The 72,089-nt window shown below is 41.0% G+C and overlaps 1 protein-coding gene across 5 annotated transcripts; it reads left to right on the top strand.

The window, feature by feature from the left end:
- The first annotated feature begins 12,803 nt into the window (after positions 1 to 12,803).
- Positions 12,804 to 59,276, top strand: WT1 (WT1 transcription factor). 5 transcript variants are annotated; one of them, XM_065403244.1, is made up of 9 exons: positions 12,804 to 13,194; positions 19,139 to 19,261; positions 19,850 to 19,952; positions 30,361 to 30,438; positions 41,221 to 41,323; positions 42,753 to 42,903; positions 53,962 to 54,051; positions 55,524 to 55,607; positions 59,155 to 59,276. In XM_065403244.1, the coding sequence occupies exons 1-9, from the start codon at positions 12,804 to 12,806 to the stop codon at positions 59,274 to 59,276; spliced, it is 1,245 nt and encodes a 414-aa protein (XP_065259316.1). The 5 variants fall into 5 exon arrangements, with proteins under 5 accessions (XP_065259316.1, XP_065259315.1, XP_065259317.1 ...); XM_065403243.1 differs by having other exon boundaries at positions 55,524 to 55,616; XM_065403245.1 differs by lacking the exon at positions 30,361 to 30,438 and having other exon boundaries at positions 55,524 to 55,616.
- Positions 59,277 to 72,089: the final 12,813 nt, after the last annotated feature.

Raw genomic sequence — 72,089 nt, 5'->3', positions numbered from 1 at the left:
ATTTTCTGTAAATAATTGATAAGACTGAGAAACCATTTTGATTTGAATGATCCCAAACAAGACATTAGAATCACTGAAGGCAATAACTGTATAAAGGTCAAAAAGAGGATGTCTTTGCAAAATACTATGTTTGGTCTGGGGAACAAAATTCCTGGAGATAGAAAATGGACTGACAGCCAGGTATTTCAATATGTCTTTTCTGAGTGTACTTTTTTATAAACTATTCAAAGTATACTGCTTGTGTGTAATGTAGGCACACACAACAAATATACATCTGTGCAAGCAGATCATCAAAACAAGTAGAATTAATGGCCCCAAGTGTGGATAGAGAGGGCAAAGAATTATGCTTCTTAGAGTGAGGCAATGAGATAAATAACTGCTAAGAAACCTTTTTGAAACTGTACAGAATCCATCTGCTCTGTTCCCAAGAGCTAACAGTTTGGAAATGTGGATCCTCTGAATTTGGAAACAAGTTACATAGAAATGTGAGTTTCTTCATGTGAGTTAATCTATGAATAAATCAAAATATCCATTTCTTATAGATACTTTCCTTGCATTATCTTCTTCTTTGAATTTAATATTTATTATCTCATGAGGGCATGATTAAATCTATATCAATAGATCTATAACTTGGACTTTGTGAGATATATCTAACTTCTACTAAAGGGGAAAAAATAAATCACTTAGATCTGGAACAGTGATCACAATGGAAGTTTCTTTTACAAAGAATTTATGGAGACTTTAAGTCAGTGATACGTTTTGAATAAATGCACTATTGACCAGTATCAAATTTCCATTGGCTTTATCTTGTTTTTTCTAAGCAACTGCTCATAAACTTTTTTTATATCTTGATTAGCATGGTGGTGCTACTTGCAAATCTATTCATAGAACGATTAATCATTTGTGTTGTAATCTAAAGAAAGGAGTTGCACTTATTTGGTTGTTCCTTTCATTGTTTCTCTTAGAAACCATAAATTACAAACTGACAGGGTCTCTTTGTCCCTTGCTTTTTCTGTTTCTTTTCCACCAGTGTGTTTAATATTTTGAACAGAGATTAGGTAAGGTATCACCAAGGTAGTCTTAGTCTGATCTGCATGTCATTTAACTCTACAATGAACCAACGAGAAAAGAAGACAAATAAATAACAGTTCTGATTGGTCTAGATACAGCAGACTTCCAATGTCTCTTTAATTCTTGTTCTAACATTTTGCAACTGAATAGTAGAATGTAAACATTGGTTATTTTAAAGTTTGTTTTAGGGCCAAATTCATTCTTCATGTAACTCCATTAGGCTTACACCAGAGATAAATTTGGCCCTAAGACTCTGCTTTAACGAGTGATTTTCCCCCCTCTCCCCCTTAACTTCAGTTCCAATTCTCCCCAGCCTCAAAGTTTATCTAAACTACAAAAAAAAAAAAAAAAAAAAAAAAAAAAAAAAAAAAAAAAGGCGGGGCGGGGGGGCGGTGGTGGTGCTGCTGAGCCCAGTTTATCTGCAAGTGTAAACAAGGAAAACATGGGTGCTGCAGTACTACTGTGGTGGGGGCCATATAAATACCAGACTAGACAGGAGAAGGACAGACTGTATTCAGGACTATTTCAGAACCCGTTGTTAAAACCTGCTCAGAACACTGACAGTAAAAAACTTTTGAAGGGGTGTGAGGAAGGAGTTGAAGTTGAGGGGAGTTACAGTTGATTGTCTACCCTCTCCGCAAATTGGTTGGATGTTATATGCAACAGTGCATACATGAAGGAAGAGTTGGATTTAATGGGGGAGGGGAAGGAAGGAAGCAAATTTTATGTGGGTTTTTGGGGGGTGGAGGGAATGATGCAGAATAAAGGGCTGGGAGAAGTCACTTTTTGAAGTTGCTTTTTATTGCTAATTGCTTCCAGCAATTTATTTTTCAAGAACCATACAGAAATGATTAAGGTATTGGCCCTCAGTATAGGTACTTCATTTCCACATACTTGAATGTGTGTTCTAAGTGGATCCATTTATAGAGGGCAGAGAGAGTATGTGTCTGTGAGCATTATAGACATGTGCCTGTATAGGAACACTGTATGAAGTAGTCTGATAAGCACAGAGCATCTGAATTCTAAGCATGATCAGCCTTGATTGAATGAAAGTGTCTATTCCCTTGACTTCTATCAAGTAAAATGATTGTGCCCTTAGGGCCTGAGAGCATGGAATCCTCTACCCACACTGTGAAGAAGTAGTGGAGACACTCTGTGGCTGGTACAGTACTATGAGGGTTGCAGTAGCCCTGGCATTTTCTGCACTCTCCCCTTGGCAGATTGTATGTGTTGGCCACTAAATGCAAATGCACTCACTCCCCTGCACAAAAAGGAACAAAAATCACATACAGCTTTGACATCTTGCATGGGTAGCAGCATGAGATCCCATCGTGCAGTGGGATTCCAGTGGTTCTGCCACATTCCAAGTCTTCCACAGCACTGGGCCATCATTTTTGCTATGGATCTGCTGCCAGCAAGAATATCAAAACATGCCACCAACCACTGCTGTCCCCACAAAGATTGGTTACTGTGTATTTAAGATATGGACAAGCTCCTTCCATCCTTCATTTTCAACTTGAATGATGGAATGGTGCAAGCCTTAATGTTGGTATATTTTACATATTTCAAAATGTATTCATATTCCTGCTTGTCAGACACAGCAATGTCTGACAAGAAATGCCATAGAAAAGAGTTTTGGGAGAGCACCGACCCACTGATGCTGCACAAAATACAACAGTATGCATGTATATAGCACTCTTTATCCCAACATCCTTGTGGAATAGGTAAGTATATCACTATTTCCATTGTATATGTGAGTAAATAGAGGCGCATGGAACTAAAACTGTGGGTCCTATTCATAGTCCCTGCTCTAACCACTGAACACACTGCTAGAGCCTTCATATTCTTGGGTTCTGGTGTCATTATTATGCAGTGGGACAAAGAGGAGACTCTGAATTTCCCCCTAAAATGGAATCAAGGTCCCAGTAAAGGTATTAAGCATATGCCTAACTTTAAGCATGTGCTTAAGTTAGGTAGGTGCTGAAGTGCACTGCTGAGGCCTAAGGATGCAGCCACTCACTTGACATCACTTCCTCTGTACCCAGGGGTTCAGAACAAGATTTTAGAGAAGTGGACCAGATTCTCAACTGGAATAAATTGGCAGAACTCCAGTGGAGTTATACTGATTTATACCAGTTGAGAATCTGGTCTATCATGTATCTTTGCCCTATGTTACTACAAAGGGGTAGAATAAACTGAAATTAGGACTTCCCTTGCATTGTTAAATGTTTGTTGAGAAATAAAAATGAAACATGAAGCCATACATGGTAGGAAAACATGCTTGTGCCTAATCCATTGGATAAATTGTTATAGAACAATTCACCCTTAGGGCAATACTGCCCTGTTATTTTGCTAAGGTTAGTGAGACCTTGGGTTATCTTCTGTGTCAGTACCAGTCACAAACAGGCTTCACTTACTCATCAAAGTTGTCATAAGTATTCTGAGCTCTGTTTTAGTGACTTGGCATAATGTGCTTATTTTAGCTGGACCTTTCCCACCTCTTTTGAATGTGTAAATCCTTCCATTGCATTCCAGATGTGTATCTGGATTCACAGACAAAATGCCAGATGGCTCAGAGTTCTCATAAATTTTATAGGGGACAGGGGTGACTTGCTACTTTTTCATCTACAATATTATATTTAAGGATGGATCTGCTTTAAGCTGTAGTCTACCAAGCTATAGATCAGATTAATTCCTTGGCTCCCAGTTAGCATATTTAAAAGTAGTCATTTCTGATTCATTCAGTGACTTTTAGATCCTTTCTCTATATAATAAATTATTTACTAATTTAAAATGTCAGAGAGAAAAGGATGAAATCAAACTGCAACATGTTACCTAAAGTAAAAACAAAAAGCATATACTAAAGTGCCAAATACCAATAAAATTTCGATATAATTGTTTTAGCTACTCTATCTCCCTGTACATCTGAGACTTTTAAAATGTCATATATACCAGATCTGAAAGATGTTACTGATATCTAGTTCTATATGAACTTTTATTCACCAGAATCTTGGCTAAGGCTAGCTGCACAGGGATATTTTATGACCTTATACAGCTTGATGATTTACATTCAGTTTTGTCTTAGCAGTCTGGTAATAAATTTTAACAGAACCCCTGTACTACCTAGTACTTCATTTTAGTCCATTTCCATCCAGGAGGGGTGCAAGGTGAGACTAAATAACAGGAGAAGAGTTACTACAGAAAGTGGAATGATAGCTGCCCAGTTATTTATGACACTATTAAAAGGCGCAGACACTAGTTGTTGTTTTTCCTACCAAGAATTCAAGCATAGAGCTAGATCATGATTGTAGCCTTTGTCAGATGCCTCAACAAAGTGAAAGAACACTTATCAAACCTATTTATTGGTTAATTCTTTCAGTAATGATACAATTAAAGCCAGTAATCAAGAAAATTAGGAGGGGAAAATGTAAGACCATGAAATAAACCCAGGCTGGGTGAAAGGCATTTGTATGAACTAGAAGTATTATCAAACACTGAGAGAGACTTTTTTTCAAAAGAGGGAGACTTGAACACTGTGTTTCCTACAGGTGCAGAGTAAGTAACTTTTTTTCCCTTCTCCACAAAGTTGAATTTGGGGTCAGAAGTTCTAATTGTAACCTCAGACTGGAATTCCAGATGGTGTGTTCGGGACTAGCAGCAAGTCTCAGTTCATCAATTTCATGTGCTCGAGTATGTGCTCTGGCTGTGGCCCTGACTCCATTCCCAATGTGGCATTAATGCAGAACAAATTGAGACATATCCTCTATATAATTAGTTCCAGAATTTCAAAGATTTACGGTAAAATAATAGAGTAAACTCCCCAAATCTGTCTTATTTTGGCGTCCGCAGAACAGTGGAACACTTTGCTGTGGCATATTTACTGTAGTGCTGTACAGCATTGACATTGGAGCAAGTGAGGGAAGAAATAGAGCTGCAGCAAACTTGTTGTCAGTTGCTGATACTGGTGAACGCAACCTCCCATAAACTCCAGCCCGGTCTCCTAGCAGTTCACGAGGGCTCGGTCAGCTCCTAGCCTTTCCTCGACTCCCAAGCAAGACCAAGCAGCACAGAAAACAAGAATGCAGAAGAATCCAGCCCCCGAACCGGAGGGAAATTCAAATGCAATAATAGCCAATGGATTTCTGCGATCGAAAGGAAGGTACGGAACAGGCTGTAGCATTGGGATCTGGCCGATGCAGACGGGTCTGTCATGAGGAAAGGAATTCCTTCTAGTGGACTGCCCTGCTCATAAATAGCCAGAGAACTGACTCTCTCGGGCACCCCCAAACGCAGGGACTTTAGATCCTACAAACTAGGGATGATGTGTGGTTCCCTTACACTGTTCAGGATAACAGAAACTCTGTGTGTGTGTGTGTGAGAGAGAGTGTGTGTGTGTGTGTGTAAAAAGAGTTGTGTGCTTGGGTCACACATTTTAAACACTAGTTAATCCGTAAAGCCCCTCACCCGCCCTTGCAGGAGCCAAGCGCAGGAAGTGTACCGGTTTGAGATTTTCAAAGCAACGTGCAGAGAAGATTTAAGGAAATCCCCTGTACGCTGCTGAAAATCTCCATCACACACCTCCGAAGTGTCCAGCATGTATATTTGAGTAGCGTTGCTCCCTCCCCTCCCGCCGGGACTGCAGGGTGATTATCGTTGTACCCCTAGACATGCACCACTTACAGATGAGAGCTCTGCACCGGCACTGCCCCTGGAGCGCGGCACATGTATTAATTAAGCGTTATTGGTTCAGTTTCATTTTTCATTGGCCAGCATCTTGGGATTCCAAAGGCTTTGCAGTCCAATTGCCTGCCTGCTCTGGGATCTAATAACGCATACTTTGGTCCTGCTTTGAGGCCAAAGGGAGGTCACTGGCACTATTTATTACTTGGTTAAGTTCCTTCACTAAGGAGTACACGCATCTTGACAGATAGCTGGTTCCTTCTCTGTTTTTACAGTTGTACATTGCTTGTAAGGTTACAGAGGAAGCAGGGTAGAGACCGGCTGAAAGTGCTTCTAATTCCCTGGTGCCGATGAGCTAACAGAATCCAGCCATACTTTCCTTCTATGTTGATGACAGCATGCCAAAGTTTAAAGAAGGAGTTTTGGGGGAGAGGGAATCCCTTTCCCTCAGAGCACACTACGTTTGATCTCACAATAATATATACATATCATATGTACTGGAGATTCGTTTTATCAAACATTCCTTTACACAGTTGTTTCCTGCCCTCGCAAAGTCACTCTCCCCCCTCGCTCTCTCTCCAGCTTCCCTGAGTAACCGCTGGTCGGAGCGTGAACCTAAAGCTTCCTTTCAGTTGGATGGTCAGGGAGCTCTCGTCCACCACCCCAGGGTGGCAACGGCCTCTGATTTCGCCTCGCCGGAATCTCCAGCTGAGGAAGCTGTTCTCTCCTCTGCACGGGACTGAAAATCCTGCTCTGCTGATCCCCAGCTAACGACACTAACACACCCTCCAGTTAGGGTTCAGGCTGTGTCCTAGGTCTTCACCTTCTGTGGCGATTAGAACTGTTTCCAACACTGATCTCTAACCCTCATGCCAGGGCAGGGCTGGTGTCCGCGCTGTGAAATCAATCGGCCGCCCGTGGACCCAAAGGGGAGCACACGGGGAATGCACTGCCCGTGTGGATAGAACAAGAGCTGGATCCAGCCGCTATTGGGCCAGAGCGCGCCATTCGTTGTAGGACGCGCTCTCCATTGAAAGGAATGTTGCGCTCTGGGCCCGGGGTTCCGCACTTGCGGAACCTGTGCTCGGATGGGGATGGAATAAGGAACCCTACAAGGAGGGACCGGCTGGCAGGAGTTGTATGCGTCCTGCTGCTCCCTTTAGACCTAATAGTTCTAATCAGCTGAGACTAGAGGCTGACAGGGAAGGGGTAAGGGTAGGGAAGCGACTCTGTTTCCCCGCGGTTTCAGTGAAATTGATCCACGCACTATGAGGAAAATAAATATCTGCTCCCGGGGGCCGGGAGCTCTGATTTTCCTAATGCGCAGCCGAGAGCGAATCCGATTATTTGTTTGCAAGGAAGGAACATGTTACAGAGAAGGCGCCTCTCCAAACGCAGAAGCTCACATTTGAAATCTGTCTTCCCACTCCACATTTGTCTGAATCCTCCTCTTCGCCCGATAGCTGTCGGATCCTCTCCCTTGAGGCTGAGGGCCCGATCCTGCATTCCTAGTGCATCCCAACCTTGTAACCGGTTTATTTGTAAATAACAAGTTTTACTGTTTTGTTGTAACCTCCGCTGCGGCGCATTTTAAACTCCAAATAAATAAACGTGACTTCAGCGCGACTCTGAGGCTCAGGAGGAATGCAGGATCGGGCCCCCTGTGATTAATTCTCTGCCTCTCTCAGCCTCTTTGCTCCCTGCACCCTGGACTCCTGGAGATGGTTCACAGCTTTGTTTCTGCTGCTCTTGGCACTTAAATAATCAAACCCTGATCAGCTCCCTGAGTGAAAGGAGACAGATCCCTCTGTTTGCACGGAACAACGTGAACAAAGATCGGGATTGTTGGGAATTTATCTCTGTTTAAGTCATTCTTCCCCCACCCCCAAGCCATGAGCGGATCATTTATGGTGCTTAGTAAAGCGTAATAAGAATTATCAGCCCATTAATTGGTGGGATGGAAGGGAGAAAAATAAGAGGGGAAAAACGCAGAAAGGATAGACAGTACAGCAGTGTGTATAGTTGGTTCCCAAAGCCCATTTTGCCAGGGATCTAGAGGGAATCTCTGCACCAGAGTGCTGGAATAATAAATGCTTCTGGATATTATTAAAGAGCTTTCGCAATTAATTATTAAAAAGTTGGAAGAGATATTAAACCTGCTTCAGGGGTTAAACCTATTTCTAGTATGGGAGGGCTGGATGAGACCTAAAGTGGGAGTGGGGCACTTAGATTATCCCACATCTGTCTATTGGGGCTCTCACACCTTCCTCTGAGGCATCTGTTCATGGCCACTGTCAGAGAGACAGGACACTGGATGGCCGCAGATCTGATCCGGTCTGGCAATTCCTATGTTCCTATCTTTTGTTTTAAGGCCAAGGGACCAGATTCTGAACTGTTAAATGTTGGGTAACTCTAATTTAAGTGAAGTTGCTCCTGATTTACACTGGTCTGAGATTAGAATCGGGCCTCCGTCCAATATTTTAAAAATGGGACAGATGTAGATACAGCTATATTTAAAGGTTCTTTTTGAAATAGGGAAGGTCCCTGGGTTTGCTCCTTAGATCTGAAAATGAACTTGGGAAGGACTCGTTTCCTTCAACACACATACATACGCACTGGAATCGCTTTAACTCTGGGAGAAGAGGGCTCTGAGCTCAGTGGATTTGGATGCATGTACTAAACCCTTCCTGAGTTATCGGACACGCTCCTGACCTTGACATTTAGTTCTTGTTTGAAAACAACTCCAACAATAAACTGCATCTATTGCAGGGGTATTTTTAACCTGGTGCCCTGTTGAATGTGAGGAAATGGCTGCAAAAAGTGGGGATGGCCAATTACCAAGGGCTCTCTGTGATCTCCCTTCTGACTTTTTCCCTTGATAATTGGCAAGGGAGGACTAGTTGGCTGGCAAATAGACTTCCACCCAATCTTTTATTGATTTCCTTGTTCAACCCAGTAGTATAGACAAATATAGAAGTCTCCAATTTGATATTTCTTTTTGGCTTTGCCCTGTGGGATCTTCTCGGGTGGCAGTCGCTGGGCATCGCTGTTGGGAAGTACATGCCCCTGAATCTGGCTCTTTAAAAAAAAAAAAACTGTTAAAAGTGATGGTTTGATCGATTCAGGAATGTATGTGTCCTCCTAGCGTATAGTCTATGTATACTTAGCATTCCAGCTAGGGTCAGGTGAAACTCTCGTAAAGACTGTATGTAACCTGTGCCAGTTACAGCAACGATCACACACGAGCAAGGAACATTTCAACACCTTTCTCCCCCAACTCCACATTTATCTGTAATAAGGCACAGTTTTAACAAATTAAACTTGTTTTTTGGGGGGTATAAAATGACTTGTTTCCCTTCCCTCACCCTGTCAGTCCTTATTCTCAGCTGGAGCGGGTGTATTGGGTATAAACACAGAACCTGCTGGAATTTATTTGCTCCTTGTTTTGGTTTAAAGTTTGTTGTTTGTTTGTTTCTATCCACTTTGTGTTCATCTGAGAGAGGGGAAGCTTTGGAAGTGCTTTCCTAAATCTTCCTGACAGTATGAATAATGCAATCCTCCCTAATGAGGAAATTACCTTTTCTGTTCAGTAAGAGTTCTTGTTACTTAAACAAAGCAAACAGTTTACTAAAGAATAAGATAGTCCACTTTTAGGAAGACTTTGCCTTTGTGCTAAGAGATCCCTAAAATACTTGGTATAAACAGTTCAAAGATGTTCATTTCCACGTATGTTTTGTAGTGTTCAGTACTGGAGGTTAATTAGATTATAAAGCACTTATAATATAAACTATTGAAACAAACAAATTCCATAACAATTGTAGCTAGCAGAATATATACCTTTCAGTGGCTCAAAAACGCTACGCGAGCTATAGCAACAAAAACAGATGACTATAGCTTTGTCAGTAATAGGTTAAATTGTACCACATTAGGAAGTAGGAGAGGAAACAGAAATAAAAACAAACCAATCAGTGTAATCGAAGGTTGAATCACCTCCATTCTCTTGAAAGAATGGGTTCTAATTTCACAAGCAATTTTCTGGAAGCTATACCAAACAGTTTTCTCTTTAGTTTAATCCTCACTTAACAATAAATCCTCAAACCTGGGCGATCTTTGACTATTGCAACAGCAACATTTCGCTGATTGCCTTTGGGTTAATATCTGTTTCCTTTTAGAGTAGTAAGACCAATTAACATATTCAACCCGTGATTTAAAAGACATTTGCTTAAATGTTATTTCTCAAAATCATGTAGTTTAATCACTTAACTACAAAGCATTTAGTTGGGTTAATTTTTTAAGGGAGAAAACAAATTCAGACCCGGATACTTAAATACGGTTATTTGTATTGATTCTTTTATTTTTTTAAAACATAAAATCGGAGTTGATAATGCTGTGTGATAACTTCTGATGCTGTGGGGGGAAGGATTACAGTGAAAATTGCTATGTAGACTATGACAAGTTCGGTTTTACAGATAGATGCTAATTGCAGTTCGTTGAGATTGAAAGGAGATCTTTTATCTTTACCTACCCAAAGCAGAAGGTTGCAGGGTGGGGTTCGAGAGTGACTGCTGCATTTTGTTTAATATTCTACATGTCCCGTAGAGAATTTTATGTTATGCAGGTTGAATTATGCCTGGTGGGAAAAAATACAAAGTACACAGACCGAGTGATTTGGAATGTTTCGCTTCTCGTGGAATATGCATGAAATATCAAAGTGTAAAGATATCTAATATGCGTGTAATATCAAAATATAGCATCGAGGAACTATCAGAACCCTGTTTATATGAGGCGTTGGAAGCGTCTTTCAGAAGCAGATGATTTATTAGTAACTTTGAAAAAAGGAGGTAACCGAACAGGAGCCCCTATTTCGTGTTTGGAAAGAGTGTCATGGCTTTAAAAAACCGAACAAACTACCACCACTTTATTGGCTGAGTAGGGCAGAGAACACCAACAAGACAAACTGCTGTGAGAGCTGAAGATGGGTTTGTATCGGTCTCTTTCCCTGCTTTAAGTGGCTGTTGTCTGCAGGCAAAATCCAATCCCGTGGGAGAAAGTGTCGCTTGTGTCGGGAGCTCGATCTCTAGAGGGAGAGGGTTGGAAGGAAATTTCACACGGACCAGAGTCAGTGGGTGTTTCCAGCCAAGGCTTTCTAATGACCCCCCTCCTCTGTAAGGACCTGATCCAAAGCCTCTTGAAGTCAATGGTGATGCTCCCCGTCCCCATTGATTGGAGTGGACTGTGGATCAGGCTTTAATTGCTCATCGCCCTGCAGTTTGTTTGGATTCCATTCACCGCGTTTCATTGCCATGATGAACATCTAAGCGGGAGCTAGAGCGGGGGATAGGAGAGCAGGCGGCTGGGGACACCTGGACAGTGCAGGTGCTAACCTCAGCCGCGCGCCGGACGCCCAGCCAGGCCTTTTGCGCTAGCCCAGAGCGTGCGCTAACGTGGCTCACCTCTCTGCGAGCCGTGGGACAATGTCAGCGGGTAACATTGCCAAAGGAAAGGGCAGGTGCGCTGAATGGGATCGCGAATAGAAGCTGTCCCCAGGCCCTGCTTTGCAGAGGCTGCTGGTCTCCCGGGGAAACACGGTCCTACCCCCTGTGCTAACCCCGCGCGAAAGAAGGGCTGCTGAGGCCGGGCTTCTCTAGGGGGGAAGTGCCAGGCGAATCCTTTGGAAGCAAAGATTCCATCAGTCCCTGTTATTTATTGTGTATGGCTCTGCTGCTGGCTAAGTCCTTTCAATGGGATTGTATGTTTCATTTAAATACCAGTTCGCTGAGTAGAATTGGGGACATCTTTTTAAAGAGACTGAATCCCATATATCTCAGCACACTAAAGTATCACTGGCCAGCCAACTAAAGTCCCTTGCTGTGTGACTCTGCCCTTTGCCTTCCTTGTGATTCTCTTCCATAGCTCTGGTCCTCTCCAGTTTGAGCCTTTGGAGAGATTCGTACAGAGATCTCAGTACTCTGGTACCCTAAGGAGCCCTGTCACACTGGCTGCCCCAGGAGGGAAGTTCTTGATGTCTCCCCAATGTCCGGACAATTAATTCCGACCCCCGCCCCGCAAAACGGCCACAAAAGATCAGGCCAATTAGGCGTTACCCTGCCAGATAATGAATGATCTTATTACTCTTAGTTCTTCATCACACTTACTGGAGTGAATTCCTCCTGCCCGTCCTTACAGCTTCCACTTGCCCGCAGGTGCCCGCAAAAGGAGTATTTAATTCCTCTTGGGACCTTTAGTAACGAGAGATTTGCAATGAAAAGACACATTTTCTGCCTCTTTAAAACGGTGTCTTTCATTCATGCTTCTGGCAAGGAAAAGCCCTCCCCCCCCTTCCCCGGATTGCCTGTAATAGATCCCCCTCCCCTATCCCAATTGTGCCAATAACTGTTCCACATGCAAGCAGCTCGTATCTGAAATCGTTTAGCGTGTACTTACTGACCACCTGGAGCCATCTAATAACCTGCCTGCTGCGGACCCTCGCTCAAGGCAAAGGCAAACCCGAGGGCTGTTAGGGTTAGCGGCGTTTGCACCAAGAGGTGGGAGTAACGTGTAGGGGGAGAGAGAGTCTCCAAGCGCCCCTCCAGCCCCCTCCCTCCAGTGCTTTGGATCTGGCTTGGCGCAGCAGAGCAGGCTGAGGTTGTGTGAATGGAGCATCAGAGCCCCTGACTCCTCCTCCCGTGCAAGCCCCGCTATTTGAGCTTTGGGAACTTGAGGGCGACCAGGCAGCATCCGAGGTACGGAGTTCGAGGCGGCTCGCGCGCCCCGCTGCTCTCCCCAGCCCGCCGCGGGCCGCTCTCCCGGTTCTGTCGGAGTAAGGGGTGAACCTGGAGAACAACCTTGCCCTGGCGCTGCTGCCGGCTCCCGCAGGGCTGGACCCGGGGACTTGTGTTCCGGAGCAAGCTTCCCCCAAGGGGCTGAGCTCGGCAGCCTGGTGCCTGCAGCCGGAGCCGGGCTCTGGCTTGGCAGGCAGGGGGCAGGTCCCCTGGAATAAGTGCGGCCCGGGGGGGGACTGGCTCCCCGGCAGGAGGAAAGTTTGCGACCAGATGGGCTCCGACGTGCGAGATCTCAACGCCCTGCTCCCCTCCGTGTCCTCCCTGCCGGGCAACAGCAACTGCGCCATGCCGGTGAGCAGCGCCGCGCAGTGGGCGCCGGTCCTGGACTTCCCCCCGGGGGCGTCCTACGGCTCGCTGGCCCCGCACTCCTTCATCAAGCAGGAGCCCAGCTGGAACGCCTCGGACCCCCACGAGGAGCAGTGCCTGAGCGCCTTCACCGTCCACTTCTCCGGCCAGTTCACCGGCACCGCCGGCGCCTGCCGCTACGGCCCCTTCGGAGCCCCCCCGCCCACCCAGGCGCCCTCCAGCCAGGCTCGGATGTTCCCCAACGGCCCCTATCTGCCCAACTGCTTGGAGAGCCAGCAAGCCATCCGCAACCAGGGTAAGGCCGGCTCGCGCCCAGCGCCGCCGGGCTCGGGGAATGGTTTATGGGGCTCTCCCTCTTAATGCTACAATCCCGACAGGCTTGTAAACAGAGCTGTGCCTTGGCTGTTCCCCGCCAGGCAGCAGCTGGGTAATATAATACCCGAGCCCCTTCCGCGTGCAACTCAGTAGACAACCCCCTTCTTAAACTGGACCAACAGCTATAGACCCAGTTCTGGCAGCCATGGCTCTGCAGGGACTTCCATTGCACACCGGTGTTAAACTGGGCTGGCCACTAACTCAGGCTTTCTTTAAAATAATATACGAATTGGCATTGCTATTCTATTCGCTCTTAAACTGAGTTCTGACTCAGCTTCTGTCGTGAAGGTGGGTGGTTCACTCTGGTTGTTTGGCGAGACCAGGAAACTTTCTCCTTGCAGAGTTTTGTTTCAAAGTGGGACTGGCTTCAAGACAGTCAGATACTGATGAGGTTACTCTCAAGCTGATCTAGAGAATTAACTTCCAACATATCTGGTATAAAGTGGGGAATTATCTTAAACTGTTAATGGATCATCGTAAATAAATCACTTCCGTTAGAATATATTTTAATCTGAAGCCCTCTAGTTGTTAAATTAACGTTTAGAAGCTGTGAAATAACACGCCCACTTTTCCCTCTCCACTAAACGGGTAATTGTGGCATCTCCCGTTGGAAGATATTTAAAAAACGAAATCCGAACTAACCAAACAATGGGATGACATTTAGATAATCTCAATGTGGTGTTAAAATGTAATCTCCTAGGAAGGGAATAACAGAGAAACTACTGTTTTCAGTAGCCATTAAATTTACACCCATTAAATTGCCAGGAAAATCTATTAGCACAAATCCAGCAATCCCTAAGTGTGGACACGTAGTTATAATCTAACAATTTTCCATTTGCTGTAATTTAAACATCTGCAGATGTGACCGGGGAAGGGGGAAAATGCCAAGCAACATATAATGCAGCACTGCGGTTAAGGTTCAGTTTTTACCCCGTTTGAAAGAAATAAGTGCGTTGTTTTTATTCTATGTGCAACACTTTCCTGGGGCATCTGAAAGCTTGCAATGGCTCCTTGGTTAAGGGTCTGCTGTATAGAAATACCTCATGTAATCAACTACTAATTAATTATCTTAAATGCATTAAGATATAAGGTTTAATTATCTTAAACCTAAAACTGGAAAAATATAATTATAGATCTATTGAGAACATCCCTTGATTGAATATGAGATTTTAAGATAAATTAAATAAGGCCTGATCGGGGGTTGTGGTTTTTTTTTTTTTTTTTTTTTAATCCGATGGGAAGAGACCTTCAGGCAGGTTCTATTATCTTTTCTCAAAGGTATGTACTATTCTTTTTAAGAGGAGGGCAACAAATCCTTTCTACACAAAGGTGTTCTTACTGCCTTACACCAGATCGGTTACAATTCGGGCGCGCGCGCGCGCGCACACACACACACTTGTCAACCTGAAGAGCAGGGTTTCTTCTGTGGAATAAGTGCAATATTCACATAGCTGAATTGCTTATCTTCTAAAGTGCCTCATTGTAATACATATTGATAACCCACCATCTCGATAAAGAAACTGGGCTTTTATTATTATTTATTTATTTGAATTGCGTCGTGGGCAATTCATTGGGGAGAAAGAGCTAAGAATATATAGGAAAAATAAAGTATTTGAGCTTAATTATTTAATATTTAGTTACTGTAGCAATTACTTCAGCAATGCAGTCATTGAAACGAAAATGCAAAACTCGTTGATTCTAGGGCCGTAGTAAACGTAAAGTATCTCTGAGCAGCGTTCATTTACTTGGTTCCAAAAGTAGTTCAAACGCCTTGTTATTGAAAAGCGATCACTATTGGAATTATGTATGGAGGGGGAGATGTTTCAGATTTATTTGACACTTGGGCGTGTCCGAGCCCGGAGGATGTCTTAAACTGATATTTTAAAATTTATTTTTATTATTTTAATGCACAGGTTACTGGGCAATGGAGTAGTTGGGAATATCAGGGTATCTTGTACTCTCTGACATGTTAGGTAAAATAACGCTATGGGAAACTTACGCCTTCCATGATCGCAAATTAAAGAGCATTCGCCTTTTCAAATACCTGCTCTGTGTTTGTGCGGGAGGTGTGTGTGGTTTTTTTTGCAGTTTGTGCACCTGGGCTGATGTTGGATTTCTAATGTTTAGCCTTTTTTCGAATAACCTAATGTTTCCAAAGAAGTTCTTCTATATTTGCTTAAACGTTTAAAATTTATATGTGCAGTATTTCTGGAGTCTTCCAGCAAAAATTAAACAAAAACAACAGCGAAGATTAGGAGAAGACCACTTCTAAGACACAGACAAGGGCAGTATATATAGTAACTGTTTTAAATATCTGTTTGCAGTGACCATCAGAAATAAGCTGCATTCTACATTTTGCTCAAAATAAGAGTAATTCCGTTTTAATAATTCAACACCAGATACGGCTACCTTTATATTTTTCTGAACTCTGAGACTATACATTCAGTAATTCTCGGTTAGATTTTCTATCTGTATACTAAAAAGTACTTGTAGGTCATCGTGGGGAGAACAGTGTCAGATGGGAAGGAAATTTTGGTTCGAACGACATTAAGATAAATTTATTTTAATATTTAAAATTTAGCGCATTTCTGTGGGTGGCGAAACGAATGCAATTGGTCAGAGCGTTTCCCTCTAATCGATTCTTAGAGAATATTAGCCACAGTAAACTTATTTTCCTCGCCATTTTGATTAAAACTAGCGTAAGAAATTCTTTGGGAGAGTTAAACCAATCTTTCTCATTTAAAGAACAGTACTTACTAGTCCTTTGGCTGGACCTGGGTATTCCTGCAGGCAAACCTGGTAGCTTATCTCTAGGGGGAAATATATTTCGCTCTGGGAGCAAATTGTCTTTCAATAAAGAGACAGCAAAGTTGTCCAAAACTAGAGGTGTCTCAGATCCTATCACACTGAGTCAGCTAAAACCATCACTTTATGACACACGCAGGTGTGCGATACCTCCAGCATTTCGATGGAGCTTCACACAATCGGTTGTTTGCATATTTTGATCTTTACAAACGCATCGCACGCCCGCTCATTTGCTTTTGTTCTGCATGGAGAAGACAAGTCTCAGACTGACCAAATACTGAAAGAGCTTCCAGAATGGCCATGTTAACCTAGGTCTTAGAGTGTGGGGGGAAATGGGTGGTACCTACTACCATTATCTACTAATCCCCTGTATGTCTCCTACCTGTTCTTTCTCTGTGTTCAAATGGCTACCTATCAGCTTTCGCTAAATGAAGGCTTTCTGAAGATCGACTCTGATCTCTAAACCGCTGGCGAGATTCCCCGGTGGGGCGCCCAGGCAGTAAATATTTGGTTTCAAGACACACATGTCAGTGCCATATTTTGATACACATCCCGTTATAGCGCCCAGTACAGTGACATTCCCAAAATAGTAACGGGTAAGAGCATCTTCTCTGCTAAGCAAAAATATTTTGCAGCACACAACGCTTCCTTTGAGCCGAAAGGAATTTGGTAAGATCGCAAACAGTATTTTAGGGCTGAATAAAATGTTCTTGCTTTGAACCAGTCAAGGTTGCACTTTGCTTTTTCAGACGTTTTTCAGACCGTGGGAAAGACGCTACCTTGGCTCAGCAATCATTTTTTTGCCAAGTGTTGGGGGGAAAATAAGGCTTTGAAACCTCTGCCCATTTTCTCTTCTGGCTCCCCTGTCCTTTCATCCAGCTGGATTCCTCCAACAATTGGATTCCTTCAGAAGATCGCATGCTCCAACAGATGCACAACTTTCAATTATTTTCAGCACATTTTAATCAGCCCTGCTTCTGATAACGTCCTAATTAAAGAGACCTTGCTATCAGGAGGCTTGTTCAGAACTCAACTCTCTTATCACATTCCTGAAGCTTTGGGTCAGGCAACACCGGAAAATGTGGCCAAAACATCATTCTGCTCAGAGCAGAGTTTCGAAGGTCACCAAATGTCTGCATCAGGCCAAAAGGAACTAAGAAAGTGTTAGTGTTTTAGAACGCTAAAAAGAAACAAGGAGGGGGAAAGAAAAAATCCTTCAGTCTATGAAGGAGATAAGAGAGCGAGAAACAGCTGTAACATGGAAGTGGATGGGGTACCCGTGCTGTCATCGCTGCCAAAGGGGCCCATCATCCTCTGGAAGAGAAAGGACCCGCAGAGCCATGGGGGTGGGGTACAAAGACTAGGTTGGTCTGGAGAAATGCAGCTCGGTGTTTAATCGAAGCCCGGGACAAAGGGCTGGTTCAGAACTACTTCGAGGGCAGAATAATCCAGATCTTTGCTATTTTGTAGCTTCCTCCTTTCGTCTCTGACTGAATTCCATAGTCCGGTGATTTATTATAAAATGGAGGCATGGGACTAGTGCTACTCCAGCGCCACAGTGTTTTCTGTAATCTCCACCTTCTGCCTCCCACTGATCTGTCTTCCCGAGCCCTTTTAAATAAAGGCAATATAACCTCATTGGAAACTCTGTCATAACAAGTAACCACAGCACTGTCGGGGCAGGGATTGTTTTCTGATGTATCTGTACAGCGCCTAGCACAACGGGGTTCCAATCCGGAGTGAGGTTTGGGGGTGGGGCAGGGGGCTAGTGGAATATACATGCAAGAATGGGGATAAAGAGATTCGTAAAAGCCAATGTCCAACTGTGTGTTTGGTCAAAACGGTTCCCCGAAGGAGGCCCGAGCTAGACTAATAAGGGTTAGAAGAAAATGTGATCTTTATAACGAAGCTGAGCTCCAGGGAAGATTTAAGGTTTGTATTTGCTCTCAAAAGCGCTGCGCTGACATCTTTGGGTCTTGGGGTAAATGCTGATGAGCTGAGAAGCCTCAAAGATAATATTACTCTGTAATTACTTTTTTAGCTGAAGTTGTTTAGCTGGTTCCAAGTAATTAATGAAAGTTGGTGTCCAAACGCCTGATTTACGATTGGGTGTCGGCCTCGGGTCAGCAGAGGTGATCCCTTTCCATCTGAATTTACTCGGTGAAAAATATAAGGTGTTTATTATTTTGGCCAGCAATTTTCGCTTTAAAGTAGGAGTTTATTTTTCATTTAACATTCCACCTTTTTATTGCAGACTCTTCGGAAAGCTGTTCTTAAAAAAAGATTAAAGGGTAACTTTAAAACTGGAAATGGCAGATGAGAACACACAGCAGATGGGAATCTTCCTCTTTAATATGAGCAACAATTAATGAAAACATCCTTTTTATTACTGAAACCGATCTGTCCTCTTTAAACAGGAACGAGACTTCCGATTTTCCATTCTCCACAGCGCACTGACTGGCTTTGCTCCTGACCCGGAGCTGCACTATGCCAGTGGGCATCCCCCCCCCCCCCGGGCACAGCACCCTCTTTGGCCCGTTCCCCCCTTTCAGTACCTCTCCAGAGCTGACCTTCTCAGCAAAGGCTTTGATTTTTTTTTTTTTTTTTAAAAACTGAACTCTCCCGGTCAGATAATGTATTGTCCTGGCCTCAATGCCTCGCTCTTCTAGGTTGCTTTGAAATGGCACTTGTGTGGCTGCAATGGGGAGAGTGAGTTATGGGGCAAAAATCCACCATTTCCGATGTTAAATACAGAGGGGGCTGTACCAGAGTAGAGCAGCAATCCGAGAAGAGACACAAACAGCACCAAGGGGGAGGCTTTAACTGGACCCACAGCCATAAATATAGAGCGAACTATTTTGGTAACCCGCTCTTCGGGTTATCGGAGTTCACTTTGATGGCTATCTTGGCAGAAGGGAGCCATTGGGAGCTCAAGCCCTTGGAAGAGCGTAGGCTTCAGTTTTCGACGCCTGCTTGGAGACACTTCGCAGGAAGCTGCTTCATGAGAAAGTTCAAGGCTAGGCAACTAACTCCCGATTCTTCTGTTGTTCTTTTGGAAGGTTACAGCACAGTGGCGTTTGATGGGACTCCAAGTTACGGCCACACTCCCTCTCACCACGCAGCGCAGTTTACAAACCACTCCTTCAAACATGAGGACCCCATCAGTCAACAGACCTCGCTAGGTAACGTCAGAGACCTTTATGTAGCCGAAAAGGAGGGAGAAACATCCAACACCTCCCGCGCAAAAATAGCCTCGCTATGGGATGGCCTCAGCAATTACAAATGTTACCCAGGCTCTCTGTACCCGAGGCTAGGGGTCCCATTATTAATATATTATTTTACTCTTGGCTGCTGCACAGCCTACCGATTTAATTACACGGGTTATCTGAGCCTGCGGGCTCCACATCAATGGGAGATACTTGAAATGTAATGAACTCCAATGCCACTTGGTTAGTGGTGCTAAAGATGTTACATGGCGGGGATCTCACTGTAAATCCAGAGTGACTCGTAGTGAAGTTACTCCGGATTTACGCAGGTGGCAAAGGAGAGCAAAATCTGGCCGGTGCACACAAGTAAACTTGCTTTATGCAGGCCCAACACCCGTGTGTTTGAATTCTGACTATAGCTGCTTAATCCTGAAGCCAAACAGCCAACGTATCTTGTATTGGAACTTTTTGTAACTTTCAAAGTAGCGCTCCCCCTTTCCCATCCAGATTTCTACTAAAAGGGCTGAGCCTGGCGGTGGTTAACTCTTTGTGGTTTGTCTACAGGAGATCAACAGTACTCGGTACCTCCACCAGTGTACGGCTGTCACACCCCCACAGACAGCTGCACAGGCAGCCAGGCCCTGCTCCTGAGGACCCCATATAACAGGTACCTCCAAGCGGAAGCCTTTACTGTTCGCTTCCTCTTTGATTGCATTTAACCTTGCTTGTTGCACTGACAAGTTTTTTGGCTGGTGTGTGTGGTGGTTTTGCTCCTTGGCAGACAACTCCTTGTGTAGGGGAAATAGAATTTCTTTTCTTCTTTTTTGTCTTACCTCATGCTTTTATGCATTTTTTGTTTTTGTCTTGGTCACTAATTTTTTGATTTTTAACGAGGTATTTCCTGTTGTCTGGCGCACACATTTTCCTCTGTTATGAAGGTTCTATGATGTACATAACATGCCTGTCCCAGCTACCTGCTTTACTTGGATTGCTTCTCACTAGAGCGGGAACAATAATGAAATCCGCATGGTGTTTTGAGCCTGGCTCTCCTTCCTGATGTATACTACTATATTTTGTGGACTATATCGCCTTACAAAGAGACACGTTCAGAAAGCAACGGTTTAGCAATCTCAAGGTGGATCCTGACAATGAATTTACTAATCGGTGTATGTACCATAGGAGCCATGCTAAGGGCTTTCTTCTTTTTAAATGAAGGGTCTGATACTCTACACACCAGTGACTCGATGGCAGTTTTAACTGAGGGCCAGATTCTGTTCCCAGTGAGAGAGAGTTTTGCCATTGAATTAAGTGGGAATAGGATTAGGCCCGGAGAAAGGATTGATCAGATTGACGTGATTATGAGGGACCAGAGTGACAGGACATAATATGAATGCTTGAAAACTGGGGGGGGGGGGGGGGGAAGGGGGGAGTGTGGTATATAACATGTGTCCTGGAATTTTCTGACACACACATTATAAGGCGGCTGCAAAAAAGATTTATATAAATGTGCTTCAATGGTAGATTCTTACCAGCTGTGCGAAGCTGGTAAGAACTAAGACATGTCAAATTAATGTTGATGCTTCTTCCCTAAAGCTGCATTTCCTGAGGTTTGTTTCTTTCTAATACACCACTGTCAATTCCATTTCCCCCTTTCACGTGAGTTGACCATTACAGGTCCCGGTCACGCAATCGCTAGTCTCTTTGACCCATGGAGTAGTCCGCCTGCCCACTATCTACTGCAGGTGGGACGCTCCAAACTATGACCCAAAACCATGCAAATTAACTGGAGGCTTTCAACGTCTTCATTTCAGTGGGCTCTGGAGCTGTCCCTCGGTGCTGTGTGTCCGGCCTGTTCTTAAAAGGGGTATGTGTATGGGTGTGAGGGGAGACTAGCAGGTCATTTACGAATGACAGCAATGGACAATGCATACGAAAATAAATATCTGTAATTCAGAAACCAGTTCATTTTAATTTTTTCCCCCACGATGTGGCTTTGTATAGCAAATTAAACCACCCTTCTTGTGACTCCCAATGTGATGTAAGAATGGGTTAAATATACACTTAAAAAGCAGAATCAGAAAATTAATACCCGCTTTGCTTGTCACCAAAATATGGATCTCGTTTTCTGTTTGTGTTAAATGGCGTACATCTATAATGGACCCTTTTCAATAGCTATTTCCCATTTTCTTCGTTTGGCATGGGGGCCAGTTGTGTCTCCTTCAATTTTACAATGTGTTTAGGAATGAGAAAAGAAGTTACCCAAAATTTATTCTTCAACTTTTTGTGAACTTGGAGCCAGTCCCATATCTCTGAGTTGCTAAGTAACGTGAGCACACAAAACAATATGCCTTTGCAAAGGAAGTTGCAACTGACTCTTCTCATAGGCTGGTTATATCGTCTTTGATTAATCAACACTGGACATGGGACAACAAAATTCTGTCACTTCCAGAAGCCACTTCTCCAATTAACGTGAGCTGACGTCAAGGGAAGGAGGGAATGAGGTAATGAAGGAAGGAAAGAAGCCTATCCACATAGATTAGTTGTAGAATAATTGGCGGGGAGAATGCCTTCACTGAAACTGACAAAGATTGTTAATCTCTCAGGAAAATCTATAAATATGATTTGTAGAGCGGCCTCACAAGGAAAAAAAATGTGTGGCTCTGCATAATTCGCGTGCAGCTCAAGGCACAGATAATGTTTTCTTTCATATTTCAGGGCCTTATAAGATCCCCCTTGCATTTTGCACTTGGATTTCAGACAGCTCAGTGAAATCCTCTCGCTCTCTGTTCCATTTTGAACTAATATCTATAACATTAAATGCACAAATGGCCGGACTTTAACGGAAACTTAATTTTGTTGATGGACCACAGGGCAAGACCCTGGTCGCTGAATCGGGAGAACTCCATAAAACTTTATCTCGCCAGAACCCAAATAGCTAGACCAGTTCTTTAGAAACGACCGGTACCTTTGGTGTGGCTGTCTCCCCAGCCATTGTAACCCTGGCAGGTCTGTTCTTTGGAGACTCACTCTAAAATATTCTAGATTTTAACACAAACACTAACTCATAGAGCTACTTAATCGAGTAAGAAACCTTCACTCTGGGAACAGCAGATACAAAGTTTCTGTTTAAGCCCCGCTCTCCCTTGGCTACCGAGTAGTATAGCTTCAGCATTACTTCTCGCGATGGGATGTGAGCAAGCACAATCTATTGATACTACTGATTCCACGGCGGATGCACTCAGTTTCACAAGTGCACTTAATTATGCTTAATGAAGCAAGTCCAGCACTTTGATATATGCATTCCAGTAGGAAAGTAAAGAACTGTTGTTGTTCTAAAACTCCAACCGAAGGTCTCTACCTTCCATCTTCCCAACGATGTCTGTATAATAGGCATTTTTCATAAGCTTCGGTGACATTTTCCTTAATGAATAAATAGGGCACAAACACTACATCGCCAGTAACTTAAAATCTCTTGCTGCGAGTTTTGGAATTAGACCCTTTCATTCATGGGTAGCAGAAACTCAATCCTTAATTCATCCTATTACCGCTCGGCATTGTAGCATGCAGTCAATTTCTCCCTGACTTGCGGCTTGATCCGTCTCCCATTGAAGCCAATGAAAGTTGTAACACTGACTGCAGTGGGATAAAGATTAATCCCTTAAACCCTTTTGGAGCTAGCAGCATATATATGTAGAGCTCTACCAGAACGTTTACACACGTCAGAACAAAAACGTTAGTACTCCAGTTTCTCAACACTTTGTAATGGGCATACTGACAGATCTTTAAAGTGTCGGCTCTCTAGCATTTCATTATAATAGGGAGTCTCTCTTAAAATAGAGGATGGGATGCTATGCTACTATTCTTGCGGTATCTTCAGCCCTTGGAATCACCGATAAAACCTCCTAATGAAACCACAGTTTGACTTAATCCACCTGGATATAGTTCTTGTCCTTAGCAGCTATCTGCTGTAAATAGGCATATGTAGAGACTATTCTCTCACCACTTTAGACACCAATTGTAAACGACACATGGAAACAAGTTGTTTGTTTGAAGCCTAGATAGGAAGTTGAGCTACAATTTTGGCTTTAATGCACTTTCCAGAACGCCCCTTGTCTGAAAAATTACAATACAGCGCTGATCAGAATAAACCCAAAGTTCACTTGCTGATGTGGCTGTAAGTATCCTCTTGGATCATCAGGTTCATCCCAGCGAGTGTGTCAGATCCATATAATCTCTTTTTCTCCGAGTGCCAGAAGCAGGAATACTGGTGCCCTGTTGGGAGGCAGAGCGAGCCAGTTGGCCTCTAGGCAGTACAGAGGGTAGGAAACATGGACTGGAATTTATGAAGAACATACCTGAGAAACAGGAGTATTTTTCATGTCCGTTCCTTAGTTCCTCCACGGAAGATGGTAGAGGAGTGGCTAGGGAGAACACAGATGGTAGGGATTAGTACAGATGCAAGGAAGATATTAAACTAACTCTTGGCCCAGGGGTTCTCCAACTTGGCATTCTGTGGATCGCTCTTTGAGAGATCTTCTCATGGGCCACCAGGACCTACTCTGCAAAATATTCAATTCTTCACATCTCCAGGAAGGGCTTCTCGGACTCTTGGTGGCCCATAGACCACAGTTTGATAGCCATTGTCTTCATTCTTGTTCGGAGAGCCTATCCCTTTTCTTCCTTCTTCTCACTCCACCCCATGCATAATTAAAACAAGACTGACAAAATCTAAGGGCATCCACATTGGTGTAATTTACGCCTTCTTCTGGTTTTCTCCATTTGTATGTTACACCAACTTGGACTGCTTAGACTGACTTAGCCTGCTGTCAGTAATATGGTCCCTTCCTTACCCACATCACCTCTGAATTTAACCACTGAGTCCCATTGGAGGAGTCTAAAGCTCCACCAGCTTCCATAGACTTCAACTTCTTCCCCTCAGAAAATCAGGCCAGGAATTTAGGTTTGACCGTATGGATTTAGGTGCCTAAGTTTAGGTACACTCATTTTGGGGGAAATGCCTAAATTGATCTAGCTCTGGATGTTTTCAGATGTTCATGTGCATCTTCATACGCAGCTGTAGTTCGTGGAGGAAAAGCTTTGTTATATACAACAGGCGAGCTAGAGTGGCAAAAAGGTACCAAAATCCTGAGATAAAGGAGAGAATTTCCTACAAAGTCTCTCTCTATGGAGATTTCATAAACACTCAGAAAGACTGTCTAAAATTACATTGTGTTAGAACAAGTATTAACACAGTGTTAAGCACCATGTGGTACTTAATTTAGACCAGGACTGCTGTGTTTAACACCTGGTTTTGGGTAGCCCTACGCTGGACTAGGGTTAATCCCAGCCAGCTGATGCCAGGCAGTATTTGTGTAGCTGTTTCATAGAGGTGTTGACATTCATTAACAAAACATGTAATTTTGCAGTGTAGACAAAGCATTGTTTTGCCTTAGGAGATAGCCCACAGAGTATTCCCAAAGGTGAGCAGTACAGTAATGCTCCACCTTTGTTAGCAGCCCAACCCTATTAATCCTCTTCTTTTCCTCAGTCCGTTTACAGGTTGCTTAACACTCGTTTCATTGTGTGCACATACATATTAGTATTTTGTTTTGTTTGTTTTAAAAGTGGAGGAAGGAGGGGGAATCGAGCACAACAGCCAATTGGTGGCACTAGAGACATAGGAGTTGTCTGCTATACTGGGTGCATCTAGTTCAGAATCCTGTCTCAGACAGTAGCCAGTCCTAAATGCTTCCTAGGAAGGTGTAAGAAACCTTGTAGAGGACGTTTATGCAATAAATTGCCCATCAGGAAAGGCTTCCTCCTGGTCTCCATCAGTTTAGAGGTGGCTTTATGCTTTCAGAAAAGGGGTTTATATTCCTTCTAGCTATTTTTGTATCTTATCTAATGTAACTCTTTACTGTTCTCACTATCATACAAATGTCAAATCCTTTCGGAACCATACAAAGGTAGCCTTGTGGCAATGAGTTCCACAGGACAATTGTAAATTTTGTGTTTGTAAAAAGAAAGCGGGGCTTTAAACTATTTTTGACCTCTGAAAGCAAAGAGGCATCAACCATCATTTCGCAGTCACTCAGCCTTCTTATTGCTCTGATCAGTGTCTGAATCCTATAACAAATTTGATATAAAATTCATAACTATTCCTTTAACAGGTTAACAATACATTTACAAAACTCCAGAGTTCTACATACACTGCAGTAATTCACCAAATACTGCTGTTAAGATTTCCAAGTTTAGCTAGCTAGTAGCAACCAATTTGTCCATAATAAAGAAAGGAAGTAAGGAGAAAATATGCAAGCAAGTCTAAGACTGAAGACCTTTCCATTGTTTTGCCCTGGTAAAAGAGACAGTAAGAAAGGCGATAACTTGAAATAAATATTCAAGAGCCCATAATTCTTATAATGGAAGCAACAGTATCTCTGAAATCTCCAGTTTTGGCAACTACTTGTTCTCTCTTATAACACAAGCACCGCATCTGCCAAGAGATATTGTGTCTGTTGTTGATGGCTAGTTATTGATGGCAAAGCTATGCAGATTGAAAGCGTGCATTGCGATTCCATTAAAATGGTGATGTGAACTTTTCTACCTCATGCTGTTTAATGTAGTAAACATGTTTAATGTTGAAAATTTACTGTGAGTCACACTTGCAAAGACTTTAAGAGTGGAGGAGTTTCAGTTCAGATTATAGCTCTTTCTGTGCAGAGGTCAAGAACTCAGTAATACTGCCGTGCAGGCCAAAACAAACTCTATATGATCTACTACTGGTTTCCTTTAAAGTTCCTCTTTTGCTCAGGGTTGACTTCCTTTTATTTCACTCCAACTTACATTAATCCTCGTTGTAGAAAAGTCCCCCCCCTATTTCATTTAAAAAACATCTCTGTAATGAAAATAAGTTATTTTTAGTGTCTTATTTGTGGTCATTTGAGGGAACTAGTGATTCAAATGGGAATCAATGCAGTCAAATCCCCAGAGACTCCAGTTTTCCTTCTCATCATTCAAATCGTATTTAAAGCTAAGATTTGAACATAACTATTGACTCTGAGACCATCCTGTAGCACTGGCAGTAATAACCCATTTTAGATTTAAATGGATGTATGGATACTTTGTTATACTTCCTCTATTAGATACACCATACTAAACTCTTTTTGTAGAAGCCCGGTGGTGCACTTGGCAAACTTGGTCAAGCATGCCATTTTCTGCCTCCCGCTTGCTTCCAGCCTGGGGTGATCAACCGTGGAGCCCGGAGTTCGCAGTACTACTTACATTCCAGCTCGCTGTGTTTTGGCATTTGGAGTCTCTCCCCAGCAGCAGCAACTTTCACCTCTGTGTTCTATTTGCAACATGGAACGGGAGGGTGTTTCCACTGGAGCGGAGATTCACAAAATCTTCCAGCCAGGATGTGATGTGATCGGTAGCTATAGGGGCGGCTGCATCACTGCTATTATCGCATTGCAGTAACTGAGAGAATTCCGCTGACTGCAATGGGAGCAGGACTGGGCTCTTGATGTCCACCACCTATGAATCATTCGCTAGGTCTACAGTCCTGTCTGATCTTAGATGGGGATGATGAACACTCCCCCCCACACACACACCTGAAGCAAAATTGTGTTTGCTTGTCAAGGCAATTGAGCCACGTTTACTTGAGAGCAATCGAGGATGCTCGGAATAAAACAAGGAGAAAATTCAATACAATCTGCCACACACACACACCTAGATACCTAGTCACTCTTTAAAATCTTCCAGCTCAAATATGTGTGTTCAAGCACAATATTGCCTCATGCCACAGGCGTCTTATTTTTATCATTGTATTTAACAGGAGCTTTTTCACGAGTACAGTATGTATCTGGTAAAGCCTATGGGGGATTTCTCCAGCCAGAACTCGTACAAGCCTGAATTTAAACAGATAAACAAAACCGACTCTTACCACGCTCCGCGGGTTATCTTTATGAATGGCTGAGGTCAGTAAGCAACCCTGAGTGGCAATGGTGGTCTCCAAAGTTTTTTAGGAACCGATGGGTCTTATTTTTCCGGTGTGATTAAATACTGGTGACTTAAACATAGGTCTGTTTTTAGATCGGGAGCCATCTGTATAAATGGCTTCTCTTTTGCATGCGTATTAACCCCCCCCCCCCCCCCATTACAGGGCTAGATCCTGGGAACGGGCTTTCAGCCGAGTTAACATGGACGTTGATTGTTCTTGAGGGTGGGCAGGGGCCTTTCCGCGGAGCTGTGCAGTCGGGAGAACCGGGCAGAAGTCCCTGCTGCGGTAGAAATGGAAACACAGTTCTAGCTATGGAGGCATAAGACTCCGAAATAACTGCTGAGGTGCCTTCAGCCAGAGCGCAGAGAGGGGCACTCAGCCAGCTGGGCTCTCCAGGGTAAGCGGGTGAAATGCCGAGGCCTTTTCCCCTTCCCGTGGGTTTGTAGCTTAAACCATCCCACCTGCAGCCCTGATGTTCTCGTGAGAAGGAAGCAAGTATCAGAAACTAGAGAAGGCCCTGCCGGGACCGTGTTATCCCGGGCTCCAGCCAAAGGCAGAGAGAGGGGTCCTGGAGTGGAGGTCCCAGTGCCGGGGCCACGGGGGACTTTGAAGGGCTATGCTCTCAGGCTGCTGGGTTAGTCACTCTTGGGTTTCCTGGCTGGGTGGGATGCTCCTGCCTGTCCCTATGTTCTCCGCAGACCAGGTGAGCGCTTCCACCGGGCCCCCTTGGAAGTAAACAGCAGTTACTTTGCTGCCCGTTTCAGCGGGAGCAGGGTCGGGCTGCAACATCTGTTTGGAGCTTAATACTTTAACCTTCACAAATCGCTCCCCTCCAGTCCCCGCAGCTCCAGCCACTGTCCCCCATGGTACCTTGATTGTCAGTGGGTGGCCTCTCGGATGTCACCGTGTTACTATTGTCTCCTCCTCCTCTTTCTCGGCAAATACATAACCAGTGACTAGTGGGTCTGTCTTTGCTCAAGCCACCTCTCTGGGCCAAATTCTGCTCTATTACACCGGCGTAAATGGGGGTCCGGGCTAACGTCATGGGAATGACCAGTGTAAGGGGCTTGATCCAAAGTCCATGGAAGTCTGTGGGAGTTTTTATGAGAGCAGAATTTGCTTCTGTACCTGTTGCAAGGGACAAACCATCTTTGAGTTTATTTAATGACAAGTGTAAACTCAGGATCCCTTAAGCGGAGAATTCCCCTGATTGCACTGGCAAGGCTGTCTTTTGTAGCCGGGACACATAGCTGTAAACCTCCTATTGAATGGAGTGCATGAGCCAGCCACGCTTCCAACTGTAGTGAAATGGAGCCCAGGACTACCTTCAACGTGTCTCTGAACATTGTCCTGGTTCCTAAGCGATTTGTTTTGTGCACTGTCACCAAACCCAGTATGGAATACAGTGGCTGCTGGTTAGTGACAAGATGAATGTGTACTGCTTGATGAAAAAGCAAAGGAGGGAGGGGGGAAATATTGTGGAGGAGGCTCTTATAAATGAACTGTCAAGGGAAAGAAAGTTAAAGGGAAATCTCCTGCTGTAAATGCATCGGGCGGGCACTTCTAATAAAAATCAGGGCCCCGGAGGAATTAATTACAGCAGCATTACAGGAAGAATTCGTGGAATTGCAAAACGTAGTGGCACAGACCAGCACGAACTGCTGTTGCAAATGGGGAAACTGCAGGAGAGTCTAACAATTTCTGAGCTGATATGCAGGACATTGTAGTAGCATAATAGCAGTTCAGACATTCTAATGAATAATAGTGTCCCGCGATACTGACAAATGATATTACACATACTTTAAGATTGAAGTAATTTAACTTGTTTTATATGCAAAAGCTTCCCACTGGAATCTGACTTTTCTAGCTCACTTCTACCTGCCATGAAAAAACTCTCTCAATAAAATTATATACAATCATTACATAAATCTAGTGAGTTTAGCTATTATTAATCAACCAGGGGTCTTATGCTGATTGTGAATTGCTATTTCACTGGCACCCACATCAATTAGAAAATTGATTCGAAAAGACTAGAGACTCAAAACGTTGTTTCAGTTAGAGTCTCTGCAGCAGATCGGAGAAATGTTGGGTAGCAATGGGAACTTGGATTTCCAGGAGAACCAAGATTCAGAAAGAACACACGGCGGGTTTCCATGGAGAAGTGTTGTGCGAGCATACTGTGTAGATGGAAACCAGCTTGCTCAGCTCTGTCTGTATAGCAAGACTCTCCTCTTACGGCTAACTTACTGAGAGAACACTTGCTTTTGGTGTTGCAAGTCTGCAGCAGATTTCCCCCTCCTCGAAGCACATACCTGTTCATTTTTCTGTTTAAATTATTTGTGATAAGTGTTGAGCATTATTATATCAGTAGATCTGTAATCTACATTTCTTTTGGTTACAGTTGATCTCAAATAAAAAAACACTGAAGTGTTTTCTTTAAAAATAGAAAGTAAGCAACTGACAACCAGTTTCTGAGAATATTGCTGTCTGCTGAGTTCATTGTTCTAAGATTATAACATTTTTACAAAAAACCATAAAACCAAAAAAGACTAGTATTCCAGTTGTGAGTTTAATTTATGGTTCAACCACTCAATTTTTCTTGTCAAGTCACTATATGTAGTAACATTGGTCACCAGTCCTGATAGCTTTCAGTCCATTAACCACGTGATCCTCTACACGCGTTATTAAAAGTTAATTCACTTGCTTTCTTTTTTATAAAAATAAGAAATCTTCTTTATTGCTAACCCACAAATCTGTATATACTGGTTCCATTAATTTAATTGGAGTATATATTTTTTTCTTTAAGAGCTTTATTGCATATAATTTTCAGCCATTTAAAATTTACAAGTTAGATCACAATGAACACCTTGTCTTTTATCACATAATCATTCTTTCTTTTTCTTTTAAAACTAATGTCACAAACATAAGAGTTGAAATAAAATAAATTCATTTGGTACTGCTATATGTATTTTGAAAACCCCTTTTAAAAAGAAAAATGAAAATTATTGCTTCTTTTAAGTATTACTTGAATTTTGGTCAAGTAATTTAGTTCTAATTCTAGATATTTTCATAACAGTGACAATTTATACCAAATGACCTCACAGTTTGAATGCATGACATGGAATCAAATGAACTTGGGATCTACGTTAAAGGGGTAAGATGTTTTATTATTTTGTAATCTTCTTCTGCATTAGCGTAGTTAACTTCATTTTATTTTTTATTTTATGAATGGAATAAGGTTACTGGCATGAAAAATGCTAACCTGTCCAAAAAATAGGTCTTTATTTGTCTGTAATTTAATATGTTGAGTTTAAAAAAATAACCCTATTGAACTATTAAAATTTTTATTCTACTAGTCAGTTCACAGTTAATAAGAATTTTATGGTCAAGTTTTCTCTTAGACTTTTTAGTCTAAGGTTAGTCAACTGGGAAAGAACTAGCAATATTTTCTTAAATTGTGTTTTTTGTTTGGTCTTTTGACTTAAACCAATATGTCTTGGAGAACAGTATGTTGGTTGTAGATTTTTAACCATTTTACTGTCTAAACAAACTGTCTTCATTGTAGGTTACACAATTCAGGTGCCAAGTAAATGTAATAGCTTTCAATTTGTGTGAGCAAGGTGTTTTCCAGTAATAGACTAGTAATATTTGAATGTAAGTTGGGATAACATGAATGTGAAAACCTGTATAATTATATTATAGATGGTTCTAAGCAGTCATATTAGTCCATATATACAGCACCAATATCTGATAGGAGGGACTGCATGAATGGGTATGAAGACAAGGTAGATCTCTACTCCAAAGCACTAACAAAATAAGCCCGTGAATGAAAGATGGGAAACAGTGGGAAAACCTCTGCAATTGAATGGTGAAGTTAAATGTGGAGCTTGTCCATTCTGTTAACTTCCATTAATATAAATTAAAAAAAATATATGCTTTTTTTTTTTTTTTTTAAGATTCTGACCTCTGATTAGTTCAGACTTCCTTGCAGTGAGGTGTTGCACTCTGACCCAACAGTAGTTATGATGGGGTCAAGAAGACAATTCAGAAATGTGCTTTCTGTAACTTGTAAACAGTGGCTGCCCAATAGATCTTGTGCTGGATTCAGCCCTGGACTTGTGCGTGCTCGGCATCAGGAACGCCTGCCAGTGGGCTGCTGGGCCTAGCTCCTAGCCAAAGGCAGCGCGTGACCTGTGTGGTGTGTGAAATAACCATGGTAGCTGTTAGAGAGGGCCTGGGGAGTGAGACACAATGCAGGGGTGGCCTGAGCAAAAAAGCAGAAGGGGAAAGAGCCATGAAAAGCTGGGAGAACAGCATTTTGGGTGTGGGAAGTATGCGGGGGCTGATCATCTGCCTGGGTATCAATGCTGGGATGATCAGGCCTGGTCTGCTCTCACCACCCCTGCCATAATCAGCCTCAAACTGTCCTGCCCAGGATTGCAGGGTGTAAAGTGTTCTCCACACTCCTACAACACAGTGAGAGCAAGAACAAATGAAAGAGTTCCAGGCTTAGACTACTGCTGCTACCTCCTGTGTCTCCTTCCCTTTCTCCTTTTTCTCTAGTTCTAACCTCACTCTGCTCCTCATGCCAGCTCTTCTCTCCCTCCTTTTTATTATCTTTCCCTTCTCCAGGCCCCACATCCTCTGTCCCTGCCTTTCCTGGCCCTTTCCATCTTCTCTGGCTTCCTTCCTCCATACCATTGTCACCCTCCCACCTTGCAGGGAATGGACTCTAGCCTGTTTGCTGCTTGTCCAATATGGGTTTCCTGTTACTTTGCAAGCAGGAAGCCCGCCTCAGAGGTGCTGTAGATCAGAGACGTTGGTAGCGTAGCAAAGACACAGGGTGTGGTGCCTACAGGGCCAGGGCTTCTGTCCCTTCCTTCCTATAGGCAGGACAGTAACTGTATTGAGAGATTCCAAAGATGTCTCCCAAATCCCCTTGCGGGGTTGTCAGTAAAATTTAACCACTCTTGCCCTTCCAAAATGGGACAGCACTTTGGGATCGTGGAAGAGGATGTGCTAGGAGGAAATGAATAGAGCACATCAGAGGGTTTTTCTGGACGAGGATATGAACGTGGTTTATTTTTAAAAATATGTTTTGGTAGCACAGTGTAACTAACCCATTCTAAAACTCTAATGTGGACAAGGCAAGTTGTACTTTAGTAAGTGCTACCTGGTCCAGTTTAAGGCTTGCGGGGAGCCTAGACTTCAACTCAAGTAGCTAGCTTCTGCTAACCTATAACTTGCCTGGTCCAGAGTAGAGTTTAATAACATGCTAGTTAACATGTTCTCAAGAACCTCCTTTTGATCCTTGCCCAGACAAAGCCAACGTTTGCCTGACTTTGTAAGATAAACTACAGCTGTTCTTTATCCTTTTCTGAGTAAATATATATGTATATATTTTTAAAAAGGGAGATTCCCAAACTAATATGTAGGAAACTGACTCGATCCAGATCTATCTGGTATGGTATTTGTGCAGGCTGGCTTCAGTATAGCACAATAGTATGAAATACTGCTGATCTGCTTCTAACCCTCATTCGTGAATGGTACCTAAAGTCTAGAGGCACTAGATACTAGTGTAGTAAACCATGTGTGTCAGAGCAAACTAGTGAAAGAAGCATGAGTTTGAAGTGGTCGTCTTCTGTGATACACCTGGAATCTGTCAGGTAGCTCCCTTACTGGAGAGAAAGGGGAGCCCCTTCTCTTCAAACCCAACTATTGTGTACAAATCAAGCTGACCAGCTCTGCTGCTGAGGCTATTTCCTACTTTTTTCATAACTGTTTGTAATTTCCTCTTTAAACTGCACCCTTTTTTTAAAAAAAACCCCTTCATTGCAATATTAGACACTGTTTTGTCTCTTCTGAAGAAAATATCCTGCAAAAAGGAGAAACACATCAACCTTGACCGAGGTCCAAGTTATTAAAACAAGGAAGAGGTTATTCTTTGGGGAACTGAGTGGAAAAAAAGGGACACAATAGAAATATTAAAGGAGTACTGAACAAAATAAATGGTTTTACTTGTCCAAAAGTGCAGACTGTTAGCAGTATAAAGTTTGTGACCTAGAATTCTTGAAAGGAAAAAAGAAGAAATCAAGATGAATGATCTATGGTAAAACAAAGCTGAAAGTTTTGGTATAGGCCAAGATTGTAGAATCTGTGGAAAATCAGTGCTAGACATGGCCTCATCACTGGTAATATGAGCCAAAATAGTTATCTGTCTTCTCTGGCTGAGAGTTACAAAACACAGTACCTCCAAACTCAGTTGCCATGAACATAAGGTACTCTTCCTAAGATTTACATCTTTAAAATATATGAACTGTTCATAAGTGATTCCCAGGCGTTTACTGTTTCAGATACTTTTCTCAATCTTGAAGTTGTATTTATGAATATTGGCATCTTTATGTTGAAACGGAGAGCTTCATTTCTCTCCAAAGAAATGGAGAGAAAATATATCTCCTTATATAGATATTCCCCTCTTCCCCCCACCACTTCCTTATGACTCAGCTGAACTTTCTTTTATGTATTGTATTATAAAGAATAAAGAAATATTATTGCAAGTTTGCAAGAAATTGGGAAATCTAAAATTATATGTTAGTGATATATCACTCTCTAAACCCTATCATTTTACATGAACTTAATTCAGTAGCCTTTTTCCTGGGTTTATATTTAATTTAAGTTTAATGTACTAAAATGAAACTACTACCATATATTCTAGGCAGGGTTGGCAGTGACACCTATAGTTAAGGTTGCCTGGCACTTTCCGTTATGTAACCTTACTCAGCCCCCCCTTATGCATAGGCATTATGATATAGTCTTTGATTATGCGATACATGCTATTTTATCCCCAGGACTCCTGTCTTGTAGTGCACAGGATAGACAGGAATCAGGAAATGGATCTGGATTGCATAGTGAATGACACTGTTGTCTGTAGAACTATTCCGCCCACCCCTCTCCAATTTGTTGCAAACAGTGGTAGGTGTGGAGTGAATGAAGCAAAGGATTGCAGGAGGAGAAAGGATGGTCTGATGGCTAAGGCAGTCAAATGTCACTCAGAAGAACAGGATTCTGTCTTTTCAAACTTTTCACAAGTGTTCACTAACTGTGTTCCTCATTTTCTGGTGTGCAAGTTGAGACAGCTGGGGCCTGATTTGTATTAGTGCTGAGAGCTCACAACTGCAGCTGAAGTCAATGGGCACTGTGCTTTGAAAATATAAAGTGCTATAAAGATACTAATTACTCTGAAAAATCAGGCCTTTTATACATCTGAAGATGCACACTCAAAATTAGTGAACACTTTTGATAAATTTAGCATTAATCTCTGAGCCTTTGTTTCACAGCTGTAAAATAGGGAAAATAATATGGCCTCATAGGGGGTGATGTGAAGATACTTTCATTAGGTAATATTAAATCCTCCATACTATGGTGATGAGAACCTTAGAAGGCCCATGAAGAAATAAATATTTCTTTATTTAGTACAGGTTTTGGATAGCGTCTGATAAGTAATATGGCCACACACTGATTAATGAGAATAAAGAAAAATATTGACTAGCTACCTATTCAGCTATCTAGTCCCTGGCAGTCTCAGAAGTGCCACTCAGGTGGGCCCAAGAATTGGGGCCATGATCTGAAAAAAGACTATAGTGCAGCATCCCACTGGTATTGCATAGACCTGTCAATATTGGATAGAAGCCTCAACCCTGCTTTGGAACCTGAACCTGTGACTAGCTCAATAAGCTACCAAACGAGGAGCTCTGTCACAGAGCAGATAGAAAATTGAAGAAATAAGGGCTATGCTATCTGAAAATTGAAGTTAATGTGTACAGTCCCACTGAGGTCACATATGTGAACTGACTGAGTTTGGCTCAGTGCCTTTTTTCTTTATTCTTGAGCTATGTAATCAGTGGGCTGGGCTCCCATGCACACTAGTGTGTATTGCCAATTGCTTGGTCTCACTGGAAAGAACAATGGAGAGGTCCTTTGTAAAGCACTATTACAATTGCATTCTAATGCAAGACCCTTAAGGTTTAGGCTTTCTATAATAGATTAACAAGAGAACCTTCACCATAGCCTTATAAAACACCAGTAGTAAGTTCTGGGAGTCTAAATCATCCCTAGCTGGGCTCAAACCTGCAGCCAGTGTGAATGGGAGCATGCAATGATATGTTTTTCATGGTATTAAACATTTCCCCCTTTTCTCTCACATCAGAATGCCTAATCATGAATTTATCCTCTCCACTGTGAGGAAGGGAAGTACTCTCCCCATTTTACAGATAGGGAATTGAGGCACAGAAGGCGATATCCTAGTTCCATTGAAGTCAATGGCAAAATTCCCATTGACTTCAGTGGAACAAGGATTTCACTGCGAGAGATTGTGAGCTGCCTAAAGAAGTACACAAGCAGAGCTGTGAATTGAGCCCAGGTCTCTGAATACTAGTCCAGTGCCTTAATCTCAACAGCCAACTTTTCTTTCTCCATAATGATTGCACACTGGGCCCTAATCAGTGAAATCATTTCTCTGATGGTCAGTTGCCTTGGAGAATGCAGATAAAGCAGCAACTTTATGCTTCCCTCCTGCTTAATAGCATTACCACCAATAACAGGAGGAAACATCATCTATATCATTAATCAGACTTCTCTTTATTGCCTCAGTGGTGGCATATATTTCCCATAATATTGTGTGGTAAATATTTTATCAAAGGAAATTAGCTTTATTTCTCTTCTGTGCTGTTATCACACAGACTGCCCGCACCCTTGTTCTGCCTTATTTTTGGCTCTGTTTCTACACCCAAATATTCCAGTTCCTGCATTGAAACACTAGTAAATTGCATCTTAACGTGGTGCCTGTTTTGTGTAATTTTTCCTTCCTAATTTTTTAATTCTTCCATTTTATGAGTCAATGTGCATTCATGTTTCATGCTGATATTTGCTCACTCTTCACAATATGCCCTATAAAGTCCCTTTTTTAGTCTTATGAAATAATAATAATAAAAAATCAAGCTTGACTCTCCAGATTTAAGTTGAGGCTAGTTGTAAACTAATCAGACAGTTCTAGTGTAACAAAGTAAAGTTGGTGTGAGAGAGAAATTGCAGGTTGTGGGTTTTTTTATATATTCAGATTAGAAAGTAATCTTTTATGAGATTTTTTTATAATGTCTTAGATTGGTACAACTCTCCAAAGCTGCTCTGTTTTTCATCACACATTCTCATCTGTAAAACCTTCATTTTTATTAATCTCTGTACAATCTGTACAGTGTCGAGATTAATCATTTTAAAAGAGCTACTCTCCAAGTGTTAAGGATTTTCTGGCCTAATGCTAAAGACAAATGTTTCTAAATGCTCTACAGTATATAGCGCTTGCTTAGCATTTTATGTTGCATAAGTATCAATCTTTGTTTTGCAGAAATGTGGAGCTACATTTTATGCATTTTTTCCAGGTCTGCAGCTGGCTGCCTAGAACCAAAGGACAATATGTATATGGGGCCATCTCAGCAACCAACTTGATGAACTCTAAATATTTACAGTCCAGTTCTGCCTTTGGGTAGATCTGTGCAACTTCCATTGATTCCAAGGGAATTCTGTATTCACCAATGAAGGCAGAATTGGGACCCTTAAGGGCCAAGTCCTGCAGTTTTTACTCAATCAGGAACTCCTGTAGGGTTTGCCTGCCTCACTAAAATAGTCCTGTCCTGACAACAGGTTTAACTGCATCTGGCTTTGCTTAGCCTTGACTCTTTTCAGCATTTTTCCCCCCCTATCAGTCATAAATATGACTTTAAACATTAAACAGAGGAAACAGTTTTTTCTCCCATTTTTTCCTGCTTTGACTTCTTGATGATTCCAAATTTCCACTCTACAATTAACACCTTGGCTTCAGTTGCAACTTCTTTATTTTAAACCATAAGTTTTGTTTATTCTTATTTAGCTCAGATGCAAAGGTGCAAAATTATATAGATTACAATGTATTTGTAGAGATGTAGGACAATTGATCCCTTGGTAAACAAGCAGGACACATTTATTTATTTTATTTATTTATTTATTTATTATGTATTAATATTTTTACTTACCATTAGTGGTCACAATGTACTAGGTACTGCCTGCTCACCCAGGTAAATATAGTCCCTACTCCAAAGAGCTTAAAGTCAAAGAATTTCCCACTCTTTTTTTTTTTTTTTTTTTAAAGATCTCCAGCTGAAAGATGTGTATTTGTAATTATTTTAGTGTACTGCGTGCATGAACTCACTGATGACTTGTATTGCTCATAGAGGTTGGACTTTCCTCTGGTTGCTATCTCCTGTGTAAAATGAAACCAGTGGTTGTGATTCTGTAATTTTTGGAAAGTCTGAGAAGCTGTAGAGGAGCTGCCAGACTTACCCTAGTTCTTCCATTGAGTCTTCCACATTCTAGTGTGTATGCTAAATAAATTATGGGTGTATCAACAAATTCACATAGCTTGGCATGCATCATGTTTGCTCTTAACAAAAGGGAGATATGAGAAATCCAGTCTGTCTCTCCCTTTTGCTATTTTACAAGCTGTGTGACAGTGACTATCAATGCAGAGTGAGATTTCAATTCAAAGCAGCAGCTACAGGCCCAATTTGTGAAAGTCTTACATTGCTGTACCAACAGTCCCATTGACTTCCAGTAAGTGCCCCAATGTGAGAATATTACAATTGTTTAGGGTCAGGTTACTCTACCCTTACTCATTATTGAGTTGTGCCTTCCTACTCGACATGAACAAAGTTAGTATAACAGGGCCATATGTGATAAGTCCCTGACAATGCTGGTGGGTTTTAAGGAACTGGAACTACGGTTATTTCTTACTAAGATGCCTTTTCGGGAGAACTGTTAAATGGGTAGTTTGCTCACTAGTTAATATGTGAGTGGTCAGGTGGCTTTGAAAACAATTTCTAATGTGATCAAGCCTTTCACTACAGTTCTGCTCGACAAAGCAAAGAGGGCATATGACCAGGAGTAATGGGATGAAATAAAAAAATGTGAGGAATGTTAGGGAAAACTTCCTGTCAGTGAAATTTAAGCTTGGGGAATACAGAGCGATTTGGTAGAAGCCCCATCCATGAAGATATTTTAAAAGTAGACTGGAGAAAATACCATGAGGAGCATTCCAAGGGATCTCATATATCTTCCTTCCATTTCTAATTCCTAGGATAAGTGGGTTCTGCTGGCTACTTTCCATTACAGAACTGAATAGTCCTTCAGAAAATCCTTGGCACCTACAAACGAAAACCTTGCAAGTCTCCTGTATTTCAGACAGTGCAGAGTGCAAGTTAGTCTGTGTTTTGTAGCATGATTTCTACTCCATGCATCTGAAGAAGTGAGTTTTTTACCCACGAAAGCTTATGCCCAAATAAATCTGTTAGTCTTTAAGGTGCCACCAGACTCCTTGTTGTTTTTGTGGATACAGACTAACACGGCTACCATTCTGATACATGATTTCTACTGTAATTTGTTGTACCTTTGGAGGTTTTTTCCAGTGTAAAGTTTATCATATGTTTAGGGTATCTTCCTACAAACTATCTTGTCTCTTGAACTGCCTAGGCTGCTATCGGGGGTGTGGATCTGATAGCTGAAGGATTATAAAGCTAAATTAGGCTACTCAGACAGGTGACTAATAATGATAAAGTTTACATTTACCCTTGCTTTCCTATGGCACTACAGATCAGCAACTGCTTCTGCTGTGAACTGCACAGATGCCTCTCCCTTACTATAACATGCTAACTTCCTTCCCCTCGGCGATTAAAACAGATGTTGCCATGTGGTAGATGCTCCTTCCCTTTGACAGGCTTTTACACAAGTAGCAGATTTCATTGTTGCTGTCCTTTGAATTGAGAGGAAAATTCAACATCGATGGGGTTGTTTGTGGCTCTCTGATATTGGTGGATGCTGTAACTGAGAAAATGATTATTTATTGTTTGTATTCTGGTAGCACTTAAGGCCTTAATCGGGATTGGGGTCCCATTGTGGTAGGCATTGATACATAGATAAAAGAGGATTCCTGCCCTGAACAGGTGCCAGCATTGTTCTCTCCCTATTACTAATGGTAACGCCACTATTAAAAGATTTTATTCACCTTGCAACCCTCTTTTAGCCTGTTTCATTGTGAACTTTAAAAAAGCCTCTACTTTCCTATGAGGCCTAGTCTTTAACTCTTTGGTTCTGCCAGGTTTAGGTGTTCTTGAAAAAAACTAGCCCTTCCAAACCAGGAAAATCACAGCTGTTGTAGAATTTGTGAAGAAGTGGAACACATGCTTGCTGTGTCACTTTTGATCCACTGACTTGCCCAGCCAAGGATGTGACGCCATAGCTTTGTAGATTTGGCTCTGAAAAAACCAGTTGAACTAAAAATCTGTCTTTCTTTCAAGAAAGCTAGTTGTGGCTTCTAGGTAGGTAGCTGCCATGCAGTGCCATCCTGAACAGTTGGATAAAAAAGGCTGTTATTGGGATACCCCATGATGAATTTTGGGGAGAGAAGCCTCCAGAATATGAAGGTAACGTCCCCAGCAGAGGTTTTGCATGTGTGCCGGAAGCTTTCCTTTGGGTTTAGTGTAATTAGTAGAAGAGGGTGCCATTAGCAGTGTTTGAACCTACAGAACTGTACCACGTGAGGCAAAGGAACACCTCTGTTAGGCGTCAGAAGCAGACTGCTAGTCTCGATGTGGACTTGCTAAAGAAGAATGCAACACACACATTTTACAAATATTACATAGTCACAAAAGCTCTCTCCCCTTTGGTCATATTCATGAAACTTTCAGACTCTTTCCAGCCTGCAATTCCATTGTTTGTTCTTGTAAATCATTCGAAAGACTGGACCTCCACATAGACTGCTTTCTTTCAGTGGGCCCTGCTTTCCTTTTCAGTCAGAGGTCTGGAGCCTCAATGGCCTCTAATTGTGATGGCAATAGACCTGGTTATTCTAGGCTTTGCTTCAGAATCCCACTTTTCATCCATCTACATTGTTCCCTTATTGTGTCTCCCTGGACTCTACTCCTGGAGTTTTTGAATGTTCATGATACTGAAATTTAAACACCTACAGCTCTTAATTTATTAACACAAATGACTATTAATTCAGAACTAAAAATTGCTGTGTACATCTCACAGTTATTAAAGTGGAAAAATCCATTCGTGTTCCTACCTTTCTACAAACCAAAACAGAACATTTTGCAGGATACATCTTAACTAGGTAAACAAAATTGTGAAAAAACCATTTATTTTAAATGTTGCTGTGCTGCTGCCTGGGGAATCTTGATAATTTACACCAGCTGAGGCTCATCCCCTTTGTGTTTAGCATAGGTTGATTTTTACAAAGAGTTAAACTACAGTGCGTCTTGCAAGCTGATATGTGGGTTAAATGGTTAGGACGCTGATTTGTAATCTGTACTTATGAGTACACGACTGCTATTCTTATAAATGTCATCACTTTCTCAGTACTATCTGGTAATATCTGAGTCATGAGGTGCTGACAAAATCCACTGTACTTAATGTGAAACTTGAGGCATTTTGCTCATTCCAAAGATATTAGCAATAGCCAGCTCAGCATTTAGCTGATAAATAACTTGCACATATGCACATAAGTTTATGTTCCTGTGTGTCTCTCTTTTTCTTAACATCTTTGTGGTAATGCATCACACTTTAAACCATGACAATACTCCTTTTTTTCTGGACAGTATTTATTGGGCAATAATAAATGCAACTATATTATTGAGTCAATGCATTGTGCTGGAAAAGTGATGATCATGGTCTGACCCATGCAATGAAAGAGAAATCTTTCTCCAGTAATTTTCACTTGAGGATGGATCTCCTGACTACCAAATCAAAGCCTAAATAATTTATCACCATATTAAGAAACAAATCCTCTTGCTTGGAGCTGTGCACTAAAATAATATATAACTCTATGCATTGTTCCCCTCTTTATCTGCAGCCATGCAACAGGATATGAGAGTGACAACCACACTGGTCCTATGTTATACAGCTGTGGGGCCCAATATAGAATACACACCCATGGAGTCTTTAGAGGAATACAAGTAAGTATATTAGGACATTCTACATAGGGAAGAAGAATTACTGTTTTTATAGGGTTTCAGTTACTTATTGATTATTTGATTGGTATTCATAATTCTGTTGCTAACTTTAGGTCTTCCTGTGTCATTAAGAAATCCCTGAGATAAGTTGACTTCCAATTTCACTGAGGAACAAAATAAGATCACCATGTTGTAGTATGAAAAATCATGTATTTTTCCTTCTAAAATATATCTTTGGAGCTGCATTATTCACTAACTTTAGGATGGCCAAAAATTAGAGGCCTCTCATCTAACTTGAAAGTTAGGTATTTAGTAACTTTGGCCACATAAGTTTTTCTGTAGTTATAGTAGATTAGACCTGGGATTGTATATAAGGTTGAGCAAAAATGAGGTGTCAGATGAAGTTCTGAATGTGTGGATTTGTGAAATTGTAACAATTTGAACATCATTCCCTGAAGACAGAAGTACACGAAGTGATCACATCCCTAATGGCTAAATCACCAGTTAAACACTTGAAAGGGCCATAAAATCCAGGAGGGTTGATTCCCATCCATTTCTAACTGGTTATAGAATTAATACTAATGGATCCCATGCTGTATATTACGCTTGAGGTGTCTTGACATAAGGCACAATAAATGCATATGTTCTGTAAACTGAATAGACTGGCCACAAAGCTTTTTAAGAAATTTAAAATGTATTCTGACTTTTCTGCACTGCTTCAGTGTTGTTAATGTATCTCAATAGGACGATCTTTAGATTATATTAATAGTACCTGGTCCTTTTTTATAGTTTAACAATTCATCACTTAGTGAACCAGCTCTTAGAAAAAAGTTAAATGATTAAACTTTACATGCAGTGAACAGAACTGTGCAGTTAACATTCAATTATCCCAGAAGAAAGTCCATCGTGGTTGGAACACTGTGGCAGTACCATTGTATAGTCAAGGTTGCAATCTACAGCAGTATCTAATAGTAACATTTTTTCTTACATTGACTTCCTTGGACCTTAGCTTAATTTCTAGCTTGTAAAATTAAGTATAAAAACATTACTCTGGGTCAGGTTCTGATCTCTTTTACACTGTTATAATTCTGAAGCTAGTCCATTGATGCTAAAGGGGGTTACTCCACATTTATGCTGTTGGTAATTAGTTTGGAACTTGGCCCATTTATTGTAAGATAATAAATATTAGAGGGAATTTAGCATGTAGCATTTACCTTCACATATTTGTAATGCTGTACATGGAAAAGGTGAAGGAACACTGTTATACATTATTAATAGAATACAAAAATGGTCATTTGTAGTATGGTAGGTACATCAGAGGATCATACTCGTGTTGAAGTTTATTTGAGTGTTTCTACTGATTACATGGGAGCAGGTTTGTGACTATATGTGCTCACATTAGCTATGCACACTGCTGTTTCTGACATTGTAGGATGTTCGGCGAGTGCCAGGAGTCGCTCCAACTATTGTCCGATCAGCTAGCGAGACGAATGAAAAACGTCCCTTCATGTGTGCGTACCCTGGCTGTAACAAACGATACTTTAAGTTGTCCCATTTACAGATGCACAGCAGAAAGCACACCGGTAAGTGCCTGCATTGTCTAAGCAAGATGCCATATAAAGGGGGTGGTTTTAAAATCAAGATCAGGCAGAAGAGGCAACCCATAGCTCCATGTACAGAGGAGACCTGTATGATGATGATGATGATTGTGTGTCTGTGCCCTCTCCTGGACCATTCCGAGAGATATTAAGGTTTGTCTGTTCCTTTAAAGATACCATACTCAGTAACTTGCCACATTAACTCTAATTAACATTCACTTTAAATCCAACACAGCACTGGACTGGTTTAGATTACAAGTAAAAGAAGTTTATTCACAAAAGGAGATAGGATATTAAGTGAGTTCCAGTATAAAGGATAGAGTTAGAAATGGCTAAAAGCAAATAAAAGTGAAATATGCTTTCTAGAGGCTAAGACTTAACACAACAAGCTACAGCCCTTGTCCAAGGTAGTTTTCCTTACCCATCTACCTTCCAGCAAGATGGCTGACCACCCATCTGGTCAGGATTTCCGATAGAGTCCAAAGTGCTCAGTTCCTAGGTGAAAGATAACTTGGGGTTCTTAGCCCCTCTCTTATATAGTCCAGTGAACCTTTGAAATAGATTCTTCTGAAGGTTTCCCCCCAAAGTGAAGTTCATTCAAGTTATGAGGAAGGAGACATGGAGTCTAGTGGTGAAGGAAATTCCATGCTGGTTTCTTCCCCCACTGGTATTTGCTAAAATGCAAATTAATCTGTTTCCTGAAATCTCCTCCCCCTGCTGTGATGCTCAGTAGTTAATACTTCCCCTTGCTGGCTTGATGGGTCTGTTTACTTTCTATCTAGATTGCATTCCAATTGTCTCTTAATGTACTTTGGAAATATCTTCAAGGTGGCAGAATCACATTCCTTTGTCTAGGGTAGGGTAACTTCAGCACTGCCTGGCAGACACACTTTGATAACATAATTTCCAATAAGTTTTTAACTTTGAATTTGTCCTCTGTACATACATTACACAATCATATTAATGATCAGTATGTTATTAGCTTTCTACTGACACCTTACCTGACACCTTTTAGTTACAGGTTATAACCTTAGTGCGTTGGGGTACACTGGAATGGTCAGGCCATCTGAAACTTATTAAGAGCTATCACTGAGCCCCTTGTCCTTTTGCGTTGGGATGCTCTTAGGATCACAACTGTGCTAAAGATACACATTTTCATGCTACTGCTCTACCACATCAGCAATTGCTGTCATTATCATAGGGATGAAATAGACTGTCGAGAGGTGGTCCATTGTAAATAGTCACATGGTCTATCATACACTATCTCTGTTAAAATATGACTCACACTATAAAAGAGAGATTGCAAACCCCAGGCCTGTGGAATACTTTGAATACTATGGTAATGTTAATTGCGTGCAGCAATTGTAAAGATCTTAAGGATAATCAGTGCAATGCATTTTTAATTTAATAATGCACAGGACTGTACAACACATGGAATATTCAGCTGGACATCTTCAGTGTTGCTCAGACTACAAATTCAAGATACTTTAGATTGTAACTGCAATTTAGGCTTCACAGCTCAAGCTGTACACAAACAGTACTCTGGTCTCCATAAACAGTTTTAAAATACAATTTTGTAGGCACTTGGGAGCCTCTAACAGCTGCTTATGCCAGTATTTTGCTTGAAAATGTCTAAACAGTTTTGAGTTGTCCTCACAATCACTCCTATTTCCTCCATCGCTAAACTTATTTGCTCCAGATCTTGATTTTCCATAATTTGAAAATTGTTAATTATTCAGCTCTTATTTTATTACATGTAGATGCTTGGTTTATACCATATTATTTCTGGATGCCTCACAAAGGTTACTCCTGAAACTTTTTTTTTCTTTAACTGCAAGAGATGTACTGCATTATACCACACACTATTTAGCGCTTGCTCTATAATATTTGGAGACAAAAAAGTTACAGGAAGCTGTAGATGCTGGGACTGTAGCTGGCTATCCTCTCCAGAGGGAGTTTTCTGACTGCCTTTGAAGGGCATAAATACACTTATTCCTCTAGAGTGAGTTGTAGAGGTGCCAGAGAGAGGAGATAAATGCTCACGATAAATGCTTCATTGCATTCCATGCTTCACAAACCTAGAGGGGCTTTTCCCCCAGAATGATCACTCTTTCAGATGTGGCCCAAGATCTGTACATCCCTGAACTTTCAGATATTTTAAATTCAAATCTAGATATGGTTTTGAATTTTGCCAATGTCTCTTAGCTTTATAAAAGGGCAGGTCCATCCATATTCAGTGGTATCTAATATTCAGATGTGAACTTTGTGGAGGGTCCCATTTCTAATCTCTTTGTATCTTTGTCTTTCCCCTGTTTCCCAGCATGGGGGTTGTGCAGCCATTTTGTGGAAAGCTTTGGAAACCAATCTTTCTTTTATGGAGGGGTTATCCTTTTGGAATCACTGCTGTGGAGTGTCTCTTTTCCTGGTGGCGGTGTTTACTGAGTGATAGCTTCTTTACTACTCCTTTCCTTCCACACCCCACTTGCTGTTTTTAGGTGCAAGGCATTGTCTTAGAGAAATCTATAAGGGACCATCATCAGGCCAGTCTGAATATAATGGAGTTGCCAGCTAGGGACCACCTGGTAAAGTAAAGCCACAGCCCTTTTAAACTGTTTCTTAATCTGAGATTAAACAGGCAGCTGAGCAACACCTGAGCATTGTAAACTTAGGGTTCAGTATTAAATATGCCAGTTAGACTGAGTGGAGTCAGACAACTAGAAAGGGAATAGCAGTAGAATGTCTAGCATGGTGTTCTGCACTCACAAAAAGAGGGATCTTCTTCTTCTTCTTCTTCTTCCACTAACACATACACCTTTGTGTAGACAGTACTCTGGATAGTTGCAGGAAAGCTGGAGAGCTTCCAGGGGCCAGCTACTATAGAGGTTACTTTTGGCTGTGTAACCCACACACCTCCTGGGTGTGGTGCTCTGTCCCATCTAGTGGCACCGAGACCAGAGAGAGATTAATGAGTCTGCTCTACAGCCTTAGCTAAAGGCCACGTGGCTTTTAGCTCAGGCAGTACAGGCTCATGCACTAAGCTCCAGAGGCCCCAGGTTTGATCCTGCCTGCTGATGACCAGGGTCCGTCAGTGCTACAAGTCCTGGAGAGCTTCCAGGGGCCAGCTACTATAGAGGTTACTTTTGGCTGTATCAGGCCTGTCTTTCTGTAACCAATATACAATTGTACTATTCCTGGTGTAATGTGGTATTAGAATACACACATGCAGTAGCCCTTCCACCTTTCTTAATATAGTAATAGATCAGGTTTTGCAATAATGGACACTTGATTTGAAACAGGATGAAATATTAATATGTAAACTTAAATTAGCTGTTAGTGCTGTTACAAAATAATTTTGGCCCTTGATGTATTTCTTCCTATCACCTACTAGATATTTATATGACTGACTCATTAGTTCCTCTACTTATGTCCTTTTCTTTCAGATAATGTTACCAACTGCTATATTGCAAAATCAAGCAGAGCTCTGAAACACAAAATTGGAATCTCTAATCAGTTTTTACTAATGTTTCAACAAAGTTCTTGTAGAAAATACATTGACATTTTGTACCCTCGAAGATTGCTTATCCACTGTTAACAATGCCATTATTGAAACACATATAACCATAAAAGCGCACTTGTTATCTGGAATATTCCACTGTAGTAGATTGGGCTCCTAAAGAAATGCAAAAATAAATATAAATTGTAAACAATAATGCAAATAATGTGGTGAGTAGATTTCAGGGATTACTTTGTGAAAACTGATTATACATAAATACGTGTACGTGTGTGTGTGTGTATGTGTATATATATATATACACACACACACCTTCATGAACTTGATCTATGGCAGAAACATCATAATTCTTTCCAGATTTTGTCTGGTGATATTCCAATTCCTGGTAAAGCTATGAATTCACTTTGAATAGAAACTGGTCATCTTATACAGAAAATAGCTTTTTGGACCTTCTGTCTCTAAAAACTACCTTTTCATTTAAAAAGAGAGAGAGAGAGAGCAGTAATTGTCAAGAATTTTGCTTTTTAAGGATTTTGTAATATACAGGGTAAGTGTGTGTGGTGGTGATTCTGTCTAGTAGCTGCCCTCAGTGATGCCTGAGAGCCTGCAACTAATGGAGCTGATCCTTTTAGTTCAAGTGTTAGGGGTTTCAGCTTGTGGTGTTGAAAGTCCAAGGTTGTGTTTGAAAGTATATAGCCATGGTGTGACGGGTTCCCACCGGGGTGCCACTTGTAACTGGGGTACCACTCAGCCCACCTGACCCACCAGCCTGGGCTCTCTTTCACATTGTGGTGCTGTGATAAGTTTCCAAGCTTACTTTTTCACCAGCATACACACAGTATAGGGACACACCCAGCTGCAGCTTCACACAGACACTGAGATTAGCTCTGCCTGGGATGGCTCAGCTAAGGCACTCCCAGTTGCTAAAGCAGCCCCCCCCCCCAGAGTGTAAACCCCAAATTATACTGTTTTGTGCTGCACAGAGAACTGTACAGTGTAAGCTCATAAAATTTGCCCCCTCCCTCAATGTGGAGAGAGATATGCAACAGCTTTCTGCCCCAAGTTATAATTTCCACTCCTTGGTTTTAGACCAGTGGTTTTCAAACTGCGGATTGCGACCCGGAATGTAAGACACTGGGTTGCGGCAGCTCTGGTCAGCACTGCCGACCGGGCCATTAAAAGTCCCGTCGGCGGTGCTGCCCGGCTAAGGCAAGCTAGTCCCTAACTGTTCTGACCCCATGCTGTGCCCCAGAAGCGGCCAGCAGCAGGACTGGCTCCTAGGTGGAGGGGCCACGGAGCTCTGCATGCTGTCCCCACCCCGAGCACTGGCTCTGCCAGCCAATGGGAGCTGGCGGGGGGAGGGAGGGAGAAAGCTGTGCCTGCGTGTGAGAGCTGCTTGCGCACCTGTGCCTAGGAGCCAGACCTGCTGCTGGCCACTTCTGGGGCGCAGCACAGTCCGCAGTGCCAGGACAGGCAGGAAGCCTGCCTTAGCACCCCCGCTGCATCACTGACCGAGAGCCACCCGAGGTAAGCCCATGCCCCAATCCCCTGACCCAGCCCTGAGCCCCCCCCAAACCCAGAGCCCCTCCTGCACCCCAAACCCCTCATCCCCAGCTCCGTTGGGTCGCGGGCATCAATAATTTTCTTCAACTAGGTCACCAGAAAAAAAGTTTGAAACCCACTGTTTTAGACAAAACAAAAACAAGTTTATTAACTACAAAAGATAGATTTTAAGTGATAGCAAACCGATCAAAGCAGATTACCTTAATAAATAAACAAAACTGAGCTTAACATACTAGACAGGTAGGATATAAATTAGCAAATTCTCACCGTGCGTGATAAACAGGCTGGCAGATTCTTAAGGCACAAGTTGCCTTGGCTTTCCCAGGTTTTCATACACAGGCTAAAAATCCCTCTAGCCTGGGACCATCACTTCCCACAGTTCAGTCCTTGCCCCTCAGGCATTTCCAGGTGTGTTGTTGTAGGGAGAGTGAGGACCCATCATGATGTCACTGTCCCCCTTTATATCTTCCTCCCACTTGCTGGAAAGCTCTTTTGCTGTAGCCTGGGTCAAACAGTTCCCATTGTGTCATGCTATCTCTGAGAGGTTTCTATTGTACACAGTTCCTGGGGTAATCTTTGTGCATGTGTGAATTTCCTCAAGAAGCCATTAACATTGTTTGGCCTTTTTACTGTTGTACCTGAAAGGCTGCTTGTGGGTGTTTTCAACCTCAGAACATGTTTCTGTAACACATACATAGCCAAACTTCATAACTTCACATATGACAATAGTTCATACAATCCAATGAGATATTACTGTCTAGCAGATCAAGACTTTTAGAATGATACCACACAGTGGTAAATATTGAGGTGCCAGGGTGTCACACATGGGTTTGCTATACCTTAAATTTTATAGTACTAGATAAGTATTGGTGATGTATTTCACAATGACTCTATCTTATTGATTATACACTGCCACCAAAACCCACTCAGAATGAAGTGTGTCTTCTTGACATCCCTTCTGTGTCTCCTTCCTTTATCTAGTTACTTATATGACCTTCCTCACCACGGTATCTAGGCACCTTGCAATCATTAATGGATTTTATCCTCCAAGATCATTGAGAAGTAGAGAAATATTATCCCTATTCTACAAATGGGGAACTAAGGGTAGATTAAGTGACTTGTTTAAGATCACACGTGAGGTCTGTGGTTGAGCGGGGAATCAAACCCATGTCTGAGTCCCAGGCCAGTGCCCTAGACCGTCTTTCGTCTATTAATATTCCTTGAAGGCAGATCTTGTAAGATTCATTCTCATGGGATAATGTGCAGTGTAGAAGGTTTTTCTTTTATCACCAACAGTTACAAATCCATCCCCCCATGTCAATCTGGTTTCTTGTGCAAAAAAATGCATAAACTTTATCTTTAAAGCTTACCTGCAAAAGAAAAATATGTTAAAAAAAAGTTTACTGAAACACGTTATAATGGTATAAACACTTTTGCATTGATATTGAACTGCATCCACACAAGGGGGTTGCACCAATTTAATGGAATCAGTATAAAAACCCATTTAATTAGATTGGCACAAAACTGGGTATAGACCTGCCTCAGATTCTTTCTCTGTAAAACTTGCTGTCTCTGAGCAGAAGGCAAAACTTCAGCTACTCAATTAATGTTTTAGTCTTAGCACTAGCCCACCTCCCCATTCCAGAACTCCTCCACCAAAAGTATACTTGAATGAAAGTATTACGGTCAATATTATGCACTTATAGGAAAGTAGGTCCAAATTCTGCTCTCGCTTAAATCTGGAGTAACTGCATTGGTTTCAAAGAAGTTGCCTTCAATTTACACTGGTGTAATTTGGCCCATTTTGAATAAGTACACTGACTATATATATATATATATATATATATATATATAAGACGCCAATGAGGGGGGGGAAAAAAAAGCGCAAACCAGAACCATGCCGGCTCAGATTTGTTTTATGTTTGCAGTGCTTTAAACCTAAAGTTAAAGTGCAATTTGAGTTTTTAATTTTAAAAGAAGAAATGGTTTTATAGTGAACTGTCTTTCCATTCCCCCATGTCTAAAGCTTTATCTTGCATTATGGTCGGCCTTTACGTTTTTCTTGTTAGTACTGAAATGGAAATAATAGCGAAAAATTGAGCAAGGAAAGGGCAAAGGGCAGGTGCAGTTTGATCTTCAACTCCTTTCTGTTTTGTTTTTGTCATATGGGAAATATTGTTTGAGTGTCCCTCAAACCTGGAATCTTTAGCTCTAACTCGGGATGCCCCCAATGAGCCCTGGGAAAGAAGAAATCACAAACAAGCTTTTTGCTAATCAGTTTAGAGCAGTGTTTCTCAAACTGGGGTCTGTGGATGCCTGGGGGTCCATGAGGGCACTCCAGGGGTCTGCTGGCCACGCTGATCAACTCCTTCCCTTCCCTCCCTTAACTCCTCCTGCACACCAGGGAACAGCTGTTCAGCGATGTGCAGGAGGTGCTGGGAGGGACGGGGAGGAGTGGGAGCGGGAAGAGGTGGGGCAGAGGTAGGGCCTTCAGGGAAGGGGAGGAGTGGGGGCAGGGCCTGAGGCTGAGTGAGGGACTTAGGGGGTCCGTGACAATTTTTAAATCAAAATGGAGGTCCTTGGGTTGCTAAAGTTTGAGAACCGCTGGTTTAGAGAATCCACTGAGTGTTTAGTGTTGAACACCCAGTGCACTTTTCCTAATCGGATGCTTGTTCTGATGCTTATTGAAGTCAATATGTATCTCTGCTGACTTCAGTGGCCATTTAATTTAGGCCCCTGCTGAAGCCCAAGAAGAATGGAAGAGAGAGAAATTCTGGATCCTCTCCAAATCTCACTCCCTTTCCTTTTACACTCAATTTCAACACACTGTTTTGTGCCAGTTTGCTGGATTGGCTGACCCCCATGTGTGCTTTGGTTGACGTTTTCCTTATTCTAATCAAAAATATTTTTTAATTAATTTTTTTTAAATGGCTTTAATCTACAAACTGGCTTCTAATGGTTAAATTGCATAACAATTCTGTCCAAACAAATCTGAATGCAAGTGAGCAACTCTGCTTCCAGCAGAAGAAGGTTGCTGATAAGGTAGTCTGAAAAAGGCATCAGAGTTCTCAGGCGAGTAGATCATTTTGTAAAACAAAAATAAAGGTCCTTTTGTTTTCAAAGTGGATGCCTTCAAGCCTGTTACAATGTTCTATTCAAATGTCTAATTAAATATCTTCTGCGTTTATATTGCAATTAGGAGACAATCATCCTGTCACTGCATTCTGTTTCACTGACATTCAGTCTCTTAAATCTGTCAAATGGCTGAATCTCTTGAAAGTAAGTGGTTTCCTAGAAGTAAGCATTTCTGCAGAAGTTCTTGTGGTCGAAGTGTAAGGAACCATTTTAAACACTTGTGGCAAACGTAATAATTTACATAAATAAATTAAACTGAACAGAGATGGAATAGGTTATGCCTAGGTTTAAGAGTCCGTAAACTCCTTTGGGTACCTGCCACAGGAAGTTATAAAGATTTTTATACAGATGTTAAATATGGTGAAAATTCTGATCTGTGCTACACCCCTGTAAATCTTCATTAATATAAACAAATATCAGAGTGGTAGCCATGTTAGTCTGTATCCACAAAAATGAGGAGTCAGGTGGCACCTTAAAGACAAACAGATTTATTTGGGCATAAGCTTTCGAGCATCTGAAGAAGTGGGTTTTTACCCATGAACGATAATGCCCAAATAAATCTGTTAGCCTTTAAGGTGCTACCGACTCCTCGTTGTTAATATAAACAAAGTTACACAACATTTGCAAAAGTTTTGCTGAGATCAGAATGTGACTCATCCCAGAATGAGTCACATTTATGTTTTAAGCCCAAATCATAATTTCATAATACAAAAATGATAGAGATGTGTTAACTCTGTAATTTTTAAAAAGGATAAGGATAAGCTATAAAGATAAATATTTTCAAGTAGAAATTGCTATGTCCCCTTAAATCATGGACCATTTCTAACTGTCCTAACACTGTAATTGCAATCAAATATACTCTGTAAAGGGGTCAATTCACTTTCATAGATCACATGCAACATAAACATAATATCTTAGCATATGCCTCCTCTGCGCCTCAGAATGTACAGCACTCATTCTAGATTCAAATGTGGTTAACAGAAACCTATTTCTCTGCTATTATTATAAACTAACACCACAAACACTGAATCTTGAAATTCAGGTGTTTGGGAACTTCATACATTTTAAAAAAAATCCACCCCACTTCATTTCAAGCTCCTTTTTTCTTTAATGCCTTCATTTTGGGTCTTTGTTGTACACAGGGATGGTGCAAGGAAGTTTTGCGCCTGAGGCGAAACTTCCACCTTGTGCCCCCCCCCCAGCCCTGTGGCAGCTCCCCCCACCCTGCCCTGAGGCGCCCCCCCCCCCGGCAGCTCCCCACCCTAGGGAGCCGTGCGGCAGCTCCCCACCCCAGCTCACCTCTGCTCCGCCTCCTCCCTGAGCACGCCGCCCCCACTCTAATTCTCCTCCCCTCCCAGGCTTGCGGCGCCAAACAGCTGATTGGCGCCACAAGCCTGGGAGGCGGGAGAAGTGGAGCGGCTGCTGCGCTGGGAGAGGGAGTCTGAGCCGCACGTGTCAGCGCGCCGTCGGCAGCCCAGCCCAGGAACGCTGTAAAAAAAAAATTGGGGGCACCGCTTTTTGGCACCCCCAAATCTTGGCGCCCTAGGCAACCGCCTAGTTTGCCTTAATGGTAGCACCGGCCCTGGTTGTACACCTCACCCTTCCAAAGCAGAAAAAAACAAGTTCCATGCAGTTTACTATGTGTAGAACTTTCATATGAAGTGTTTAAAAACCAGAGTCCTTCTGCTCTGCATACACATTAAAGGGCTCCATTCTGACATTGTAAAAGGGCCTTATAGTGGGTGTAAATATAATGTATGTATTTTATGCCATTCTAACATGCCAGAGTGGTGTAAAAAGGTCTTAGTGTAAATGAGAATCAGGCCTTAAAAATCCTATGTCAGTAAGATTGTTAGCCCTTCTGTGCTGGTCAAAATTTTAAGTCACCCCTCTATTCCACAGTGTGCTGTATTCCAATTTGTTTCCACTCTCCTCTCCTGAAATGGCTGCATTTTTATTATGTTTGTATGCTTAGATAATTTGTCAAGCTCTTTATGATGAAAGGTGCTGTATGAATGTGAGACATTATTATCATTTATTTTATTTTTAAGGCCAGCATATCACCTTTGGTCCCAGGCCGGCTGAGTTCTAGGGTTCTGAGTAGAGATGTACAAAACACATAGGAAAAGTTTAGATAATTTTTGTATGAGGCTCTCAAAGATTTCATAGACTTGTGTGAGGGAGGTGTTTGCATGTGAAATACTGCTTTTCATGGTGCTTAAGGGAAGTGAAGGAATAGGCATTTTGGGGGAGAAATGTGCTTTATTCCAGGATTGAATGTTGCCAATTCTTTTACACACTTACACCAGATAAAAATTTACCAGTCTTAATGTTTTGGGTTTGATTTTTTCCCCCTTCAAATCCAGTTTACAGCAATTTATAAATCTTTCACCTGTGTAAATTCCTTGTGAAAATTGTAGAAGGGGTTGGACTATGGTCTTCGGGGGAAAAGACACATTGCTGTTTTTACTGTCAAATAATAGAATAATGTCAAATGTTGGAATAAATGTTCATGCAACTTGGGTTCAGTTTTTGTAATTTTAATCTATTTTTTACCCCTTTTTAGAACAAACTGATTCAAGATCAAATTTAACTAAGGTAAATGAATTGTGCTAGATCCTCAGCTGGTGAAAATCTGCATAGTTCCATTGACTTCAAGCTATATTAATTTGAATCAGCTGAGAATCTGGCCCATTAACTTTTAAAAATATGTGAGAAGAAGCCCTAGCCTTTTAGTATAGCACATTTTATAAATGAAGAGACTCATTAAACATGAAGCTGACATGTTTTCGAATTCAGCAATGCCTTTCTAATGAAACCTTTGCCCTCTTAAGGTGAGAAACCGTACCAATGCGACTTTAAGGACTGTGAGCGAAGGTTCTCTCGTTCAGACCAACTCAAACGACACCAAAGACGACACACAGGTTTGTTGGCTGTAGCTTTCTCCTCTCTAACATCCTTCTTAGCAGGAAGATTCATCCTTAGTTGGACTCCAGGATGATGATTTTTTACTAGTATTTCAGAATCACAAATTTATGCCTCAATAATTGAGCTTTTGGATTCTGCAAACTTGTAACAAAACTCTTGAAATGAAACACTCTGCTCTCTGGAGTGACGTGCATGGTGTGGAAAATATTCTCTCTTTTGAACAAGGAATTATTAAACAAAATAAAACCATCGACTAGTAATCTGATAAAAGTAATAATTTAAAAACAATTAATGCAGTTAATACTGCAGTGATGCTTATGATTTAAATATGTAAGGGGAAAACCTGCACTCACCCGTGTGTGAGGCTCAAAAGGCAATGGAACTACCATGTGTTTGCTGTGCAGAAAGGAGGAGCAGATGATGAAGTGTACACCACACCCACTGCAATCTACAGAGCACTGCTCTGCATCTGGATCCCAATCCCGCACTTAGGCATGTACGTAATTGTGAACATGTGCTTAAATCCTATTGACATTAAGCATGTGGCTACACTGGCCAAAAACTCTGCGCAGGAAGCATGTAGCACTCCTTGGCTACAGGGTGGAGAACGTTGTAGCAATTATAAATGGCTCTGTGGCCTGACTCTGGATTGCGGAATATTACAAGGTTCCTTATGCAAAGTCTGTCTGTTCACTTTTTATCCTAAGGAAGACAGTTTGGCCCTTAAGAGGTAATAGGAGAATTATGATGGACTTCAGCTGTGTGAAACTTTCTATAATGAAACCTGAAACGATAGGAATCTTTCGGTTTAAACATGAAAACTAGCAGTTCATGTAAACTTTCTTTGGGTCTTGCAAACCTTTAATCAGAATGCTCAGTGGTGGTTCTTTAGGGGGTGAGGAGGGACGTTTTTGAGACTGTTATATGGCTTCACTTAATTTCCCCCCCTAATATATACACTTTTGACAATCCCATGGTAGGTCTTCTTGGTTGAACAAATCCTTAAGAACCCATGCAAAATATAGTTTAATAAAACTTGTCAGGTGGATTTTTTTTCCAAATCTGGTTTTACCAAATTGAATCCAAATACACAAAGCTTGAGGTGGAACGCCAGAGGTACCAAACCACAGGAACCAACAAATTAATAACTTTGTAGAGCTTTTCTTGATCATGACTTTTCATATTTTGAATCCTATGAGTAGTGCTTGCTTACACTGGCTGCAGCTGGGACACTTTATACCTGAAAGTGTTAACTGGCCTGCAGGAGAAAGATAGGGTTATGAAAGGGTAAGTTGTGCAGAAGCCTGATTAATGATCTTTGAGACACGTAGGCGGGCAGCTGGGGAGGAGGAGTTACAGGAACTATTAAAAAAAATTCCAGTATTTTGATAATTCAGAAATAATTGATCTCCCTGATCCTTCCCAAAAGTTGTTGAAATACAGGAATAGATTTGTTTTATCTGTTTAGGTGTGAAACCCTTCCAGTGTAAAACCTGTCAGAGAAAGTTCTCCAGATCTGATCATCTGAAGACTCATACCAGGACTCATACAGGTAAAACAAGTGCGTAAACTTTTCTTCACATTTATATTTCATTATTTATTTAAACTAAATAAATTTTACTGTGATTTAAATGTTTAGCGGGAGTCTTCGAACCTGAGCTAACATTTTCAAAAGTGCCCAAGTGACTTAGGAGCCTGAGTCCCATTGACTTTCAGTGCGACTTGGCTCCTAGATGCCTAAATCACTTTTCAAAATAGGACTTAGGCTCCTGTGTTACTTAGGTGCTTTGGAAAATGTTGCTCCTGGGTACTTCGTGCTTTTAGGACATATCAGTTTGGCACAATGTATTTTGTCAGCTTTTGTGAAATGGCTTTAGTGATCTCAGCCCACAAACATCCACTGTGCATAAACTATCATCCCCACAACTGCCCACAAAGAGGCCATTAGTGCCAGCCTCAGCAGAGGGGCTGTGGAGTTAAAGGATCCTCTCATCTCTACTCATGGCCCCTCTAGGTCAGGGCTGAAGCCTAATGTAAGGTATCTTGGGGAAGCTGGCATCACTGTAATCTCTCCTGAGGATAAAGACAGCAGCTTTCGCCAACGCTAAACAGCCACACGCACAAAATCTAAAGTAAAAACATGCCAAAATGTCCAAGGAACATTTGAGGAAACATAACGATGAAATTACAATAGATCCTTTCCATAGCATTTTAACTGGAACCTCGTGTTCTGGGAGTAATTTTAGAATTATTTTTGCACCATTCTTAGCTGAACAATTTGATATACTAACTTATTATATGAAAATCAGCATATCTTGCTAATAAACAACTGCCTTTCTAGAGTTCAATATTATTAGATACCTTAGTGCTATTCATAATGGTCTCCAGCTTTGAAACATGCCTCCACACTGCGAGACAAGGACTTGTAGAAAGTCCTACTCTCCCAACTAAGATAAGGACTTTTTCTCTTCCCTTCCCTCCCACAAAATTTTCATATTTAAGATTTAAAAAAATAATTTACAAAAATCAGAACTATTCGCCTGTAGAATACTGGCACTTTCCAGGCTGCATCCAAAAGAAAGCTTAAGACAATGTGCTGTGTCTTTCATTGTCTACACTTTTATTGTCTGCAAATGGTAAAGGGCACAGTTTTAATCCTTGGTGTATGCCCGCTGTTACAGTGTGAATTTGGCCTGAAATTGGGTGCATCTTCTCTAGGAAAAAAGGGGTATTCATAGTTAACATGACTTAAAATGAGGTAAATACCTAGTGAAGACAAGGCAGTGTGTAGTTTTCACACAAATTAGTAGATTGAGTTAGACCATGGGAGAGTGTAGGTTTTACCTCAACCTGTCAACATGTGAAAACTACAAACTGCCTATTTTCACTAGGATTTTACCTCATGTTAGCTAACTTAAGTTAAGAAAACACCTTTTGGGGGGAGGGATAGCTCAGTGGTTTGAGCATTGGCCTGCTAAACCCAGCGTTGTGAGTTCAGTCCTTGAGGGGGGCCACTTAGGGATCTGGGGCAAAATCAGTACTTGGTCCTGCTAGTGAAGGCAGGGGGCTGGACTCAATAACCTTTCGGGGTCCCTTCCAGTTCTAGGAGATAGGATATCTCCATTATTTCCCCCCCCCCCCCCCCAGTGAAGACAAGGCCACAAGCTCTGTTCTGTGCCTGAGTGAGAGGACTAAGTGTCACATGACTCAAGCAAAGACTAGAGCCTGGGGCCTTACCATCTTATAGCCACAATGTGAGCTGGACCTGTGTCTTTACTGCCAAAAAAGGTGTGTTTTTCCAGTAAGATAGATAACTCAAGATGTCTCCCCAGGGATCTACATCAACCGAGCTAAGGTGCACAGGTAGTTTATTCCTTCATGTAGCTAGCTGAGGTCAGTACTATAGCACCCCACTTGGAGTTGACCTTGACTAGCTACATCAAGGCAGAAATTACAGTGCCTTGTCTCCCCAGGGATTTTATGGTGAGGTAGCTAAATTGAGTTAGGCATCTGACCCTAAAAAGCAGGGAAGACAGCCTGTAATACCTGCACAGGGGAGTAAGGAAACGCCACCTTGCTTCCTGTATTTCCCCACATGACTGCTAGTCCTCCTCCTGAGCAGGCAGGCAGGAGTGGGCAGAGCTTTGACTGTCTCCCCAGGGTGCAGGATAGTGCAGCTGATCCAGCATGGAAGGGAAAGTAATCTGCACCCAGTATAGGACTGAAGCAAGAGGAGAAGCAGATTTGTTTCTGAGGCAGCCCAATTACATGCCTCTCTTACGCAGGGTTTGTGGCAAAGCTACAATGTAGCCCATAATGATTAATTCACATCAATGAGGATGATTTGGCCAGTGCTGCTGAGAACTGATGGAGTGACGCTCACTTATATAAGTTTATGATTTTATTAGTCATTCTGACAAGTTCATCTCTGTTCTAAACCATTTGATACCTTTCTGTAATAATCAGAGGTTGTCAAAGTATTTTTTAAGCTAATTAGACTTCAAAACCCCTTGATGTATCTGTTTCACTGATTTTTTGCACAAAAAAAAAAAAAAAAAAAAAACCCCACACAAACAAAACTTCACCACAATCCAAACTTTCCCTGAGTGTGAATCTGGAAGTTTTGAAATGATCTGCACAAAAAGTGAGCCATGGAGGTGGGTGGGGTAGTGGTAGTTAGGAAAGCTCATGCCAACCCCAGAATGTATTGAATTGGAGAATGCTGAACCTCTAGCCAGCCCAGCACAGATGACTTCAGGCTCCAGAAACAGACCTGTACGTACTTAGAAAGACAAACAAACAAATAGAAAATCCAAGTTTATACCACTAATGATACAAATCTAGAAGAATAAAATTTCCAATTCTGTTCTAACCTACGCCCTGCTCTGAGCTGCTGAGGACATTCCTCCAGCACTCCTGCGCTATCAAAAATGTGACTTGCTACTGCATTTGCGTGCTGTGGTAAATTGAAGAATTGCTAAAAGTGCAGAAAGGATATTTTCTATTTGGGGTCTGTTTGGTTTTTTTGATTATTGATTTACTTAGGGGAGTGCTAGGAAAATATGGAGCATTCTGGGCCTCCAATAATTTCCCATTCTTTCTTCTCAGTGGGATATGTGAGGTCTGCTTGACTTGGAGAGCAGGGAGGAACTTTTTGAACCAGCTCGCCAAGCCTGAGGCTAAATCCATAGACCTCTTCTTACCCAGCTCATTAGGTCTTCACTGAGATGGCTTGATAGAGCCCATTGAAGTCACTGGAAATGACTGACTTCCATGGGCATTGGATCAGGCTTTAAAGAATAACCACTGGTGTGCCGGGCCTATGTGCTTCCTTCAGGAATGTGCTGTTGCAAATGTTCAGCTTAATCTTAAAAGGACATCTTTAAAACATGGGTTGAGTGAGAAATGCCCTCATTTAGGGCCTGGTCTTGCAAAGCACTGAGCATTGAAGTGAATGGGAGTTGAGGGCATTCAGTACCTTATAGATCTGGGCCCGTAGTTAGTTTCCTATTGAAAGGAGGTGTAAAGAAACAAAATAAATGGTAAATGTTTCAATCCATCTCTATGCCAGTTAAACAATGGGGTGTTTTTGTTAACAGGTGAAAAACCATTCAGCTGTCGATGGCCCAGCTGTCAAAAAAAATTTGCCAGATCCGATGAATTAGTCCGTCATCACAACATGCACCAGAGGAACATGACTAAACTTCAGTTGGCCCTTTAGACAATTCAAACAAATGAATAAACCAGATGGGACATTGTGAACTACTGCAAACTTTTCCATCATCCTTGACCACCTCTTTAGGAAAGCTACGGCTGTCTTCACTACCCAGTTGAGACAAGTTAACTAAACCGTAGGATTCTGTTCAGTTTTGTCATCCATTTGGACTTAAAAAAAATTCCCATTCAATGTTAAGTGGTTTTTTTTGGTAACATTGTTATGGAATTACAAAGACTGTTACAGTTAAAATATTACTATGAACTATAGTTACTTTTAATGTTTTTTTCCTCTAAAAAGCTTTCAATGTTTATTTCTACTTGAACTTTTCCCGGTGCAAATTCATTGCACCTTATTCAGTCAAACCATGTGAAGGGCATGTGTGCATGTCTGCTAAGGTAAGCTCTATGCTTACTGCATATGTGCATATGGTTAGGTTTCCAAATTCTAATACAACCACACACTCCAAAAAACCACCTGAGACATTTCTGGTAAGCTTTGTACTTCTACTGCCTAAGGGCAATTTTTTAAAATGTAAGGTCTGATTTGAATTTCAAAAATCAACTTTAAGCCCCCCCCCCCCAGTTTCTAGAGCAGCTAAATTTAGATGAAGCAGTACTACTTTGTGCAGAAAATGAGAATCTTACAATTAAGTTAACTTGCTTTTAACATTATAGCATTGACCCCCAAAACTGTATTTTCTCTGTTTAAATCACCTTTTTGTACTAGTTTAAATTTATTCCATCATGAGATGCACAGATCATCTTCTTACCCCAAACGGATTCTAGTCATTGTAGACATTTGGGATTTGTTTACAATGTATACCACACTGGTTATGTGGTTAGCAAGCTGTATAAACTTAAAACTGAACTTAAATGGGGCTGGTCCAGGATCTCCATTAACAGATTACTCTTAAGATAAGTAACTTAAAAAGACTCTTCGTCAAGTATATGTGAAAAGAGACATTAGTGTGAGGAAATATATTATTTCAGGGTTTTGGGAGGAGGGGTTTATTATTTCCTATTAATTGCTTGAAATTGTGTGTGTGTATATATATATATCTGATAATGTATTGCTCTTAGACAACTAAAATTAGAAAGTGTATAAATATTAGATGCATCACTGTTCTGATGTTGTTGCTGTTACAAATTATTGATAACACTAAGAATGTAACCTGCATTTTTCACCAAGCTTTCAATTAAAGCCCCTTCAAAGAGGAAAAAAAAAAAAAAAGAGAGTCCAACAGCTGTCTTGTTTCATGGCTGGTATTAGATTTCACATGCCATGTCCAATAGTTTCCATTTTTTGTATATAAAGGTACCACCAGCATTGATGACCACTAGTTAACCTGTCCAGGTCTTGACCACAATTTATCCATCTCACTGGGGAATTGTACTGGCAACAGAAAACAGTATCAGGTTTCATATGTTATAAAACAGTTGCTTCAATCCTTTTTTTCCCCCCCTCACAATAGTTTGTCTGTTAGTGGGTTAGACCAACACAATGTGAGTGAAAATACTACAGCTTAGTAAAAAAAAATCTTTGAAACAGAAAATATTAACCTTCTATAGAATCATGTAGTAGTTCGCATGAATACCTTTTTAGCTTAGGAGGTCATAGGCTGGATACCAAGTAAGACTTAAATTACAACTGTGGTGCACTAAATCAGTTGAGCAGGTTGAAAAAAACACTCATTCTTTTCTAGAAGGTGAAGTGTGAAAATGAGGATAAAAATAATGGTTACTTTGTCATCTGGTGTGATTTTTATTTTGTAAATAAATACAACCTGATTTGGTGTCATCAGGCTCAGATTTTGATCTTGTAAAATTATTGTATCCTACTTCCCTTTACATTAACTATTTTTTAATCTTTCCAAGATTTTTTTCTCTCTCTCTAATGCAACACAATGGCACTCTAGCTATGATAGGTTAAGCTTTTGGCAGCTGCATCCTCAAGAAAACTTAACAGTTAATTCTTTAAGTTCTCTTTTTCACATGGATATTGCATCATTGTTAATTACTGTTAGGGTACCGTGACTAGTTTATATCAGTCAGTTTTTATCTTTTGCTGCCAAAAGACCGCATATTTCTGGAGAAACCCATAACGTGTGGCAAACATCAAATATTTGGAGCGAATGGTGGGTGTAAAACTATGCAGTATTAAATAAATAAAACAGCCCCGCCTTGTCCTGTGGCAACATTTAGCTTTAGAAAGAATGTGTTCTGATTTACCCAGTAGCGTTCTCTGACTACAAAACAGGTTGTTTTTTAGTCTGCACCCAAAAGAGAAATCTGCCAGATGTGTTTATACTATAAACAAAACAAAAAACCCAACCTCAAGTTATGCCTGCATTAGTCAAACATAAATAAAACTATATCCCTGAAATGTAACCAAAACTACAGTACAACATGGCCCAGACTTTCAGTGTCCAGCAAAGAGGTGTGTCCACAGCTTTTCTCCTGTAGTGAATTGCAGGGCAAATAATAGAAGGATACACAACTGCATAAGCAAAAAATGAAGACTGAGTTGATGGGGGGCTGAATATCTGTTCCTTTGTGTTTTGACTGTAGCCACTTTTTCTATGAAAGTGTCCCTTGGTACAGTAACTATGACATTCACCATACCTGCAACATTCAGACTGCGATGAGAATAGTGTTTAAATTTTGTACTATTTTTTATTTCTAGTCTTCTTACAGTCTGTCAAAAGAGGACTTTTATATCCTTTCCTCTTGTTATCTCATTCTTGTTCTAAAGATTATATCAGACATGTACTCTTTTATTGAGGTGCTTTACTAATTGAATTGTACAAATGTAGTCCACAAACATTACTCCTTAAAGCATGCAGTGCTTCCTCTTGAGCCACACAGAAACTGTGTGGGTCTATAGGAAAGATGGGCAGCAGGGAGGCTGTAGTCTATATTTTAGGCATGTTATATGTGGCCTGAGGTCTCTGGAAAAGTTGTCAGTGCAACAATTAATTGAAAAAATCTTGTATGCCTCTGCCTTGTGTTCTTAAACAGAGAATAGTGAATTGTATTATTTTGACCATTTTCTATATATTTTACTGTGCTTAGTTGAGCATTCCTGCTATGTAGCTTCAGTAACTCCTGGAAGAAAAAGTAGCCATCTACCATATAGTAGCATGTTACTTACATAAGGTATGCAGTGTTGTTGTAGCCATGTTGGTCCCAGGATATTGGAGAGAGACAAGGTGGGTGAGGTAATATCTCCCTTACATAAAATGGATTCACAGTTCACTGCCATTCCATTTATTTGGTTGCATTATGATGCAAAAACTATACAGATAGTAGTGGTAAACAGCCTAGTCTCTCCTATTTCTTATTTCATTTGCTGAAATCCAGGGGATCACTTAAATCTTTTTTGAAGACCGCTGAATACAGCTAAATGTGCCTTTCTTTTTTGACAAGAAGTAACTTAAAATGTCCTGTATTTAATCACACTATCATATTTTTGGGTAGCATCTTATTCTTTCAGGCTATGGACAATGGTAAATCAAGATGAGGTACAAAGAAGTTTTCATTTTGCTGGGACTAGAGTACTATTCTGAATAATCTAGCCTATAGTCATAGTCATATCCATCTGAGAAGAGACAGTAGTGAGGAATGAGTTTATAGCTATTTGCATGTCTCACTTTGGGCCAGGTAAAGTGTGTGTATTTTTAGATGGCCCTACAATCATCTCTATCTGTTTCAGGATGCCAATAGAACTGACTTCATTCCTCTACCAACCAGCCTTAAAAAGACAACTGGGGCCTGGAGATATAGGTCTGTACTTTGAACAAAGGTTTTTTCCTCCTAAATAGGCACTGGTTAAACCTCATCTTGCCAACTATATTCAGCATATTGCCTTTCAAACAGGAACCAATGTGAGTGTGTCAAAGAGGGCTGCTGGGCTGGGTCAAACATATTAGACTCTCGTTCAACAGGCTAGTCAAGCTGCACATGGACAGGGTGGAGCGGGGGCACCCAGGAATGGTTGCAGCTCCCAGATTCAGGGCTGCCTGAGCCTGGTACAAATTAGGGCTGCACAAGGACAACCCTCAGGGAAATTGCCAGTGAAGGATTGGGAGTAGTTCACTCCTCCCTATCCTGACCATGCCTGCCCCAACGTGCTGCCTTCTTCCCATTATGTCACGGGTCATGGGGGCGCAGAGGAGGGAGAAGCAGCTGGCTCAGGATGTGGTGAAGCTGACTCCACCAGCGTTCTACTTGTGGGGAGATCTCCTGCACAGTGGGAATTCTCCACTGGTCATCTCCTGCTCGCTTAAGGCAACTTTGCACTGCTTATGCAGTGCAAAATGGCATTAGTGGGTCAGAGAATCTGGCCCTATGAATGAATATATATATATAGTCAAGACCCAGGGGATTGACTTTTTTTTTTTTTTTTTTTTTAATAAAAGAAAGAACTTTTCAAGATAGAAGATGTGAAAGAAGTTAGAACTGGGATGGAGTTTGATAATATGGAACTGGTCACAATAGTGATGAGTAAATAATAAAATTAAGAAAAATCCCACCCACAATGAGACCATCTAAAAATTAGGCAATTAAGAGGAAAACCAGGAATGCAGCCAGAACTATTCCACCCCAAATAATAAATACAAGGATAAGTTGCCAAGTGAGGTCAAAGAAGCAAATGGGAAAGTGAGTTTAAGAGACAGCAAGACACTTTTATGGGGAGAGAGGGGATTGAAGGATACGGTGACAAAACAGGGGGAAGAACTGAGATAAACTTGGAGGACAGGCTTGGTGGGCCAAGTGGCGCTATAATTCATAGTGCGCCTGTGAGTTGCAGGAGTTCTGTAAAGTAGCTGAGAAGGCTATCGGACCTCTGGAGGAGCCTCACATACATGTCAAAAAATGTGAAGACTGAAGGTAAAATGCCAGAATGGTTTGAACGGAAGATGAGTCTGACAGACAGGAATTTGTATGCTATCTGCAGACAGCAATAACGAGCAGGGCTGCTGCCTCGTTAATGCGATGCTTATGGCAGACTCACTACAAGAAGTTAGCATGAAAGCACAGACTTGGTGAAGAATTTCTACCCATGTAACTGGGTCTTTGTTAGCTTCTTAGTCCATGATGTGGGGAGCTGATATGCTAAAATAAAAAAGAGGGTATTTCTATCAACTTTTCTTAAAAGACTAAGAATGTCTGTAGGACAGGAAAGAGCACTATGAACTAGAAGATGCCCATTACATGTTTCAAAGTACAAGGAAATACATCTTTATATAAGATTATCATCTTCATAACATCATTCAACCCAAAGGGTCCCAAACCACATTGTAAACAGAGCCTGAACCTGCTCCCACTAGAAATGATGGCAAAACTCCCATTGACGTAAGTGGTGGCATGGTTAAGCCTGGTATTAATGGACTGATCATTAAGGGCAGCAGCAGTCTCTCAGACACAGCAGCACTCTAAAATGGTTTACATCAGGAATAGCACATCCAGTTGATATGGGTAAGTACATTTAGTTAAGCAGAATGCAGTATTGGAATTTTACCAAATATTGGAATTTGGAATTGAAATTTGACCAAAACAGAAATGGTAACTTACTCCTTCAAAAAAGACCAAAAATATATATATAAATAAATAAATAAATAAAAAGGCCTGGCGATCCCAAATGACCACGAGTACTCAGGACCTCTGTTAACATGACATCTATTTAATTTTGAACTTATTTATTATTTGTATTACAGTTTCACCTAGAATTACTATCAGGGCCCCATTCACAAGGTAAGCACTGTACAAACAAACCTAGTAAGAGACAGTTCTTGCCCCTAAGAGCTTACAATCTAAATAGACAAGACAGACAAAGCATTGGAGAATGAAAAGATTTTTTATTTTTCACGGTGTTTAATGGCCAGACTTTTAAAAATGCTCAATATCCCACTGGAAAATCTGGCCTTTAATGACTTGCCTAAATTCATACTAGAAGGGTGTCATCCAGAATTGGACCCATATCTCTTGATTTCCAGTCCCATGCCATCACCTCAAAGCCATCTTTCCTCTCATCATTTGCAGTTTCAATTTTCACATCATAGCTATCAATCTGTTGCTACAAAATATCAGCCGTATAGCTATTCTGAGTTTATCACAGTCAATTTTTTTAAACAGATTGAGAAAATCTTTTAAAAGTGTAATATTATTACAATTTAATAACAAAGGTGGATATTCAAAAATATACTTCTCCTCTGTATTTTTCAAAGGACTTTATAAAGGTAGGTATTCTCCCTGTTATACCAGTGAGGAAAGTGAAGCACAGAGAGATTAAATGACTAGACAAAGGTCACACAGCAAATCAGTGGCAGAGCTGACCCCACTCTCCCCAGTTCTGTACTCAATCTGCTGGACTTCACTGACTCTCAAGGAAAGGTAAGCTAATATTTCTTTTTAACTGTGGTATGCAAAGGTTTTTTTTTAAGGAACTGAAATACTTGAATAAAAATATAGCTTCAAAGAGAGGTTTCTCATTCCTGGTAACAGAATGCCAAATATCTTAATACTGTTACATCATGGTTTTTCATCTGAAACACATTGTTGACATTTGATTAACTGAAGTTTTGCACAGCAGTACTCACTACACTACACAACACGCTGAAGCAGTGCTAGACAGACAATACTCACTAATGTCACTGGCTAAACAGAATGTGTTAAGAGAGTAAGTTTCCAGACAAATCTAATACAAATCTGTCTGTCATTCCCCTGGGTCATAATAGTGCTTGATGTGGTACTAGAGGATTGAAAAAAAGAACTTCCCTACTGCCCAGGGCCATTGTGAGGGAAAATGCATTAAATATGGTGAGATGCCCAGATACTGTTATAATGGAGCCAAAGAAGTATCCAAGAATAAAATGGGATAGAAAGAACTTTTTTTTTTTTTTTTTTTAATTTTTAGGCTATTTCTCATTGACTTTTATTTTCATTGTGCACAATATGAATGCAATGTGGAGATATAACATTTAAAAAAGCATGACACTAAATTCTCTTCCTCAAAAATCTCTGCCTCAAGTCTCCCTGGAAAAGCTGCATATACCCTTGGGCAACTACTAGTACTATAATAATTGCACAAGTTTCAGTGGATTTCTACCTGTGAAAGTCTCTTTTAAATCACTGAAGTCTGTAAATTAAATGATAGGCCTGGCTGCATGCTAAAGGTACATCATATAAGGCACAAATGGAGGATTTTAATCCATCAAAAGGTAAGTAACCCAGACTAGCAAAGAACTAATTTTAGACTAGCAAAAAGTTAAAATGTTCTTACTCATGTCTAAAAACTTTTAGCTACTAGATGGCTCATCCCAGATGACTTTCGCTTTATGAACCATTACACATTACTGGGAATACAATGTATATACAGGAAACTCAATCAACTCTTAACACATGAAGGAATTTACTAACTTGAAACAGAAAGTTACAGCGCTTACAATGGAAGAATCAGAGCTGCATGATATTGTATAACACATTCAGCAGCCTGAGCTTGAATGCTTATTATTAATTAATAATGAAATATTATAAAAATTGGAATTTACTTGGTAGTTCTACAGACCAGATTTTAAATATGTTGGTTGTTTATTGATATCTGGTGTTGCCTAGAGGCCCAAAGCAAGGATCTGAGTAGGCCCCATTGTGCCAGACGCTGCATGCATATATAACAAAAAAATGATCCCTTCCCCAAGGAGTTTACATTCTAAGTATGTCTTGCAATCCTTCAGTTATTCTGAGATGGAAAGAGATGAAGATTAGTGTTGCTTCTTTTAGAAGGAACAATATGAGGTTATGGGGTCATGTGATCATTTCAAAGCACTTTAGAGTGGCTTAGCATCGTGATTTGCACTGACTGAAATGGAATTCAACCCATTAAATCCCTGTGCACCCCTTTGAAAACATATCTCTAATCTTTTGTGCTGTCCTTGGAATGAATGGAACCTCCTAGTGACTGATTTGATTTCTCACCCTCTTGTGATTGAGCTATGGGAGTTCAGCACAAGTGTGATGCAGACTTCCCCCATATGAAGACAGTTCGGGGAGCATGAACCACATTTTATGATACTGAGGGTCATCACACAGGACAAACAACCTAACAGTCTAATATTCCTAAGCTGTATAAATTCCTGATGTCTGCTTTAGGCAGAATCCAAACACTTGTGTCAATTCTGTACCATGCCCCAGACTGCCAAAAACATTAATATAAGCATATTTATCTGGGCTGTAGTGTGTTACAAGAATTCATTAGGACAATATGTGATATGGTGCTGAAACAGAAGGCTATGTTTCTCTGGCCAGAGATGAGGAAGTCTAGTCCCTGCTGAACTTTTACAACTGATAAAGACAATGTCTGCTGGCAGTATTCATTTTTTACTGGGCCATCTGCATCTAGTCAAGGATAACTTGACTTTCTGAAAAAGCCATTCATCAGAATCAACCCTGTACAACTTTCTCTTGATGAGTAAAGCAATACAAAAGAAGGCCAAGATGGTTAATAAACTTCTCTGGGAGCAAAAGGTCGATACTGATGTAAACAAACCAGTGTCATAATACTATACAGAAGCATTGAAGTTTCCTGTGTGTTTATATGGCTGATGCCCCGTTTCTTTTTATCAGTGTTTATCATTTATTTTGCTCTGCTTTAGCTGACCTATAAATCTTTAGAACAGCGTTCTTTATTTTCTTAATTTTGTCATCTTTCTTATCAGCTTTTATCACCTATTTATGTCCTGTACATTTGCTACTCTCTGCTGCTTGATGGCAACACGTGATTAGAGTTTTGTTAACCTCTTGGTTCTCACTTGAGCCAGAGCTGTCTAATAGTTATGTCTTCTGAAATTTCCAGTTTTCTAAAGCTGAATAAACTACAGGAGGGTTTTTTTCTATGCAATCTAAACACAGAGAAAAAGTTTTGAGTTAAATTAGTGCTCTTGAAAGATGCCAACTTTCAGGAGTGGTGCCCTTTATTTATCCATAGCACAAGTAGGAAACAGGTAGTAGCAGTGTAAGTTTCACTGCAGTGCTTTACTGATGTGCCTCAACTCTGTTCTGAAAAGTTCATTTTTAGGGGGCGAGATAGTAGGCCAGTCTTTGGCCTCTGTGCTTAGGCTGCCAACAAGGTGTAATCTGCAGATGCAGTGGTTGTGTGTGCTGAGCATGTGTCCACTAGGAGCTGGACTGAAACCATAATACTTACTGCATGTAAACCACTGATCATCCATCAAATGGTACCAAAGTTCTTTTACTATTAGCCTGGGCTAACTCAAACACAGTGATCCTAATAGTGAAATACTCCATAGTCATAATGTAAAACTTGAAACATTTAGTACCTCATTGATGATTATTTTAACTGAAATGTGCCATACTCAGATTCAAAGTTGATTGTGCTGAAAACTTAAAAATGATTAACATGAGATGCATCATTTATATTTAATAAGGGCCTACAACCTATACACAGACCCTCATAATGATTACACAAGCCCAGATCCTCAAAGGTATTTAGGTGCCTATCTCCCATTGAAATCAATGGGAGTTAGAAAACTACACACCTTTGGGCACATTACTTGTTGGAACTTTGTATTAATGGTAATTGAGAGAATCACTGCAAATCAGTGAATTTTGTGCGTTACAAACACTAAAAGCAAAGACTACGCATTACAGAATGAACCATGTGAATTTATTTTGAGAACTGTCATTTTAGCCATTTATGATGCGGTATCAATGTGTTAATAAATGTATTGTACTGTAGTTTAAACATAGTACAATTTTAGTAATAGGCCTTGCTAGCTACATCTGGGTGCTATTAATCCTTTACTGAGAAGTGGGCAAAGCGCCCCATTTCCCTGCAGCCAAGATCAATGTGAATTTTGCCTAAGAACTTGCAGAATTTGACCCAAAGGGTGTGGATTAGTACCAGCTTTAGAGGATGAACCATAAAATAGTGTGTGGGTGAGTTACTGGGAATAGGGAAGTGGTTTCACATTGTGTCTATGGACTGAGTCATTCAGTTTAGAAGGATACTACTCCCTTTGATATATGCTTGAATATATCTCATTAAGTACTTTGGTTGCTACTAAAAACTCAGGTAACAGGAAAAAAAGGAAAAAAGGATTCTTTTTTCCCCCCCACTTGGAATGAATATGAAATGTACCACTTTTTTTTTTTTTAATTGACTGGAACTTTTGTCATGGCATGTTTAACTTGGCCATTTGCTGGAAATAGCTAACTGCATTCCTGGCTTTTTTTTCTAGAAAACCCATCTTCATGAGGCTCAATTATTTTTATGCTTGTTAAATATCATTGCTCTGACACACACTAAACTCAGGAAAATTAATTAGTAACTCAGTAGATTTTTTAAAATCACATTTTCAGATATAGGGTTAGCATGATCTCATTTTTTCCCACATCCTCTTTTTTGAAACCAGTGCCCTTAATATTCTGACCTTTTTGAAACCATTAATAACAACAGTGAAAATATTTTTGCACTCTAGTGAAAATAGTGGTCATCTGAACAGGATGCAAACTGCTTGGGCTGATTAGCATGAAATTTAATTCGCATTAATCAGTTGTAGACAAGGCAAGCAAGAATTTATCATGACCCATTAATGTAGCATTTTAAGTACTTATTAAATTATGCTTCTGGATGTTATTTGAATAGCACTGAGAGGCACTGGCTGGACTAAGGCATTTTCATTCTGATTTGTGAAGAAATCCATAGTGAACTACCTGTGTGTGTGGTTACGGTAGTTATCTCCCACATCCACACTCACACAATTCTTCCATTTGGACAGAGGGTGGCAACAACTGTGCTGTGCTATATTGTCTTCCCCCTTCGTATAAAACAAACATGGGTAGCCAGAAGAAGAAACAGTAGCTATCTGATGGGGAGAGTCCAAAAGACCACAACAATTACAAAAGAAAGTTAAAATATAATTATTAGTATGACAAACCACTATTTGTAGAAGGTACATATGATGTGGATAAAACCCAGTAAAAGCTGCTTGTGTTTGTCCTATTTGAGACCTGCAAGGAAATATTTTTAGCCCAAAGAAATTATGTTAAAATCCGCTCATACATCCTCAGTATTACCAGCCCCAAGAAGTCAATAATCATCAGTCAGGCCCCCCAAAATCATGATATTGGTTTAAGAACCAGGATAATTTGAAATAATAAATGTTAGGTTCTTTTTATTGCCTGTTGATTTTGAGGCTTTTCGGTTCATGTGGATCACATTTTCAAGCTTTTCACCATGAGCACAAGGACTAGAAATTCACTTTTAAAACAATTAAATCTATGATTCTTTTGAAAACAGAAGATTCCAAGAGCTGGTGGCTTGAAGAAAAACACCAGCTAGCATGAGATTTGCAATAAAATCACCCATGTTGGCTACTACAGTGATAGGGGCCATATAAGATATATAAATTAAAGGGAGAAAGGTAAAAAAAGACTGGGACTTACCTGAGTTTAATAGAAAGCTGCTGACAACTGTTACAGCAGAGCTCTGTAAGAGATGTAAATAGTTAGCTAATAGATACCATTTCTGTAGATGGCACTCAAAAACATACAGCATTGTTCCTTGATTTTGTTGGACCAATAAAACTACTTCTTGTACACTGCAGAAGGCTGCTTGTGCATCACTCTTTACATACAGCTCTTAACAGTGAGAATAAAAAAGGGGGTGCTCAGATAAAGAAATATAATATGGGGAGACTGTCCTCAATGAACATCATTTAGCAGACACTATTCTAAAAAAAGAATAGAGCCTGTGGGTGTACACCATGAGATCTCTGCCTGCAGACATGCTCTAAGAAATAGCCTAAATATGGCCTCATGCAAAGAGACATCATCCAATTTCTTGGACTTGTCACAGCCAGCAGTGGGTAAAGGGAGAGGTTTCTAGACTAAATGGAGCTACCGGAGGAGCACCTCAAAACAAAGGGTTATATCCTCAGCTCATGTCAATTGGTATAGCTCCATTTAGCTGGTGTAAACTGGCATAGGTCCGTAAAAGGAATTATGCCGACTTACACCAGCTGAGGATCGAGCCCAAAATTTAGGGTTACAAGAACAAGAATACAGGAGGAGGTTTTGCAGGAGATTAAGTAGCAGCTGCAATCTGTGCATTAAAAATATACAAGGTCTGCAGACTCCTGCTTGGTGCAGAAATGATAACAGAAGAATCTATCTTTTTGCTAGAGTAATAATAATTAGTTCAGATGAACCTGCCTACCTTTGTAGGTTCGGTTGGTCGGGCATGGCATTCTCTCTTTCCACCTATCCTAAACAATTGTTGAATTTCACTCTAGAGGTGACTGTATCTCATTGTTGGATGTAAAATAAGCATCTCAGTTTGTAAATTCTGCACTTAATTTGTTAAGGGCATAATTCTCCAACCCTTACTCATGTGAGTGGGCCCACTGAAATTAAAGTGTAAGGTTTACTTGCATTGGCAGAGGTTGTAGAAGAGGGGTTTATGTTTGTGACTTGCCTTGGGATCTTTTGGGCTGATAGGCACTTTATATAAGAGGGTTATGATGTTTGAGCTGGGGCCTGCATTTTTCTATCACATTCACAATGCTGCTAGACTATTTATTTGTATTATATTTAAGTGTTTGTCAGACTAAAAATATTTCTCCAGTTATAGATCCTTTAAAATTGTTTTCATTCTTCTTTTTCCCTTCTTCCTTAATTTCAAGCTTGCATCGGCCATAAACAAGGTCTATACTAAATGCCCAAGCAGATAATATTTTAAAGATACATTACATAATTATGAACAGCCCAAATTATACATGCCTTTAATTCCATCTAAGTG

Source organism: Emys orbicularis, chromosome 4, assembly GCF_028017835.1.
Source record: "Emys orbicularis isolate rEmyOrb1 chromosome 4, rEmyOrb1.hap1, whole genome shotgun sequence".
NCBI classification, from domain to species: domain Eukaryota; kingdom Metazoa; phylum Chordata; order Testudines; family Emydidae; genus Emys; species Emys orbicularis.
Note: the sequence above shows the minus strand (reverse complement) of the source record. Positions and strands in the feature narration are given on the sequence as shown.

Bases quoted from the DNA above. Each gene is read 5' to 3' on its own strand.
- WT1 (XM_065403243.1), top strand. From the start codon at position 12,804: ATGGGCTCCGACGTGCGAGATCTCAACGCCCTGCTCCCCTCCGTGTCC. The intron at 13,195-19,138 runs GTAAGGCCGGCT...TTCTTTTGGAAG, and splicing joins GCAAGCCATCCGCAACCAGG to GTTACAGCACAGTGGCGTTT. The intron at 30,439-41,220 runs GTAAGATGTTTT...CTTTATCTGCAG, and splicing joins TTGGGATCTACGTTAAAGGG to CCATGCAACAGGATATGAGA.